Source organism: Onychomys torridus, chromosome 1, assembly GCF_903995425.1.
Source record: "Onychomys torridus chromosome 1, mOncTor1.1, whole genome shotgun sequence".
NCBI classification, from domain to species: Eukaryota; Metazoa; Chordata; class Mammalia; order Rodentia; family Cricetidae; genus Onychomys; species Onychomys torridus.
Genome location: NC_050443.1, coordinates 85,240,474 through 85,312,562, shown reverse-complemented (window position 1 = coordinate 85,312,562; position 72,089 = coordinate 85,240,474). Strand labels below are relative to the sequence as shown.

General features: G+C 38.3%; 5 protein-coding genes across 5 annotated transcripts; 2 read left to right on the top strand and 3 right to left on the bottom strand.

The window, feature by feature from the left end:
* Nucleotides 1–4,785: 4,785 nt before the first annotated feature.
* On the top strand, nucleotides 4,786–5,892 carry LOC118574262 (olfactory receptor 2D2). The gene has a single exon (XM_036175077.1). It carries the CDS (start codon nucleotides 4,860–4,862, stop codon nucleotides 5,805–5,807), a length of 948 nt encoding a protein of 315 aa, XP_036030970.1. The 5' UTR covers nucleotides 4,786–4,859; the 3' UTR covers nucleotides 5,808–5,892.
* A 7,866-nt stretch (nucleotides 5,893–13,758) lies between these two features.
* On the bottom strand, nucleotides 13,759–14,706 carry LOC118571945 (olfactory receptor 10A4). The gene has a single exon (XM_036171317.1). It carries the CDS (start codon nucleotides 14,704–14,706, stop codon nucleotides 13,759–13,761), a length of 948 nt encoding a protein of 315 aa, XP_036027210.1.
* A 10,908-nt stretch (nucleotides 14,707–25,614) lies between these two features.
* Nucleotides 25,615–26,577, bottom strand: LOC118573568 (olfactory receptor 10A2). The gene has a single exon (XM_036173852.1). The coding sequence runs from the start codon at nucleotides 26,572–26,574 to the stop codon at nucleotides 25,615–25,617; it is 960 nt and encodes a 319-aa protein (XP_036029745.1). The 5' UTR covers nucleotides 26,575–26,577.
* Nucleotides 26,578–49,488: 22,911 nt separating this feature from the next.
* LOC118572812 (olfactory receptor 10A5-like) lies at nucleotides 49,489–50,452 on the bottom strand. Its single transcript, XM_036172696.1, has one exon. It carries the CDS (start codon nucleotides 50,446–50,448, stop codon nucleotides 49,489–49,491), a length of 960 nt encoding a protein of 319 aa, XP_036028589.1. The 5' UTR covers nucleotides 50,449–50,452.
* A 17,399-nt stretch (nucleotides 50,453–67,851) lies between these two features.
* Nucleotides 67,852–68,970, top strand: LOC118571309 (olfactory receptor 226). Its single transcript, XM_036170236.1, has one exon. The coding sequence runs from the start codon at nucleotides 67,987–67,989 to the stop codon at nucleotides 68,968–68,970; it is 984 nt and encodes a 327-aa protein (XP_036026129.1). The 5' UTR covers nucleotides 67,852–67,986.
* Nucleotides 68,971–72,089: the final 3,119 nt, after the last annotated feature.

Genomic DNA, 72,089 nt, shown 5'->3' with positions numbered 1-72,089 from the left:
TAAAATAATCAAGTGTATCTTAAATAAATGATTTACTAATACACTCTAGGGTCTTGGAAGAACAATATGAACCAAATAAAGTCAGTAGACAGAAATATTTATGGTCAGTTCTGAAATTAAAAAAAAGAAAATAAAAAACAATACATAACCAAAAAACAAAGCATTTATACTTAGAAGAGATAAAGAAGATTGACAAGCTTTAGCTAAACAAACTTCAGCTAAACTAAACTCTCAAAAGACAGTGCGAGAAAACCCAAATTAAATAGGTTAAATTTGAGAAATCACAACAAATACTAATTCTATTAAGTTGCAATGTGACCTATGAAATTAAATCAAGATACACTAATTTAAATAGTTCTATATTAAGTACTTAGATGAAAGCAGCAATAAAAAACAAATCTTGCTAAAACTTGTCCAGGCCCCTGTGGATTTACTGCTGAATTCTAACCTTAAAGAATGAACACCAACACTTTTCAAACTAACAGAAAGTATAAAAGGGGAGACTGCTACTAAACTCTTTTCACAAAACCAGTCTTACTTAGTACCAGAACTGGAAAATGTCACAGTTCCAGCCCACCAAATATGTATAGCCCAATCTCCTTGATGAACACAGATACAAAACTACCCAATAAAATACTTACAAACTAAATTCAAGAACACAAGAAAAGATCATTCTTTATGGTCAACTTTTCTCCATACCAGGCATGAAGTGATGGTTAAACATATGCAAATCAATAAATACATCAGATAAATGAATTCAAGAACAAAAACCACGTGAACATCTCCATAGCTTCAGAGAAGGCTTTTGACAAAAGCTAATATTATTTCATGATAAAAACCCTGAAGAGGCTAGAAACAGAAGGACTGTGTCTCCGGCCATAGTTTGTTCTTCTTTCCACTCACACCAACCCTGGCACCAAATGTGATGCTTAACTTTTCTTTCTAATTGGTTTGTGTTGGATTTTCAGTCCCTCAATTGGACAACTAAGAATTCTGCAAATGCACACCAAATTTTCAGAATAATGTCAAAGGTGATATCTGCCCAAATTCAGACACAGTCTCTTAGCCCTGATTATAATAGTTAGAGGTATTTATTGTGCTCTTACTCCTGATTTTAACAGTTAGAGGTATTTATTATTCTCTCATCACATGCAGACATGCTAATTATGTTCATATAATCTAGGACATACTCTCTTCATATTCTGCAGATAAACTTTTTCAAAGTAATACAGGGAGTATATGGTGGAGCTAACCTTCAGTCTAATATTCCTTTTCCTCTAGAAACCAAATATTTAATTGGAACTATTCAGTATCACTCCAAAGAAGCCTTAGAGGACCTAGTGATAGGATCTCTAAGCAAGATGACAGTCATAACTATGTATTATTATTTTTCTGTCCTCTTTATAGCCATTTGGGAGACTTTTGTGGAGAAACACAGCTCAGGATTAATTCATACTAATGATTTGGAATTCTCTAGTGTACTCCAAAGGCAGCTTCTAACACCTCCACTTCCTACTTAATTCACCTCATTTAAAAGGAGTTACTGCAATACAGTATCTTCTGAAGACAATGATAAAACTTTACATAGGGCACGAGGGTGTGAGAGACAGTGAGAATCTTCCTTCTTGCTCCATCTTGGTCTTAATTTCCAAGCATTGGCTGAGCTCTCTGCCTTTATGACAAGATGCCTGCTCTCTGCTTAGATAGTGCTTTAGCCAATATCACTCCAGCACTTTCTCCCACAAGACTGAGATGCAGTTCTGATATGCTAATTTAATCTTTTTTTTTTTTTCCTCTAGAAGAGAAATTTTGACAAGATCAGTAGAGTAATACAAGAAGGCCCGAGGTGAACTAAGGGGGGGGATATCGTACTGTTTTTTATGTAGATTAGATTCTAAGGGTTTACTTATCTTCTGGTATAGATACAGCTATGGTTCCCCTTCTTGCTCCAACTTATCAATTCATAATTAAAATGTTAAATTCCCAGTGAAGAAGATTCCTGATTATCATCTTATGGAAATATAAGCAGAACTTCCATGGAGTCAGGTTTGGTCTTGTGTATGTGTGTGTTCACTGGAGGGTTATTTATCTTTAAGGAAATGGACATTTTTTCTCAAAACTCTATAGAAAAAGTTAAATGAAATATTAGAAGTCTTGACAGTAGAAATGATGTTTTTTGAAAAAAAATCTTCCTGACCTTGGGGACAAGTTTGTAGTCACCTGGGTGAACATTTTCTCCTTCATATTTGCATGGGAATTTTTTTTAAAGATAATAAGGGAGGTTGGGACTATCACCTTATAATGCCATCCCAGAGATAGTGAGAGCCCTACCATATTACCAGTCATAGTCACATTAGTCTTGAACTCACAGTCACCTGTCTCCAGATATTTTCACTCAGGTTAAATCAATACAAGAACATTGTAGATTCTTATTATGTACCATAGTTAATCATATTTAATGTGAATAAAGGTGATATTCATGTGGTCACTGTCGTAGGTCTGCTATAGTCACACAGAAAGACAAAAGTTTTCAAATATAATTTAGGGCCTACTATGCAAGTAATTAGATAATGCTGTAGTCATATTTGTATTTCTGATAGTAGGTATTTGTGAGTAGGTATATTTGTGTATATATATATTTTGACTGGGGGTTTTAGAATAGAGAATATGGAAAGATATTGTGACGAAAATTCTAAGAGTAAATTGCTGTGGATAAATGTGATATGATTATAAGTTGGGCTTTTGTCATATAGGTACTTAACAATGGTTACTTTTAGGGTTTTAGAAATCACCATAGAAACACATCTCTATGTGTACATCCGTGTGGGTATTTCCAGAAAAGTTTAACTGAGGAGAGAAGGCCCACCCTGATAGTGTGCAGTGCCTTTTGTGGGTCGAGATCCAGGACAGAATAAATAGGGAGAATAAGCTATGTGCCAACATTTATTTCATCCCCTGCTTCTTAACTATGGATGTAATGTGACCAATAACCTCCCATTTCTGCTTTCACAACTTCCTCACCATGATGGATGGAACACTCACACTGTGAGTCAAAGCAGACCCTTCCTTCTATAAGTTGACCTTGTTAGACATTTTTTCACTGTGACAATAAAAATATCGAAAAGAGTGGTGCATGATTTGTACCATCTTGTTTTGCTAAGAATGTCTGTGTACATGTGAACAAGCAACTAAAGGACCAATTAGTTAAACACAGTGCAGTGGAACGTTCCTCCTCATGGCTGTCCCCACTTTCTTCTTAGAGCCTGTGATGAGTTGAAACATTGTGTCTCTTAGACTCACAACTCCATCCAGATGCTAATAGCCTGTTAGTGGATCATGTGGGATGTGCTTTTGTCTTTTTCATATTTTAAAGGGAAATGCATACAGTAGTCCTCAATCTGGACTGAAATGTATTCTTTAATCTGGATGTGAAATCTGTATCTTTATTTTACTACTCGCTAACAGAATTTGACATCTTCTAAATTCAGGAACCAACTTAAACTCGTATTAAAATATTTGATTTTTCTAGCAGTGGAAGTCAGAAGTATTTTTATATTACATGTACTTGTTGAAGATATCTCTAAATATTTAAAGATATATTTATTTTGAAATAAAGTTGTTCTGGACCCACCATTATAAATAACAATTAATGTGCTGATAAAGACACACCACATTTATTATCATGCTAATAAAGCTCATATGTTGTTTGTGGATCTGTTTTCTAAAACTATCTTGATAACTGTATTTTAATATAACTGCTTTCCTCAGAAATTATTTACACATTTATTTTTGTGCATTTTCAAACACTATTTTGAAACACATATCCAGATAAAGGATGAGATAGGTCAATCCCTTCATTGGACCTTAAACTTTATGCTTTAAATTTCCTTTATTTTTGAAAAAGCACTAGGAAATTGATTATTATTCAATCTTTTTTAAGAATATTTGCACACCTTCCAAAAACTCTGCTTAAGTATAAATAAGGTATCTTTATTTACTTAATGATCACAGACTGAACAATGTACTGCTCGACGTCTTCTAAAAGAGCTGGTAAAAGTGACATCATTTTCTGGTCTTTGGGAGGGTGCATGGCAGGTAATGGGAGGAAGTGAAAGATGGATGGCTCATGCAGGGAGTTAGTTCTGTTTGAACAGACCAGGAAACCAGCTGAGCCGATGGCTTAAATGGAAGTTCTGTTGTGACCATGATGTGTCCACTGTCTGGGAAGTTCATGTAATACTTGTAGAGCTACAGCTGATGCTGTGGACAGGATTGCCAAAGGTTGTCAACTGGATTTACACTTTGAGGTGTTATCTTCCTTCAAGACAGGTTATTTTCTCTATTTAAGAAAGTAGTGAGTTCAAGAAGGTATTTTGGCTCTTTTTGAATCTTTACACCTTTGTGACTGTCCTTTCAGGGGAAAAGACAACATGTCTTAAATATCTTTCAAAAATTCACCACAATCATAAAATGGGTGGAATTTGATAACAGCACAAGCCAGGAGGAGTTTGTTGATAATACACTAAAACCTCATATTATAGCTTTGCAGATGAATGCAATCTGATTCATCATTGTGTCATTAGAAATCTGATTTCCAGGATAAAATAGATGATTCTTCTCACCTATTCCCCACTTACCAGATGATACCAACAACAAATGTTTCATCTCACAAAGCATTGCTGTAAAGGCATTGAACATGTTCAAAGTGCTACAGCATGAAAATCTTCTGAAGAACCAGCAAAGGGAAGTTTTGAAATGTTTCCCAGTGATTGGGGATACTTCTCAACTCTGAAGCAAATAATTTTATATGACATACACTTGTGTTCATAGAGACTTCTTGCTGAAAAAGGAGATGAACTATGAGACAGACAAATCAGACACAGGTGACCGAATTTCTCCTCCTGGGACTCTCTGATGACCCACAAACCCAGAAGCTGTTATTTATCTTATTCCTGGCTGTCTATTTGGTCACTGTGCTTGGAAACCTACTTCTTATGTTCCTTGTTTGGGTTGACTCTCGGCTTCACACACCCATGTATTTTTTTCTGTGTAACTTGTCACTGGCTGACTTCTGTTTTTCCACCAACATTGTTCCTCAGGCCCTCATCCATCTCCTTTCAAGGAAGAAGGTCATTTCATTCAGACGCTGTGCAGCTCAGCTTCTGCTCTTTCTCATTTTTGGGTGTACACAATGTGCCCTTTTGGCTGTGATGTCCTATGATCGATATGTGGCTATCTGCAACCCTCTGCATTACCCCAGCGTCATGACATGGAGAGTGTGTATCCAGCTGGCTACAGCATCATGGACGAGTGGCATTTTAGTGTCTGTGGTGGACAGTACGTTCACACTAAGGCTTCCTTATCAAGGCAGCCACAGTATTGCTCATTTCTTTTGTGAGGCCCCTGCACTGTTGATTCTGGCATCTACAGACACTCACTCTTCAGAGATGGCCATTTTCCTCATGGGGGTTGTGATTCTCCTCATACCTGTTTCCCTAATTCTGGTATCCTATGGCCACATCATAGTGACTGTGGTCAAGATGAAGTCAGCTGCAGGGAGACTCAAGGCATTTTCTACCTGTGGCTCCCACCTCATAGTTGTTATCCTTTTTTATGGGTCAGCAATTATCACTTACATGACACCAAAGTCTTCCAAAGAACAGGAGAAACTGGTGTCTGTTTTCTATGCAATGGTGACACCTATGCTTAATCCCCTCATATACAGCCTGAGGAACAAAGATGTGAAGGGAGCTCTGTGGAAAGTAGCCATGAAAAACTTCTCAGGCAGGCTTAGAGTCACCCACTGACTCAGTTTCTCTTCACTTCCTACATATAACACATGCTAGATAGTCTTCCTTACAAATGTAAGCTATGGGAAGATGCTCACCATTGAGCCTTCGCCTTTTTAATGGATACACACTTTAACCTTTATCCCATACTTTCTTTGTGGAAGGAGAAGGAAATAGTATATGGAGCAATAGGAAGGAAGATATGCTTCCTTCTGATAGATCCTTTAATAAGGAGCTTCTGAGCATCTGTATTTTCTTTTTTCTTTTTTCTTTTTTTTTTTTTTGTGGATATACAATGTGCTCTTTTGGCAGTGATGCCCTCTGATTGGTTTGTGACAATCTTGAACTCTCTGTATTACCCTAATATCATGACCCAGAGGTCTTTTCTAAGAATTAGAAAATCTCCTAAGACAAAAAGATATCTTTAAAACTATGGCATATGTTGTCTATCTCAGATCCTAATGCAGCTTTTCTTTTGTCACTTCTTAATTTCTTTACATTGTAAGATAAAAATTTGAAAATATTGTTTAGCACCTCACCATGATCTATGCATTACTTGTGTGTGTGTTCATATGTAGCTGTGTCAGGGGTGGGTGATGAACAGACCAGAACAATGGAGTAGTAAGAAGCTCTTTTGATAGTCCACATTCTTTTACATTCTTTTTAGAGACAGAAATATCATATACATCAGGAGAAGCCCCCATAAATAGTGAATACAGAGATTTGAAACCAATAAGAAATAATGATAAATGTCAAGTTTGTAATGAACTTTATGCCTGAAGGACTAAGAGGACGAAACTAGGAACCAGGGATGGTAGCGGTATGCAAAGACTACCAGGCAAGAGCTGTGGACTAGGTTATGCGTGTGAGCAATCCTTGAGAGAAATTATTTAAAGGAATTTTCCAGCTACTTTCTGCTCCTGTGGTATTATACTGCAGGTAAAATTTAAACAACAAGGGAACCTATCTATACAGCCCATAAACCCAGCAGATACTCTGAGTCAAACAGCAGGGTTAGGGGAAAGAAGATGCATCTGAAGGGCCAAGGAAAAGCGGGTTTTACTCTTTTTGGCCTCATCATGGGTTTGTTCATTGTCCAGTGATTACTTCATGTTTATAGTACAGAGAACACCAAGTTCCATCAATGACTTTATCAGTGTGACATCAAGTACAGAACACATCTGCTTGATACCTAAAGCGATAACATTGGCCAGAATTATTTTATTTGCTCAAAGGAGTAAGGAGAAAGAGTAAAAACAAAACAAAACAAAACAAAAAAACAAAAAAAAAAAACCCAACCCAATTGATTAGGAAATAAACCTATATTTCTGATCCTAGTCATCTTTCCAAAACTGGTAATTATGATGTTTCTTCCACTACTCTCTGTTTTGCATTCAATATAGTAGCTGCACCTTAAGCCACTGTTGTCCCAGCTGGCAATTGCAACTCCACAGCTACCAGCAGGGGCCACATTGGCTTGCAGCCAGGCAGGAATTCTGTTCCTTTAGACACCACCACCACTTCTATCAAAGCCACCAACAGAAACTTTATTTAAATCTCTACCCTTCTATAGAACTCAGGATTCAAAGGTTGAGATGAAATTCTGCTTACTCGGAGAGGCTAAATAGCAAGTAGCTAAACTTCTTTCCTTGCTCATGTCTCCATAAAAAAGGGCATCCTTCCGCTCAGCTGCCACTTAAGAACCCTCCCTACACTTAGTTCCTCCCTACCACTTCCTTTCAGCTAGTTACTGACTCAGCCTCCTGACCCCAGGTTAATTGTATTTAATCAAAGGTAACATGTTTTTGCATCATTAACAAAAGCAGCTGAAACAAATGCAACATACCTTTGCACAGTTAAAATAATATTTCACCCATTACACAGTTAAGATAACATTCCACAACAACTCTCTCATGAATTTGTTTCTTTGTTAGTCTCTATTTGTGGAAATTTGCTGGCAGTGGTAATCTAAAATTTCTTTCCTGAGCATAATTCCATGGAATCCTCTTTGTTGATTTTTTCTTTTGATTTTCATTTGATTAGCAATGTTCAAAGAAGTGTTAATGCCTGTGAAGTTTCTTGATTTCAAACACAGTCTTCCCTGACTCCAGTGTATTTCAGCAGCCCTATTTGTTCTTGGAAATAGAAACAATCAATAAGACAGCATTGTAATTTTACTTCAGTCTTCTATGGTTTTTTTTTTGATGTAGGCACTCAGTGTTATGAACTTTAGAACCACCTCCACTGTGTCCCTGAAATTTTGGCACGTATATATTCATTTTCATTCAAGTCAAGAAAGTTTTAAATTTTTTCTTAATTTATGTCTTGACCCATTTTTCATTCAGTAGTGGCCTATTTAATAGTGACCAGTTTTTCATTTAGTTTGGTGTCTATGAGTTTGCAAGCTTTCTGTTGTTTCTGATATCCAGCTTTAGTCCACAGTGGTCACAGAGGATGTATCTGTTATGACTTGCTTTGTGTTTGAGTATGTGTTTGAGTGGTCAATTTTGGAGAAAGTTCCATGAGGTAATGAGAAGAAGGTATACTGTTTTGTTTTGTAATGAATGTTCTGCACTATCTGTTAGGTCTATTTGGTTTGTAATGTCAGTCAGCTCCAGCATTTTTCTGTTTAGTTTTTGTCTGGATGACCTGTCTATTGACAAGAGTGGGGTAGGGAGGTTTCTCACTGTTAGTGTGCAAGGGTCAATATGTGGTTTAAGCTATAGTAGTGTTTATTTTACAAACTTGGGTGCCTATGTTTGGTGCATAGAACTGCAAAATCATCTTGCTGGATTTTTCTTTTGATGAGTATGTAGTGTTTTCCCTATCTCTTTTGATTGTTTTGATTTGAAGTCTAGTTTGTCAGATATTAATAATAAAATGGCTACATCAGTTTGATTTTTAGGTCCATTTGCTTTCAATATCTTTTTCATATTTTTTTCTGTGGCAGTATCTATCATTTGATGTTAAGGTGTGTTTCTTAGGTGCAGGAAAAGAATGGATCCTGTTTTGGAATACAGTCTATTAGTCTGTTTTTTTTCCCATTGGGGCATTAAGAAAATTAATATTGAAAGATATCAATGAGCAGTGTTTGTTGATTCTTATTATTTTGCTGTTTTGGTCTGTCTGTCTGTCTGTCTGTCTGTCTCTCTCTCTCTCTCTCTCTCTCTCTCTCTCTCTCTCTCTCTCTGTGTGTGTGTGTGTGTGTGTGTGTGTGCATATTTCCCCTCTTTTGATTTGCTGATCTGGGATTATTTATTCCTTGTGCATTTTGGGGCATGGTTAACCTGGCATTTTCCTTCTGGTGCCTTTGGCAGGGCTGGATAGATATTGCCTAAATTTGGATTTTATCATAGAATGTCTTGTTTTCTCTATCTATTTTGATGGAAATTTTTGCTGGCATCTTTGGTCTCCAAGAGTTTGTAGAACAACTGTCTAGACCCTTCTGACTTTCAAGATATCCATTGAGAAGTCAGATTTTATTCTAGTGGGTCTGCTTTCATGTTGCATGGTCTTTTCCCCTTGAAGCTTTTAATATTCTTTTTTTTTTTTTTGTTTCATATGTTTTGATTATTGTGTCCAAGGGACTTTCTTTTCTGGTCCAATCTATTTGGCATTTTATATGCTTCTTGTACCAAGATAGGCATTTCCTTCTTTAGGGAAATTTTCCTTTATGATTTTGTTGAAAATATTTTCTGTGTTTTGACTGGAGTTTTGTCTCCTTCCCCTACTCTAATTATCCTTAGATTTGGTCTTTTCATAGTGTCCCAGATTTCATGGATTATTTTTCTGCCAGTATTTTTTTTTTTTTTTTTTAGATTAATCATTTTTCTTTGGCTGAGGTACCCATTTCTTCTACTGTTGTGTCTTCAATACCTGAGATTCTCTCTTCCATCTCTTGTATTCTATTGACAAGGCTTGCCTCTGAGGTTCTTGTTTGAGTTACTAAACTTTTTATTTCCTAATTTCCCTCATGTTTTGGTTTTATTCTTCATTGATCCTATTTGCACTTTTAGGTGTTGAATAGTTTTATTCATTTCCTTCTACTATTGTGTTTACATAGATTTCTTTAAGTTATTTATTATTTAATTTTTAAGAGGTCTATCATATTCATAAAAGGTATTTTAAAGTGTTTGTCTTGTATGTCAGCTGTGCTGCAGTTGTCAGGACCTACTATGGTAGGGTTGTTGGGTTCTAGTGGAGACATATTGTCCTGGCTGTCATGATTGTGTTTTTATGCTGTCATGTAGGCATCTGGTTTGGGGAAGATTATGAATCTAGGTGCTGATTCTGGTCTTATCCTTGTTAGGTAGGTGTTTTATTCCCTGGTTTCTGTTGCCCTTTCTAGTCTTAGAAGGGTGTAGTAGTTATTAGAGAATTCTCTGAGTTCCTGCTTGATGTGGCCACTGTCCGTTCCAGGTAAAATGTGTTTCTAGGCATTGCAGGCTGACTAGTAGTAATGAGGTTGGGTCCCACAGAAGGGAGAAAAGCAGGGTGTTCTGTTTTTAGTGGTTTTTACTCTTTTTTGAGGGTGGGCTTACCACCCAGCTGCCAAATAAATTCACACATGGAGACTTATTATTACTTATGAATGCCTGGCCTTAGCTTGGCTTAGTTTCTAGCCAGGTTTTCTTAATTTGAATTATCCCATCTGTGTTTTGCCTCTGGGATTTTCCTATTCCCTTACTTCTGTAAATCTTACTCTTACTCTGTGGCTTGCTGTGTAGCTGGCTGGCTGGGTGGCTGACCCCTCAAGTCCTCCTCCTTTCAGGACTCCTAGTCCTTCCACTTCAGTTTTCTCATATATATATATATATACTCTGCCTGCCAGCTCCTCCTGTCTTTTCTCCTGCCTTGACATTGGCTCTTCTTTTCTTTATTAGATGATCAGGTGTGTTAGACAGGCACAGAAACATAGATAGCTTCACAGAGTTAAACAAACACAACATAAACAATAGTAACACACCTTACAATAATATTCTCCTACAGTGTTCTACCAGGATCTGCTTTAGTCCCCTGGTAATGGGAGCTGAGTCAGGAGAGGCTACAATAGGTAATCTGGGCATGAGACTGTGGGATTGCATATGCAGAAGACCGGGAGAGTGAAGATCTAAAACTTGCCTACCTGCTTTGATGGCCTATTTGCTTTTCTGGCAGTCTTGGGTGGCAGGTTCCCAGGGAATTCTTGCTGGAATTGGAGGCTTGGATAAAGTGATGAGTAAGGGGAAGGAAGTTTAGAGGAGAAGATCTGCGTGATTCACTGAAGATTGGAGGAGGGACTGTGGCAGTAAGTGTTAAGCTACAGAGCTGGAAGTGAGACTTGGGGGTTTGATTTGGAGGAAAAGAGTAGGGGGTGAAGATCTGCACTTAGCCTACTTGCTTCCCTGGCTGGAGTGTCCATCAGGGTTCAAGGGAATGCCTGATGGAACTAGAGGCTGGGATACTGGGATGAGTTGGGGGAAGAAAATTTGGTGATGATATCTGTATGATACACTGGAGCTGGGGTCAGGGGGAAGGGAGGCTGCAGAGGGGGTCTGCTACACAACAGACAATAAGACTGTGGGAATGAATTTAGAAGAGAGGAGGAAAAGGTGAATATCTAGAGTTAGCCAACCCACTTCCCTGTCCATGTTGAATTTTTTAATAGTGGTTATATTGAATGCATTTTCCATATTAGTTACTTTTTATTTTATACTTTCTAAGTATCAGGTAAGGCACATGTTTTTATGTTTGGGTTTCATTCCCCAATGTTCAAGTTTTTCAAAGATTTTGTGTGGGCACCCCTGTGCATATTTTCACAAGCTTACATGTGTGCCTGTGTGAATTTGTATGTATGACGTATGTACAGAAGCCTATGAGACTCAGAAGATGGCATCAGGTCCGATGGAACTGGAGTTACAGGGGTTGTAAGCTACACTGGGTGCTGAGAATGGAATCCAGGTCTTCTGAAAGAACAGTAAGAACTCTTGCATGCTGATCCGTCTCTCAGCCATGTGATTTTCAAATGGTTGAAATTTTTGAAGTTCAAGGCCCAGTGGATAGAACTTTGGGACATGATTCTTTAAGGGAGCATGCAAGGGCTTTTGTGCCAGAGCATTCTCTTCAACCCCTTGACATAGGCAGGAGTTATTTTCTATAGTATTTTATAATGTACTCTATTTCTTAGCTATCTACCAATCCTATTTTTTTTTCACAAAATTATTCTGTTGACAAGACATAGATGAGATTCTAAATGCAGAGATAGAGAGTAAGGTCACGCATGTAAAGGGTTCACAGAAATATTTGCAGAATAAATCTTGTGCAGAAAAATGACTTTGTGGCCAGTCATGGTGGCAGCACCCCTTATTGGGCCACATAGCTGGCACTGATGCCTTTGACACAGCCTTAATTTTTAACCAGCTCAACCTTTTACCCCTTATAACTTCCTTTTAGAATACAATTTTGATTCTCTGCTACAGAGTAATTTACTGCTAATAAACTGTATTATCTTTGGGCTTGACATCAAGCCCAGAATTTAACACCAAGCACCATGTTAAAAAAGGGATTGCCTGAACACTAGTACAGTTTTGTCCTTATTGGACCATTAACACTATACAGAGGTGTTTTATTGTAATCAATATACAAATAAAAATTAGCACTAATATGTGTATATTTTATATGTATCATTGTTTTTGATATGTCTGTTGTTAAATTTTGTACATTATACAAAGCATGTTCTTACATATACATGTTATTGTTGAAAGTTAATATATATTCTGTAGTAAATAATGTGTTTTACTCCTATTATTCCTTATTTGGGGGGTTTATTATCAAATGCTGAAGTACAGTTTGTATACAAAATAAGTGGTTCCAATTCCTCATGACAGAAAGTGGTAGGGCAGTTCACAGAATCAGTGGAGAGAAAATGCATCTGCAGTAAACACTATTTACCCTGTCATGATCAATGAGTTTTCAGGAATGTGTTTGCACACATGTATGGTGCTATTATACTAAGGCTGCTATTTGCTGAAATTCCAGAGTTGTATGTGTTCACCGGGAAGAAAGGCTCCTCTGTTGGTCAAATGTACAGTCTTGAAAGGACAACTGATTTCATCCAATCCCAATAAAGGCACAGAAAAACAAGTCAAAAGTAAAAAAAAAAAAAAAACCCTCTAGGTTATGTATAACAGGTCCCCACAATCCTGTACTTATCCTTAGTTGGAGAGTCTGTGCACCCTTCCTACCAAGAGTTGTTCATTCTGTCAGTGGATTGTTTGTGGTTCTCTGTGCAGAGCATATGATATTTAGGAGCTTTAAATGTGGAATATTCTTTCTGCAAATGAGACCCACTGTACCTTTGGCAGCAGAGGCAGAGCTCTTTAACTGCCAACTATCATAAACCCTGGAGGTTTAAGATACCTTTTCACTGCTCCTCTTCCTCAATAGGATGAAAGTTGGTTTTGTTCAAGACTTTGTGTTCAGGGGCTAGATTTGCTCTGATGTGGAATTCAGAGTCAAATTGTGGGTGCAAGTGAAAAATCAATTGAAAATAATGAATGAAAACCATTTATTTGATTGACTAGTATAATTATTTTAACTGACTGATGAAGGTCCTTTTAAAATATGTAGCTAGTGTGTTGGGGCAAATTGAGGGAAGTAAAACAGATTCTAAAATGAACTGGCTAAAGAATTTTAGGATTAAAGTTTATATATATAAATATATATATGATGAGTTGTAGGAAATTGTTAGCTTTCAGAGGATCCTAATTGAAGTAATCAGGAACACCACAGGGAACTTAGTAGGCCAGTCTCAGAGTCAGCCTGCAGTTTCCTTTAGCTTCTGTGTTCTTTCATTCTCAAATGGATCCTAGTGGAGAGTCCAAAACTTCAGTAGGTACACAGTGTCCCCTAAAAGATTGGACACTTGGGGAACTCAATGTTCTTTGTTTTGTCCTTCCACTGTGCCCTGGCCAGTTCCTGTCCAAGTCAGTCACAGTTTCCGAGGACTCAGAGCTCTGCCAACGACCCGCCTCAGTGCAGACTTCACCTCATTATTCCTTAAGCTGTAGATGATGGGGTTCAACATGGGAGTGACGACTGTATAGGAGAGCGACACCATTTTCTTGTGCTCTGGGGAGGTGTTTGAGCGTGGCCTGAAGTACATGAGGATGGCAGTGCTGTAGAAGAGGGAGACAACCAGGAGATGGGAGGAGCAAGTGGAGAAGGCCTTGTGTTTCCCCTCAGTTGAAGGCATCCTGAAGATGGTGGAGAGGATTCGGACATAGGAACCCAGGATCAATAGGAAAGGAAAGAGGATGAATAGTACAGTAGCTGTTAGAGCCTCCAGTTCAAACAGTGAAGTATCAGCACAAACCAGGGCTATGACAGGCGGGCTGTCACAGAAGAAGTGGTTCACCCTGTTGGGGCCACAAAAAGGGAAACTGAAAATCCACGTGGTTTGCACAGTGGCCACTGGGAACCCTGCAAACCAAGAGGCAGCTGCCAGCTGGGCGCAAGACTTGCGGCTCATAATTACTGGGTAGCGCAAGGGATCACAGATTGCCACATAGCGGTCATATGCCATTGTGGCCAGGAGGCAGCACTCAGCAGCCCCAAAGAAGAAGAAGAAATACATCTGAGTGGCACAGCCAAGGAAGGAGATAGTTTTGTCTTGGAGTATCAAAGTACTCAACATTTTGGGAACAATGACCAAGTTGAATCCTATTTCCAGGAAGGATAAGTTTCTGAGAAAGAAGTACATAGGGCTTTGCAGGGCAGAGTCAGATGTAGTAACCAGGATGATTAGAACATTGCCCATGAGTGTGACTAGGTAAATGATCAAAAACAAGAGAAATAATAGAGCCTGTAGCTCATAGGACAATGCTGAGAAGCTCACAAGAATAAATTCCCGAACAGTTGTCCAGTTTCCCCAGATCATTCTTCTGCACATTGGGAAGTCAAGATTCAGTAAGGTGGGGAAAACTTCCATACATTATGTTATATGCTTATTGTACTCTAAATAAAAATCTTGTTTGTTTCCAGACTCTATATTTGTTGTGACTGTTGAACATCAAGCATCAGTCTTCTCCAAAAATGTGTAAAATAATTTTGACTACCTGAGTTCACAGTTGTTTTAGAAGAATCCTGATTTTTTTCCCATTAAATGAGAGTTACACTATGTATTTATACATGTCCAAGCTTTTCTCTGTTCTGAAGAGAATGCCCAAAAGCACAATTCCACTTACCCCCCTACCCTAGCACTCTGAACAGTCAGGTGTACCAAGAAAGATGGGGGAAATGTTTGTGAAGTCTGGTTGCACAATGGAAGAGGACGAGGTCTGACTGGGTATGTATTGTATAACAAATGGGCAGAAAAGAAACAATATTAAAGAAACAGATAGTACAATTAAATGCAAATGATTCCTGAGTAATAGTCCTAAAGAGGTCCTACTTTCAAGATCTGTAATACTGAGAAAGATTTAATGTTATGCAAGTAGTCCCTCTTCTACATTCATCAGGACTTACAACACAGAAGTGGATGTTTATGCATCTCAGGGAGGAAGAACTCTCAAGGAAGCTGTGCACGAGCAAAGAGAACAGAGTTAAGACATCAGAGTCATGAGAGAATCCTGATGTGTTGAGTGTAAGCCTTTACATCATCTCCTCTTGGTTAAGTTGTGCTGGGCTCTCAAGGCACTTGATTGTCACACATTGCATGTTAACGAAGTCCACCTCAAACATCTAGATGCCACTGATAAGACTTTCCATGAGAAAGAAACAGAAGATTTCATTAACAACCAAGTCTCAAAATTGAGAATCTCAGATTATTTTTAATGATGATAGTCTTAGATGAAGGAATAAAATGAAAATGTGTAGCCTGTTGTCTGATGCACTGTATATCCTCAGTAAAAGCTAGCCATGATGATTGTGACAATATGATGCTAACTCTGCTTTCCAGGGTATAAAGTAAATCTATCCAACTCATTGCCCTGCTGTTATATTTCTAGGACAAAAGAACAAGTATTTGATAAGTACAAATTATGTTCTATGCGGTAGTCATCAAAGGTAGTAATTGATGACTGGAGTGAAAATCTCTGCTCTCAGATGCAGAGATCCACAGCCAAATACCAGGCTAATAAGCTCCAAGAGTCCAGTCGAAGAGAGAGAAGAGGGATTCTATGAGCAAGGGCATCAAGATCATGATGGGGAAACCTACAGAGACAACCAAACCAAACTAGTGGGAACTCATGAAATTTAGATCAACAGCTGTGGAGCCTGCATGGGACTGGACTAGGCCCTAGGCATAGTGAGACAGCTTGATCTGCTTAAGGGGCCCCCTGGCAGTAGGATCAGAATCCATCCCTGGTGCATGAGTTGGCTTTTTGGAGCCCACTACCTATGATGGGGCAGCTTGCACAGCCTTGAGGCAGTGTGAGGGGTATGGACCTATGGAAGTATGACCTACTTCCCCATGGGAGGCCTTACCTTCCTGTAGGAGGGAATGGGGGTGAAAAGCGGGGGAGGCTGGAGGGGGAGGGAGGAATGAGGGAGATCTTTGATTGGTATGAAAAATGAATAAAACATTTTTTCTTAATAAGAGAATACTTAGAAGAAAAGAAAATTTCTGCTCTCATAGAAACTGTCTTCTCCATAATTAGACATATTATCAGCAAATTTTACTAATAGAATGTGTTTTATGTGATGGTGAGTAAGCACAATGCTGAAGATTAAATTTCTGGGTGAGCAAGTTATTTGGGTGGAGAGAGTGTTAGAAATGCCTTACTGAAAAGAAGAAATTCCTGTGCAGGTTCAAGAGTCAGTGAGAGGATGAATGGAAAGGGGAATACAAAGAAGAGAATACTTAGTGCTTTTGCTCATTGATATTTGTTTAAAAATACTCAACCTTGATTTCTCTATGTGGGTCTCTGTATCTATATTCATTTTTTGTGCCTTTTCTTGTCTCTTTTTCTTGTTTATTGTTTTTTCCCTATTTTGATATCTTAGATTTGTTTTATCTTACTATATTTTATTATTATCCCTTAGACGACTGCTTGTCTTCTTACTGTTTTTTCTTTCTTTTTTTGTGGGGGTGGGGAGTGGGAGTTTCGAGACAGGGTTTCTCTGTGTAACAGCTCTGGCTGTCCTGGAACTCAATTTGGAGACCAAGCTGGTCTCAAACTCTTGGAGATTCTCCTGCCTCTGCCTCTGGAGTGCTGGGATTAAAGGCGTATGTCACCACTGCCAGGCTTGACTGTCTTCTGGTGAGAGACAGAAAGTGGGTAGATACAAATGGGAGGGATGGTGTGTGTGTGTGAAACTGGGTGGGAGTAGATGGAGCAAAAACTGTAATCAGGATATATTGGTGAGAAAAGTATCTATTTTCAATAAAAGAGAAACAACAACAAAAGACAACATAAAGAAATCTTTGATATTTGTTAACATAGTAGAACATTTAGGAAGTCCTGACTTTAGTTTATACAGCTTCATTAAAGAGTCATTGAATCTTCTGGTAAAACAATGTTGAATACTTTAAATCTAATCCAGTCAAGTGTAACCATGGCCAGTGACAGTTGGAACCACTGTAAGCACAGTTTTATTTGAAAAATGTCTAAGGACGCGTAGCAGAATGACTCCAGTTAGATACTGGAAAACAAGCGACAAAGGAGCAGGAAGAAAATGGTATCACAAAGGAACACTTAAAAAGGTACAGGGAATTTACACATGACTAGTTGTGGCTCTCTGACTTTCCAGCAAGGGCAGACTACTCTTTAAGTACTGCCAGGGACTGGAAATGCTTAAGTTGAATGAGGATTTAAATGTAATGAAAGGCAAGGTCTTAGAGCTATCTTTACACAGCTTTGCTTTTCTCCTGATCTCTGAAACGCCTCCTGGGGCATCTTCCTAAGGCCTCAGGGTTGCAAGAGGCACACAGACAAAACCTGATTTAGGACTTCTCATCTGCCTCCTTCCTCACAGTTGGAATTATGTACTATCCTTCATTTGTCTCAATCTCTTGCTAATCTCCCCCTTTATAGTTCTTCCTTTTGAGCTATTCTTCCCTCTTTCTTTTTTTCATGACTGTCATTTTTCACTTCTATTTTAGAATCTCTGTTTTCCCCACTATGCAGAGAAAGGACAGCAGAGAAGTCACTGGGTAGATTTTGAAGATGGTCTTCCTGTAGCTGATGTTCTATGTATGAGGATGTTACCAGTGCAGGAGAACGTTGAGTACACAGCTTTTGTTAATTGTCATTTCGACTGTGTGTGTGTGTGTGTGTGTGTGTGTGTGTGTGTGTGTGTGAGAGAGAGAGAGAGAGAGAGAGAGAGAGAGAGAGAGAGAGAGAGAGAGAGAGAGAGAGAGAACTATAATAGGAAGTGAAAGAAATTAGGAACTTAGTTGAGGCTGGTGGCTTAGACAGTGACATCTCTTTGTTCAGTGTCTATTTTCATGACTAACACCTTGGAGATTCTGTGTTTTGTTAAAAACACAAGAACGAGATACATTATGAGTGCTTAGCAAAATTTCCACATAACAAATTATTTCAGTCCACATAGTTTTTTATTGTTAAGGACTCTGTTATAGATGCAGATCAGAGTTCTGAGGTAGGATAACTTTTGAACAGCTGTAAAATTAGACACTGACATAACTTCTGAGTTATGTTTCTCTGATATGTAAGACTATCATTCTACTAAATGCCCCATCTACTTGACAGGGTGATGGTGAAGGGCCAAGTAAGAACCTGTATGCAAACAAACAGCTTGAACATTTTAAAGCACATCACGCATGTCAGTATTGTTTCACTGGACAATAATTTCTCAGGATCTAGTCTTTATCAAGTTCTATAAAATGCCAGGTGTTTTGCATGAGACTCTGATCTGTCTTCCTTCTCTTAGAAATTTGTCAAAGAAGAGATATTTCTGGTGGTGATGCATCCTCTTTACAAATGGTTTCAAGTCTATGCCACAATCCCTTGCCCTTTACTCACCTCCTATGAGTGATATCTGTCAATGTAAATTCTGGAAAAACTTTCCTCTGTGGTAGTCACTATGGATCAGTCTCCGGCTATTTGAGAATGAGTGACTCCAGGAGAGTCCTAAATTATGGCTTTGACTGTGCTGGTCGTTCCAGATAAGCACCAGGTTATTCTGAGGGAGTCATTCCAGAGACACAATGGACTAGGCTTATCTCCATCCCATTTGCTGGTGGGCTCTGGGTTGTGCCATTGTCAAGGTCTCCAAGATGCTTTGTTTCAGGGCTGTGACAATTGCCCCGGGTAAATCTTGTGCAGTGGCTGGGTCAGTACTTGTAAACAGGCTCTGAGCTGTGCAGTGCTCTTCACTCCAGAGATACTCTGCGCTGGGCCTATGTCTGCCACTCTAGAGGATTCCAGCCTGGGTCTCAAGACTATTTCATTCCCTGCTGTTTATCATAGACAAATGATTTTCCTCAGTGCTTATATGAGTTTTGGGCAACTCAATTACAAAACTTCATGGAGAACCCATGATCCTATAATTGAATGTAGGTTTTTATTTCAGCTCCAATTTTTCATATAGTTGTGAAGCAACAAGAGAAAGGAACAAAACTCAGTGGTCTATCTATACTTCAAGGATTATAGGCTAGTGAAATTAGAAGAGAGTGCCAGTATTATTTACATTTCCTCACTTTTGATACTTTTCTGGGTGGTTTTCACTTGGATTGAGGAGAAGTCTTCAGGCTTGGGGACTAGAATCCATTACCCATTACTCACTGTCTAACCCAGGTGTAGAATATTAATGAAAGGTATAAGCAGATAGAGATGTTACTAACCTTCCAGCAAGATGAAGAAGTGAAACTATGACTAAGAATCTCAAATTCTAACCCTTCTGGAGCAATAATTGACATTGAATAAGGAGAAAATCCATTTTCCACCCCTAACTAAGAAGTTATAAGCAATTCATACCTACTGGGAAAGGGAAAATGCAAATTTTCTCAATGAAATCTCACTGTGTATAACTACCACACTCTAGGGCAGGCTCCATGCCCCAGAGTAGTTGGCCAACACAAATTATTCTCCATGTTTTGTGCATTTTTTGTTTTGTTTAGGTATTTTTTGTCGTATTGATTTTCTTTTTCTTAGTTTTTTTGTCTGTTTTGATTTGTTTTTGAGACAGGGAACATGTAATGAATAGACAGATGTAGAGAATCTGGGAGGAGTTTGGTAAGGGGAAGGAATATGATCAGAGTATAGTTCATGATGAAATTTTATAATACTTTTTTAAAAAAAATTAAAGTGAAATTAGTGCTTTGGGAAAAAAGTCCTTGAGTAATAAGAGCTTTGTACAAAATGCTTACATGGATGTTGAACTTTTCTCAACATGCTTTTGAAGGATGTGTTTGATTGTGAGTTTCTCACCGGAAGCATTAATCATATGTGATTTGGTCATTACTGTTTGCTTGGTGCCTGCAATGAACAATGATGTGGAAATAGTTACAGCTACCCAACTTCTCTCTGTCATTGCAGCTTCCACCCTTTTCCTCAACATGAATCTCACTCTAGCATTTGAAAGAGGACCAATCAAACATGGGTCCTCATAACCAAAGAAGACATGTAGAAGGTCCACTTTGAATGTCATTCATCAGTAAATGTTTGTCAGATGCTTATCACATAACAGGCACTAGGTATTTATTGGTAAATGGTCACTACTTAATGGGATAGAACGTTTATTAGGGAAAGCAAACAAAGGAATCTCATAAAATATGAAACTATAACTGTAATGAATGTGTAACTAGGAGAAAATGATACAGCAACAAAAACAGCACTAGCATTGTTCTTTTCTCTAGACATAACCTATGAGTAGGAAGAAATAATGGGAAAGTTTAATAGATCATTGTGAGTCGGCTGAAGATGTACTTGTGCATGGGCAAGAAAGATGGCTTTAACAAATCAGAAGTGTGTGTATTATCTTGGTCACATCCACTGCAAAGGACTCCGTATCTAAGCGGAAGATGAGGAAAGAGCACTGTCACTGCCCTATGTAAGGGTTTGTGTGGTTCTGAATGGAAATAAATGCATCATATAAAGGAAAACACTTAGTTTTTCTTATGTGTTAGGTCGAATTTTTGCTGTTGAGAAATACATATTGTTGGAAGGTGAGTTTGAATATTTATACTTAGTTTAAGGTCATCATGGAAGTTTCCACAGAAAACTCACATTATGGGTAGGTGTTGAACTTGGAGAAGTTACCTCACACAGCTGTTCTGGATTTAGACTCAGTGATCATTATTTATTTTTTAAAGGGCTTTTCTTTTGTGTTCTGATTAAAGGTGTGTGTGTGTGTGTGTGTGTGTGTGTGTGTGTGTGTGTGTGTGTGTGTGTTCTCTTCTCTTTTCTGAACTCATAGATGAGGGAGAATCCTGAAGGGATTATTACAAACAACACAACAGGTACACATGCCTTTCAGTCCTCTTGGACCACTCTTTCTCTATTCTGGTGAATTTCATATGTGCATATAATGAAATATGATCACATCCACCCCAATTTCACTCCCCCAGCTCTCCCCATGTGAGAGTTGTAACTTTTCTAACTTAATTTTTGATAACCCATTAAGTACAATCAGTGCTGTCTATATGTGCATGGGAGTAGGTCATCCACCAGAGCATGAGAAACCTACCAGTGGGAGCATCTTCCCAAGAAAATGATTGTCTCTTCTCCTAGCAGGTATCAGCTGCCATACATCCCCATTAAGGGGCAGATCCTAGAGTGGGACTTCCTGCCCATGCTGGAATGTTGCCTGTCTTGACCTTGTACAGGTCTTGTCCTGGTAATAACATCTGCTATGAGGTTATTAGTGCAATAGCATGTCATGTTCAGAAGACAACATTTTACAGCATTCCACCCCATCTTCTAGCTCGTACATTCTCTATCTGTGCCAATTTGATAGACCCTGAACCCTCCCTTGGCTTCAAGAAGCTTTAATTTTAAAAATTAAAAGGTAATAAACATATTTCTAATATGAAAATAAGCCATACCCCTAAATTTGGTCAAGCTTTACTTTCAGATTGTCTGGTCCTTGGATCCTAAGGAAACTCTCTGAGACTGAAGTGCCTGGAACCTTGCTGTTTCTCTCTTCTTTTCCTCACAGATGGGAAGTGAATATAAAAAACAAAACAAAAGGCTCCCATGACATGATCCAACAAAAACAAAAGGTTTGCTTATGCTTTGTTGTTCCTTGAAGAATGAGGCTGATGTCAGGATTTCACATGAAATTGCAGCTTTGCTTCACTTTGTCTCCTCTCTTCTGTACTGGACCTATGTAGTTATTCCATTAGTAATCAAGTCCTCTTGACTTTATGACTCTAGAACCAATTCTGAGACAACATGGTGTGTGGTGATCATCTCTGCATCTCTCAGCAAGCAGAATTCTTTTTGGTTTGGGGGGCAATGTTTTTAAAAGGCAGAAGATGTAAGAAGGAAAACATGCCCAGCCTTTCAGGGCACCTGGGTTTGGCTGCAGGAATCAGTCTTTCTCCAGAATCATCCCTCATCTTTTGAGTAGCACAATTACCCACATGCTCTCCATCACTTCCCATAAATTCTTCTTCAAAAACTATTTTGAATTAATTCATTCTCATACCACTTCAATTCAGAATCATTCTTAAAAACTGGACTATCTCATTCATTTGTCATTTTCATTTTGACACAAATCAGGGACATGGGAGGTGTCTTACTCACTGCCCAAATCTGAGGATCTGTGTTCAAATCCCTAGCACCCTTGTGAAAGTCCAGATATGGCTGCATGTTCCTGTAACCCTAGCACTGTGGATCAAAGTCAGGAGAATTCCAGGAGCTTGCTAGTCAGCCAGGCTACTCAAAATGGTGCTTCTGGTTCAATGAGAGATCCTGTCTCAAAGGTACAAGGGAGAGAGTGATAGAGGTAGACACTCAATGATCTTTTCTGCCTTCACGTGTATGCACAGATGAATGTTCCCTCCCCCAACATAACACACTTTATAAATTAAAGTTTTTTTCCTTGGGCAAGGTAAACACAAATAAAGAAATGATATAGTCAACCTTGAGTTAATTATCATTTAACTCTTGCAATATGAATCTTCATGGATTTTTTTGTTTTTTGTTTTTTTGCGAGACTGGGTGTCTCTGTGTAGCTTTGAGCCTTTCTTGGAACACACTTGGTAGACCAGGCTGGCCTTGAACTCATAGAGATCCACCTGGCTCTGCCTCAAGAGTGCTGGGATTAAAGGCGTGTGTCACCACTGCCCGGCTGGATATTCTTTTTACAAACCTTTAAATAGTGCCTATACCTAAGTCTCCATTTGTAGCTAGGGACAACCCTTGATTGGTTTTATTTTGGTTTCTGGCATAAGGCATTGTCTTCCATGATCATCTGTAGGATGTTTCTTTAGTTTAGACTACCATATCTATCTGCCTCAGCACCGAATGTTCTAATGAAAGAATCATTGGAATTTTCATTCTAGTTGTTGTTGTGCATGTTAAACACCTATAGTGACAACCTCCAGCCTCACCCCTCTGTCTGTCTGGGCAGTTTGTGTTTTGTATCCAAGTACCAACTCTTACTTGTGGCAATACTCTGGATTTGAAGTTCTATGTCTTTCATCTGACTCTAACTCTATCCATACCCTCCTAGTGTTTTTAGTGTAGTCCTGTAGAACATAAGGCTTTGGATATACCTAATAGAAACACCTGTGAAGTTTTAGTTTTCAAACAGTTCCAAGTACTTCAAGAGAAGACAATTTTGTAAAAAAAAAAAAACAAAAAAAACCCAAAAAACAAAAAAAACAAACCCACAAATATTTATAAAATTGAAATTATTAATAAACTTGAAATATAAGTACACAACAGTAATACACTCTGCATGAGACATCAGAGTGGTTTTTAAACGAGTGGATGAATTTGTCCAAACTAGTGGTGGCAATTTTTCAAGATAAAAATAGGATACCAAGATATTACCTATGTTAATTATCTGAATTGTGTATTCAAAAGTTCAAATGAAATGTGTGCATTTTCTCTCACATACTCATCTATATTCCTCATTTCTCAAGATTTATTTCATTTAAACTAAAAATTCATTGAATTTATTCTACATACAAAATAATCAATGTTCATTTGTTTCATAACAAATATTATTGATGAAGACTCAAGAAAACAAGCATATTCAAAAATTGCTGGTAGATGTTTAAATGGTTTGATTTTCCATATTTTTTTTGTATGTGGAGCTGAGGATCGAACCCAGGGCCTTGTGCTTGCTAGGCAAGTGCTCTACCACTGAGCTAAATCCCCAACCCCGATTTTCCATTTTGTAATGTTATATTTGTATTTATCTTTTGCCTCAGAAATTCAATTTCTAGATTTACATCTGTCAGATATACCATTAGAAATGTCAAGGCATATACAAAAGGCTGATCTGGATAGCATGATTTATAGCAGTAAGTGACTAAATAAAGAAAGACACAAGTATAAAATAAAGTACCATGAGGTCATAAAAGGAATCCCAGAATTAAAGAAGATCTATTGGAATCAGCTAGGACCTCATTAACGCTTTGGTGAAAGTAGCACCTTTATTGACACAATACCACTTCAACAAAGTGTAAGGACCTGTATGTGAGACAAGGTGCATGAATAATCTCAGGACATTCTTCCTGGGAAGAATTCAGTGGGAAAGAAATAGCCACCGAGGTTATTCATGCAAGTTCACAAGGATTATAGAGCTACTGTTCCTTGCTAGCTTAGAACTAACATTGCCTCAAAGGAATGCCTCCCTGTTTCTGCATATGATCCCATGTTATAATTACTAGCCATTTTATAGTGTTCAAAGTGTATGTTACACAGGAATAAAAGAATCTTGAAGTCCTTGGCACTGAATTGTTGAAATGCCAACAGAATCAGTAAATAAAGGAATATAAAGACTTTGCAGATGCTGCTGTCTCCTATAGCCACCTGCTATCAGCTTTGACCAACTCCAGTGCTCTTTGATATTATGGTTGATATTGAACCTCTGGGCTACATCTCCTTTGAGATGTTTGCAGACAAATTTCCAGCAGAAAAATGTCATACTTTGGGCACTGTAGAGGAAGGACCTGGTATTTCAGCTTCACAGAATTGTTCTGAGATTCCTGTGTCAGAGTGGTGACTTCACATGCCATAATGACACTATCAGCAAGTCCATCCACAGAGAGAAATTTGAGGATGAGAACTTCATCCTGAGGCATACAGGTCCTGGTATTTTGTCCATGTCCAATGCAGGACCAAACACAAACAGTTCCAAGTTTCATCTGCCTTGCCAAGATGAAATGATTGGATGGCAAGCATGTGTACATTGAGAAGGTGAGAAGCATGCTCATTTTGGAATCATGGAGCGACTGGAGTACAGGAGTAGCAATACTAGGAAGAAGGTCATCATGGGCAGCCCTAATACTTCTGAATGCATCATAGCCACCAGTAAATTCCTTTTCAACTCAGGAGTGCCCCACCTCATCTATTCACAATAGCCACAGTTCACCTCACTGCAGTTCTCTGGGCTCGTTTTGTAAATATTCAAAGTCTAAGTGGATTTCAGAGTTAAGTTTATGATTAGAAGTAGAAACTAAATAAGAAAAATAAAGATACATTTTTGTGAGGTATAATTGGCAGGTAAAGGAAATTTGTATTGATGGCAATAATAGGTCTAAACCGCATTTGTGTTTTTTTTTCTCTTTTTTCTCATTTTCTATTGAGATTTCTAAAAGCCTATTAGCAACTGGAATTCATCACAATAGAGATCAACAAGAGACAGACATGAATCACAAATATGTACTCTCCATTCAACAAATATTAACCTTACCTTTTAAAGTCTAAAGGATTAAGTTTCTGAGGGCCAGGGCCTTGTGGAAGGTCCGACTGAGAGCATTCTTCACCTCATTATTTCTCAGGCTATAGATGATGGGGTTCAACAGAGGAGTCACAACAGTGTAAGACAATGATAATAATTTCTTACTTTCAGGGGAATTATTTGATTTAGGCCTAAAGTAAGTGAGGCTTAACGACACATAGAAAAGAGAGACAACAAGGAGATGTGAGGAGCAGGTGGAGAAGGCTTTGTGCTTCCCTTTGGCTGATGGAATCTTGAGGATAGAAGCAGCAATTCGAGTGTAGGAACACAGGATCAGCAAGCAGGGTATCATGACAACCAGAATGGTGCCAACAATGGCATAGACCTCAAACCGTGCTGTGTCTGCACAGACCAGCCTCAGCACAGGCGGGCTGTCACAGAAGAAGTGGTTAACCTTGTTGGTGGCACAGAATGGAAAACTGAAGAGCCATGTGGTCTGCACAGTGGCTACAGGGAATCCTGGACACCAGGAGGCAGCAGCCAGTTTGGCACGTGTTCCTTGGTTCATGATGACTGGGTAGTGCAAGGGACTGCAGATGGCTACATAGCGGTCATATGCCATGGTGGCCAGGAGGAAGCATTCAGCCACTCCAAAGAAGAAGAAGAAATACATCTGAATGGCACAGCCAAGGAAGGAGATGCTTGTGTCCTGGGCAATCAAGGTCCCCAACATTTTGGGCACAATGACCAGGTTGAAGCCAATCTCTATGAAGGACAAGTTCCTGAGGAAGAAGTACATTGGGCTTTGCAGCATGGGATCAGCCAAGGTTACCAGAATGATGAGGCTGTTTCCCAGCAGAGTGACCAGGTAGATGGCTAGAAATGCCAGGAAGAGCAAGGTCTGTATTTCAGTAGGCAGGGAAGAGAAGCTCATGAGGACAAACTCAGTTACTCTTGACCAGTTTCCTGCATCCATGGGCATGGACATAAATCTCCAGTGTGCTCCTAGAGATAGATTCTTGATTTCATAAATAAGATTCTAGATTTTTTTCCCTCCAGATTACTGATTAGTTTCAGGCAAAGAGTCAAAATCAGGATATGTTGGAAGAGGACAAATTCCTAATGAGTAAGCTGAGACATGCCTGAGTGAGTCTCTGAAGTGGATTTTTCCCAGTTTGCACATTCACACCTGGGAAGGACAAGCATAGGCAGATCCCTGAGTCTGTAGAAGGGGCATTAAAGGATACATTTTTGGAGATGTGATGGCTCTGCATACACACAGACTTTTGAGAAATATGTCTATTATTCATAATTTTGAAACATCTCACCCCCACACAATATAGGAGTTTAGTAAAACTCCAGAAATAGAATTGTAATAGTAGATAGGCAAACTAATGACTTTTCTACTTTTCATGAATCTTGACTTTGAGAGGTGAGGGGCATAGTAGCTATAAGAACAGTTTATGTGTCCTATCTCCCTGAAATCTCTGTTTCTTGTGTGATAATACTGACATCAGATAATTGGTGGAAAATCAAAAGAAGAACAGTTTTTTTTTTCCCCCTGAGATAGAGCCTCACTGTGTAGCTCAGGTTGACCTTAAACCCATAATCCTCCTGCTTCTGTATCCACCTCCCTAGTGTTGGAAATAAAGGTATGCATTATCTGTAATGCAGCAGATTTTTTAAAATAAAAACAATATCTATTGAATTGCAAACCACATCTGATTTCTACTAAATTATGTTACAGAATTCTATTTTTAATAATTGTGACAAAGATAGAGGAAAAGATAATGAAGAGAACCCATTAACATCAGCATATTCAGAAGGTTCCCTAGACCTAGCTGGATCTTAGCTGTATTATTTGGTTCTAAATTTGTTGGTTACCAACAAGTTCTTCCTTTATTGCAGTCTAGGATATTGAATTCTAAAGAAAAAATGATGAGACAAACTTGGAAAATGAAATTTGCTAAAATGGACATGGTGAGGAAATCACAAAATAAAAACATTATGAATAATGAAAGCCACAAATTTAGATTCTGGGTATATTTGGTCAGACCTGTAATCCTAGCGTTTGGGAGGCTGATGGCAAGTCAATCTGGAACTCCCATGAATCTCAGGTTAGCCTGGGCTAGAAAGTAAGGCTTGTCTCAAAAATAAAATAAAACCAACAAGCCAATTAAAAAGCCCACCAAACTATCACTTGTACAGTAAAAAGCAAAAATAATGTTGTCAGCTGTGTATTTTACACTCCTAGATTTTTCCATGCTAATGAATTTGGACTTTATTTTGTAGATGAAGAAACCATCTGAGTATTGGGGAAGTGAAATTACATTTTCGTATAAGTCATGTAGAAAGGTCACTGACAATTGTGAGACTAGGTGGTATAGTGTGAATGAAGGAGAGGAATGAAAGCTGTGTGCCCACAGTCAAGAAGACTAGGCTGTATGCTTACCTTTCTCATGAGTGTTGATTACCAACTGATTCCGAAGCAAGAGAAAAACTCAACGAAGAAAGCTTAATGTTATTGATGGGTAATGTGAATATCAAGGCCACCTTTATACTTCCAAAGCATCTACAAGAGAACACAGAAAGTTTATCACATAATAATTATTGTCAAACTGATCAAAGATTTTCTTGAAGCATGTAATGTCTTGAATTTCCAGTAAAGCCTTATAAAATAGTAAAAGGATCAATAATGCAGTAGAAACTCTCAAGTAGAAATCTTCTTACTGTCACTGAAAGGCAAAGCCATCTCTTATAAAAATTATGAATTAAAAAAAGTCACATAGTGACTCTTCTATAATAAACTGATCTGTATTTTATTTTACTTAATTTTGGGGGGGATAAGGAAAATTCTGTTATGTGGTTTGATTAGAAAAACAATAAAACAATGTGAAATAAGTAAGAAAACCCTTAAAAATCACAGATTAGGAGTAAACAGAAAGAAAATTGCTTACCATCATCCATTTTTAAAGGAAATTTTACCATCTGGGTGTGGTAAAGTGTACTGTGGTAAAGTGGTGTGTACTGTAGTTTTTAAAGCTATTATATTTGGGAGAAGCGATATACTGGACTTCTCTGTCCCACTTCCTGCAACTGCATGCAAAACTAAACTTACTTCAAGAGGTAAAATAAGAAATATCAAATGGAAGGCTGTATCTTTAAAGTAAAGATTATGTTTTTATCAAATGGAAAGAAGTAGCATTGTAAAGGGATCCTTTGTGATGAGGGGGGCGATTAGATGTTTGGAAATATCTTCATCATATCAGTTTGTTGTTTTAATTTATTATATCTTCCACAAAATTACCATGTTTATTCACATAAAATCATGAGCAGAATTTTATACCAAACTAAAATTCTGTCAGATCCAGAATATCAACAAGTTTTGAACGCATTTCAAAAGAGGTATTGTTTAATGGAACTCATTGCTTTGAATGGTAACTAAAAATTAGTAAAAAGACCATGGTAATAATGAAGGCATGATAAATGGTGATGTCTTGCAATGATTAGTGAGAGAAGTTTTGTTTAAGAAGATTGGAAATTTCTATAAAATCTCTGCATATTTGTCGATCAGAATCATAGACTCAGTGACAATAGTTAAGTAGTATAACCAATAGTAAAGTCATTTCATTTGTCTCCCTTCCTATGAATTTACCAATACTCATTCTCTTAATACTTAAAACTATTAAATGAGATACACTGGCTGGCCCTGCTGAAACATGCTTGAGCAGGCTGAAGAAACTGCCAAAGGATGCTTCTTCTCCTACACTGAACTTACAGGACCAGAAGAAGTTGAAGCAGATGACAAAAAAAACCCCTGGCTTTAACTGTCCTCAGCTGTGTCTCTTTTGTCCTCGATGTTAGACGCAGGGATTAGGACCTTAGTTTCCCCCAGGTGTAACTAGACTTCCTTTTATTCTCCACGGGACCTGATCTTTCTTGGATCTATTACCCTTTGAGGATGTGATGATGTTACAATACCAAAAGGATAAACTCAGAGAAAGAAAGCCAAACTCTAATGAAAAGAGGTATCATCACCATGTAAGAGCCTGCAGCTGAATGTCCTAAATGTAACTCTAGCTCTGGAACTCTTGCTTATGATGCTTAGCAGTTTTGTTAAACTCTCTGCGCTTCAGTTTCCATTTTGCTTAAAAATAATTTTTCATTGGATAGAAGTGATGCTGAGGATATAAAATGGCATATATTCATTAAAATAGGTAATAGTTTATAAATCTAATAAATATTCATAATCACACACTACCACAGATCAGGCACTCTTCTTCCCATTCAATTATACAAGTAATACAATTATGGTTCCTGTGCTTAGATGACTTATATTTTATTCATTTTCTTTGAGATGGGCTCTCAGAATATCCAGGATGGCCTTGAAGTCACTATTTAGCTGAGAATGACTTTGAACTTCTGATCCTTTTGTCATGACTTACCAAATACTGAGATCATGGTTGTAGACCAGGATGCTTAATGTGTACAGTTCTGGAGGTTGAACCAGGGCTTCATCCATGCTATGTAAGCACACCAGTAAATGAGCTATATACCCAAGTCTAAAGCTTAGTCTATATTTGGTGGGATCTCCAGGTAGACTAACAGTAAATAAGACTAAGTGGCTTCTAGAAGTCCAGTAGTCAAGAAATAGAAAACTGTAAGGGGAAAAGGTCCCAAATACATAGATCTTAACCTTAGATTTATCATTTTTAGTTATCTTGCTCTATGCTGCTCATTCAATAGAAAAATTATAAGGAGGAGACATAATCCTTGACCCCTAACTGTTCAGGTGACTTGAGGTTATTAAATTTTGAAGGAGCTAGTCAACACGTCAAGACAGAAATAGAATGGAATTAATTTTTTTAAGCAAACTTAATTCACTTTATTTTTCTTGTATAAAAATCCTGAATTGTAACTATAGTTGGAGTGTAGGTCCTATACTCACAGACCCTGGTGTACGTTTTACAAGATGGTGGGCAAATTCATGACAGGAAACCTTGGCAACCACATTTTCAAAGGTCAGGGGTCAGATAGCTATAGGTCTTGAAGATGGCATGAGAGTCTTTATGAAGTTGTCCAGTGTGGCAATACAGTCCCTGGCTGGAGTAAGGAGTAATCAGCACAGGCCATTAGCAGCATCTGTGTTGCCAGAGCCGTTAGGTCTTGGACAAGGTTTATCTGCACAGAGCCACAGTGGACAGTCACTTTGTATAGGTCATTGTGCTATTTGTTTACATCCTCTACTCACTCTTCCCTCTGCACAGGGACACTGAGAGCTTGGTCAAGGTGATGGTTCTTCACATGGAGGTGATGACCTCCTTGAAACACATAGCATTCAGTGTGACCCTTGTCACCCCCATAATAACAAAGGCATTGAACCTGGTCTTTTGGCCAGCATGAGTCTACTTCTACACTGATGTAATCTTCAAAATCTCACCCTGGAGGGAGACCCACAAGAAAAAGACAATAATTTCAGATGGGCACTGAGGGCAGGAACTTGAGCTTCATGTTGTCTACATGGGCAAGCTTGATGATTGAGATCCATTTCTTATCTTTGGCCTTGCCTCCAACATTCCCTGCCTGGCCAGCAATGGATAGACCATGGCCCAGAAGACCTTTGTAGAAGCCAGTATCCCTCCTGGATTCTTTGAAGCCTATACTACACTTGTGTCATCTGCTATCTGGTGTTTACCTGGTAAGGCAAAATTAAATTCTTTAATTTGAGGCTTTTTTTTTTGAGACAGTGTTTCCCTGTGTAGCTTTGTACCTTTCCTGGAACTCACATGGTAGCCCAGGCTGGCCTCGAACTCACAGAGATCCACCTGCCTCTGTCTCCCAAGTGCTGTGGGATTAAAGGCATGCGCCACCACCACCCGGCTAACTTGAGGCTTTTAAGGTCATTTTACTACAGAAAGCAAAAATCTTAATTGTGTTTTAAATTTCAATATCATAAAAATGCACCATTAAATTTCAAAACAATATAGAACCTATATATCCACCAAGAGGAGCATTAATAAATTATGAATTAATAACTGTAAATATATATTAATATGTTTAAAAAATTAAGACAAAGACCTAGTTCTTAGTCACTATTCTATTGTTGTGAAGAGACACCATGATCAAACCAACTTGCAATTTTTTAAAATTATTATTAATTTATTTTTAATGTGAGTGCTGGAATTGAATTCAGGCTTTCATACTTGCTTGATCTATCTCCTCAGCTCCTGTGATATCTGTTTTTTAAATTATTATTATGTGTTTTAATTTTACACATCAGCCATGGGTTCCTCTGTCCTCCCCCCTCCTGCACCCACTCCCACCTTTCCCCCAGCCCCTCCCCTCCATTCCCATGTCCTCCAGGACCAAGACTCCCCTGGGGATTCATTTAAACCTGGTGGATTCAGTACAGGCAGGTCCAGTCCCCTCCTTCCAGGCTGAGCATGTGTCCCTGTGTAAGCCCAAGGTTCCAAACAGCCAGTTCATGCACTAAGGACAGGTCCTGGTCCCACAGACTGGGTGCCTCCCAAACAGATCAAGCTATTCAATTGTCTCACTTATCCAGAGGGCCTGATCTAGCTGGGGGTTCCACAGCCATTGGTTCATAATTCATGTGCTTCTATTCAATTGGCTATTTGTCTCTGTGCTTTTTGCAATCTTGGGTTCAACAATTCACACTCTTACAGTCCCTCCTCTTTCTCACCAGTTGGGCACCTGGAGCTCCACCTGGGGCCTGGCTGAGGATCTCTGCATCCACTTCCATCAGCTATTGGATGAGAGTTCAAGCATGACTGTTAGGGTCTTTAGTTATCTGATCACCAGACTAGGTCAGATCAGGCTTTCTCTTGACCATTGCCAGCAGCCTACAGAGGATATATCATTGTGGATTTCTGGGGACCTCTCCAGCACTCTGCCTATTCCTGTTCTCATGTGGTCTTCATTTATTATGGTCTGTTATAGGTTTGCAGGCAAATGGATGGATCTAGAAAAAATCATCCTGAGTGAAGTAACCCAGACTCAGAAGGACAAACATGGTATGTACTGACTCATAGGAGGATACTAGATGTAAACAAAGATGACTAGACTCCTACACAACTCCAGGGACGCTACCTAGAAAATGGGACCCAAGGAAAGACCCAGGGATCACCCAATGACAGAGAAATGGATGAGATCTGCATGAACAATCTGGACGACAGTGGGAGTAATGCAGGGCAAGATTTGAGGGAAAGAAAGCTTAGGGGAGCAGGAGATCCCAGCTGGATCAAGAACAGAAAAGGAGAACGAGGAATAACAGACCATGAAAAAAAAAAACATTTAATTTGGACCTTGCCTACTACATCCTGATCCCTAGGCATCAGGTATATATAGAGAAAGCCTAGTGTGGGCATCTGAAACCTCAAAGCCGACCTCTAGTACACACTTTCGACAACAAGACCACACCTACTCTAACAAGGCCACACTTCCTAATTCTTCTAATCCTTTTATCCAGTTCCATTGTCTGGTGACTAAGCCTTCAAATATTTGAGCATATGAGAGTGGGTCATTCTTATTCAAACCACTACAACCTAATATTCAGATTTATCTAATATCTTCCATGAAAGCAATTAATGCTCTTTGAAGTAATAGCTATTTTCATGATTGAGCTTAGAACATCTGATGTTCCAGAAAGCAAATGCTAAGGAAAATATTAAAAAAATACTAAAATGAAATATTACATATTTTATGTTAAAGTAGGGGTGGAAAAGTCTAAGCAGAGATGGAGGTAAGGATATGGAGGAGAAGAGAGGGTAGAAAATAGAATTAACTAAAATTAAGGATAAATGAAATGCCATAAGGAACACCACTACTTTGTGTTCTTGTGAAAAATAAAATTAAAAAAAAGATTGTCAAAGGAGGTACTATATATGGGTGGACAATATTGCTCCCAGAATCCATAGGATATTAAACAAAAATACTAGGGCCAGGAGTGGGGTATCTTCCTATGAATTGTTGGTGAGGGAGGCCCTAGAGGCACCCCAAACAATACGAACTTCTGATAATGTCCTTGGTTGCCCACCATAGTTAGACAGTATTTAGTTAGAGTTTCTGTTGCTGTGAAGAGACATCATGACCATGGCAACTCTTATAAGGAAAACATATAATTGAGATGACTTGCTTACAGTTTCAGAGGTTCAGTCCATTATCATCATGGCAGGACATGGTGGCATGCAGGAAAACATGGTGTTGGCTACATTTTGATCAGATGGCAACTGTTAAGTGGCCTCAGTGTCACACTGAGTGAAACCTGAGCAAAAGAGACCCCAAAGCCTGCCCCCACAGTGACACACTTCCTCCAATAAGACCACACCTACTCTCCAAGGCCACACCTCCTAATAGTGACACTCCCTTTTGGGGCCATTTTCTTTCAAACCACCAGAGACAGTAACATCTTATTGCTGAAGACACCCCACACTTTGATTACAGAACACAGAGAAATCAAATTGGAACTTACCTAGCTAACGTGTTCACAGCATTGTAAAGTGCTGTGCAGGCTACTGGAAGAGGAAATTCAGGCTCCAATACTGACCTTCCGCACAAGACATGCCTACTGATGAAATAGTGGTACAATTGTTATAGGAGTAACTGACCATAGTCTGCTTGGATTTGAGCCCTAATCTACAGGTAGGAATTTATGCATGGTACTATAAACCTGGTTTAAAGAATCATGGCTGGGGAAATACCTCTAGGCTTAATGGGGACACAAATTAGTGCTGTTTTGTGTCAAGTGGGCAAGTGAAACTGCTTTCTAAATGTTTATTTTATCTTAATTTTTTTATGTGTATGAGTGTTTTGCCTGCAAGTAGATATGTATTATGTGCATATCTGTCTTCTTTGTAAGACATGGGGCGGGGGACTGGCACAACCATATCTGATGGGAATGGCAGAAGTCATAAAACCAGCACAGCTGCTTGACAAAGATCCAGTAAAGCTGAGCCCTGTGGTGGCTGCCATGTTACCTTTGGTTTTCATCTCTACCTGTTATATACTTGGGGCACTTTTAATATTTGTAAAATTTGGGGATATTGGATTGATGGAAAAGTTCTATGAATCATTTATGCCTTCTCCCAGGAATGCTGCTTCTATGCTTCCCCAGAATAGTCCTGAACATACTATTCCCCCTGGCTTTAGAGGGTTATCCTTACATTTACTTGAAGGTCTTCTTATGCCTTGGAGGTTGTGACACATAAAGAAGCCAGAGGTCTCTTCATGGGGCTATGAGACATTCTTGAAACATCTGTCCCTCTACTTACACAGGAACAAGATATTCAAAATGAAGTAAACTTAAAAAGGTCAACAAAATTTATTGGGCTGGAGGAGTTGGCCATAGTTCAGATTACAAGCCTCTTCCCACTGTACACTCAATTATGTGATATACAGCCCCTGCCTTACATAGAGACATGCTGATGAGCAAATTATGGAGTGGAAAGAAGATAAAAGTATGAGGTGTCAGGACCTCCCTCTCTTAGAAGTTAGCTTATGCAGAACCACTATGGTGATGGATGACCAAAGAACAACAGAATGCCAGGATTAGACATATAGACAAATTCTATAAAGATACAAACATTGTGTTGTGCCAGAATTTGAATAATAACTGCAGCAGCTTTGGCCTGAGGATTTTTCCTGGGCACTCTGATCTAAGAGTTAATAATACACTGCTTGGTACATGGCAAAATGCCGTGGGTAGCTTAAAGATTTTGTTTTGTTCCAGTGTCTTTGGATCAACCAAAGCTACCAGCCTGAGAACAGGCTGTCATATACCTCTAGATTCGTAAAACTGGGTTATGGGGTTAATGAGTAAGAATGATAATTCTGTTTATTAATGATGACAAAACTTGAGGGGAAAATGATTGAAAATGATAACTCTGTTCTGTCATAGTTTATTAATGATGATTAAAAGATGAGCAAAAGGAAGTGAAACACATGTCCAAAACCAAAAATGATATGATCTATGTTTTGGAACATCATGAATGTATCCCTGCTTACTAAAATCTGTATAAATAAAGAAGCACTCTGGCTGCTAGTCAGTCAGGCTGTAAGACTCTCCTGACTATCATGGCCTGGCTCACTACACCCTCCCCCCCTTTACTCCTTACATCCCCTGCTGGGAAGTGTTGACCATTGGGGATGATTCCCATATGCTTCCTTTCTGTCCATCTCTCTTAAAATAAAACTAAGGAGTATATTGTGTCTGATTCCTCTGTTGCTGCTTTTGCATCCACCCATCTTCAGACCCTGCCCTCATCTGGAGCTGTACTCCAGCAGGCATCAGATACCCTGGAACTAGAATTACAGATAGTTGTGACCTACTGTGTGGGTTCTGGGAACAGAACTTGGGTCTCCTGCAAGAGCAATATATGCTTTTAACTGCTAAAACATCTCTTTAGTTCTTATGCCTATATTTATATCAATAGATTGGTGTGGCCAGATAAGTTTCTTTTTTTTTAGTAGATAGAAATTAATGCAGAGATCCATACCTGGTTGAAGTACTAAGAATAAGTGACTGTTTCATTCTCATCCCTAAATGTGACTCCCCCTTTAAGGCTTAGAGAACATTGTGGAAACTGAAGTAGAAAGAATATAAGAGCTAGAGGATGTGGAGGAGTGCTGTGAAATGCTGTCTTTTCATTATAACATGGCTACAGCATTTATGAACTTAGCATCTGATGTTGTCTGTATAATATTTGTACATGATTGAGGCTCTCAACATTCCAGAGTAGGTGGTGGGGGGCTTATCAGGCCATACCAAGCTTAGGAGCTAGTAGATGTTAATGGAGGAAGGAGGAATTAAATTTTCAGCACTATAAGTAACCTTGTACTTATGTTTGTACAAGCCACTCTAGTTAAAGTAAGTGGGTCATTAAAAAAATAGAAAGAGAAAAAAAGTAGAAAGAGACTTATTGGGAAGAAGAGGGCATCTAGAAGGTGTGAGAGGAAGCCTGTATTTGGAATTTTCTTTAGGCCATCAACCAGCTCTCAAATAAAGACACTGAGATTTATTATTAGTTATGAATGCTCAGCCTTAGCTTAGGCTTGTCCCACTAACTCTTTTAACTTAATTTAATCTGTTTCTATTCATCTATGTTTTGCCTCAGGGCTTTTTACCTTTTCTTCATTCTGTATGTCATACTTTCCTGCTTCTTCCATATCTGGCTGGCTGGCCCCTGGCATCTCCCTGGCATCTCCCTGGCATCTCTTTTGCTTTCTTTTCTCCAGTCTAAATTCCTCCTCCTACTTACTCTCCCTGTCTGTATCCTGCCTATAGCTCCTCCCTCACTATTGGCCATTCCACTTTTTATTAGATGAATCAGGTGCCTTAGACAAGCAAGGTAAAGCAGCAACACATCTTTACATAATTAAACAACTGCAACACATCTTTACCTAGTTAAATATTCTGCAGCATAAAAAATGCAACATATCTTTGCATAAACAAATATTTCATATCAGAAGCTAAGTGGGGAAGATAAAGAATTGCTGAATATGATCAAAATATGTTATATACATGCATAAGATTGTCAAGGAACTAATAATTTTTTAAATATTAGAAATAAAAAGGAAAGAAAAGAGAGGTCACTATTGGGTCATGTCAAAGAGGCACAGATGCCAGATGTCCAAGAGCTTTAAAAAATGGCATTTTTACAGATTTATCTTTATTATTTATAAGTGTGTATGTTTATGTGTGTGTATGCATGAGTACATGGGTACAGATTCTGATGGAGGCCAAAGGAATCAGATATCCTGGAACAGTTGTGAGATGCTCAATGTGGGTGCCAGGGAATGAACTTGGGTTCCCTAGAAGAGCAGCAAGTGCTCTTAACCACTGAGCCACCTCTCGACCACCAAAGAGCTTTCAATAGCCAAAGCTGTAATAATTTTGGGACTAATCAAAGTAGAAATAGAAAATAGTAAAGATTAAATATGCATGAGTATATATCAATGAAAATACATGATTGGGTAAGGAAATAAAATGAAGAGAGAAGAGAACCAACACATTTCTTCTACAGAAAAATTCCCAAGAATTTATATTGACACAAGTGTTAGAATACAATGCCTCACATTTTGGGTTTATCTTTGTGTGTGTGTGTGTGTGTGTGTGTGTGTGTGTGTGTGTGTGTGTGTGTTTATGCATGTGTGTAGTGTGTGCAGATGTATGGTGCCATGATGCACGTGAGGAGATCAGAGGACAAACTCAGGTGTTGGAATCTGCTTTTCACATGGTTTGAGGAAAGGTCTCCTTTTGTTCTCTGCTGTGTCTGACAGGCAAGCTGGCCTTCCAGCCTCTAGAATTCTCCTGTCTCCACCTCACATTTCACAGGAGGAGATTATAGAAGTCCCACTGTACCCACTTACATGGGTTCTGGAGATTGGAGCTGAAGTCTTCAAGCTTGTGTGGCAAGACGTTTACCTCAGCCACCTTTTCAGCCAAATTCCCCACCTTTTGACTGGAGGCTCATAATAGAGGCTTTCCCCATAAATAGTACAGTATGAAAGTGTGTGTGTGTGTGTGTGTGTGTGTGTGACTTTATAACAGATGCCTGATAAACATTGCTTCCACTGGGTGATGAGAAGCCCTAAGATGTGGATAAGATGTCCATGATGGATATGATGACAACAACACTTTAATCTTGTAAGTTGGGGCTGGAGAGATGGCTCAGTGGTTAAGAGCACTGGATGTTCTTCCAGAGGTCCTGAGTTCAATTCCCAGCAACCACATGGTGGCGCATAACCACCTGAAATGAGATCTGGTGCCCTCTTCTGGTCTGCAGGTGTACATTTATAAACAATAAATAAATAAATCTTTAATCTTGTAAATCTTCTTTCGGAAGTCATATACCCAGTCTTGTTGTACGAAAGAATGAAAAGCAGATCCTGAACATGGGCATTTTCCAAAGGATCTGCCGAGAATTCCTCAAGAGAAGTCTGAGAAACTGGCACAGCCAGCAGTAGTAGAGTAGTAGCGTAGTAGTGGAGACATAGTGGCTTCATGTGAAGCAGCATCCTAGGTGTGATCCTGGAACAGGAAAACAATGGCGTGAAAGCTAAGGATGTAGGACTGAATCAGTGACTTTAGTTAATGTAGGTGTGAACAGCAGTGGCATCTGTGTCGACACAATTTGTTGTGCCACTGCACTTTTTCTGGAAGTCTAAAGCTTATAATTTCTTTTATACCTTCATTTTTAAAAAGTCAAGAAAATGGGCTAGTGATTTGGTTCAGGGGGTAAAGGTACTTTCTGGGGGAAGCCTTATGACCAAAGCTCAATCTCTAGAAACTGTGTAAAAGTGGATGGATGGAGAGATTCACCTCCATAAACTTGCCCTTTGACCTTTGTCCCGGTACTCGTGTGCTCCCAACCCACACCACACTCCCAGAACAACAGCAATAATTTAAAATGTAAAGGGCAAAGGAAGAACAACATAGACATAGCTACAGTCCACCTGCATATATTGTATAAAAGGAAAGTCACAGATACATAAACAAAACTTATTTTTACGAAATCTCAGACAGAATCTATAAGAAGTTAATAGTAGTTGTCTTTGGAAGAGGAGCACAAAATGTTGATAAATAAATCTACTTTAAACAAAGATTTTTATTTTTAAACATGTGTTTATGTATATGTGTGTGTGTAGTATTCATAGCAGCTGGAAGAGTGTATCAGATCCTCTGGTGTTGGAATTACACTAGATTTAATGTTAAAAATAAAGACATAATGATAAGCTGCCCTCACTGTAACCTCTGTATCTCTGAAATACAGCACAATGTAATTAATTCTTACTATCCATTCATACAAGTTATTTGAAGAAGGATGTACATAAAGGAGGATTAGATTTGCCGAGTGCAATTGTAGTCATAGAAAGGAAAACTTAGAGCTGAATCTTAAAGATGCTAGAGTTATCTTGGGATAGAGTAGATAGAATAAAAGGAAGAGCCTGTAGATATGAAAGCTGAGAAAAGACACAAAAAATGTGATAATAAAATATAGTTTCTGTTGGAGAACCACTCTGTTCCAGGAAGTGTTACTTATAAAATAAATATATATATTTTAGGTTTCATGACCTCAGAGAAATAGTTCTTTGTGTATATTAATAGTTCATCTCTTTATGTTTAACAGCTTTGGTATATTTTTCTCCTTCTGATACACCTGAAGACTTTTGGTATCTCATGCCAGGCTCTATTATTCCTTTCCTCCTCCCTGTTAGTCTTTGTTTATTAGATTATAATAAGCTATATTGAAAAGAACACAGTATTTGGGGTAGATATTCATGGATTTCAATCTAGGCTCTGGCACTTATTACTTTGTCCTCTTTTGTACTTTCTGTCCATCCCTGTGAGCGGCATCACACAGATGTAGCCCATATTTAGCATCATTTGCAAGTTAATGCCATTAATCAATACTTTTCCCTTAGAAAAGGAAGAGATCTGATAAATCACCTATGCTGCAATTGTGGCATGGCAGTAATTCACTGCTTATTCAACTAATGGCTGGATGAAATAAGAAATGTAATTGGAAAGAAGCCAGAACTGAACTGTAAGTTTTTATGACAGACATTAGTTTAATTCTGAAGTTGAAGAGCGTGATGATAGGTTTGTGCATAATAATGACTGATGCATGCAAATTTAGAAAGCATTCAGGGCAGCTAAAGAGAGTGCATTAAAGGATGTATAATCCTGCAGTATTACTGTAGGCAGCCAGGCCAACTAGTAGGTTCCACCACTGATCCTTGTACAAAGCACAAGCCAATTCCTCAGACTTATCTCCACAGGAATGATTCATTCCAACCTGAGAATGGATGTGGTATCTGAGGAATGTACACAAGGGAGGAAAGAAGGATAGTGGATCCCTAGAATATGGTCTAAAAGGACTTGGGAAACAGAATCTGTACTGGAATATGAAGGGGAAACAGCAAGAGCATCTATAGATAGGGAAGACAAGATATTAAGTAGTTCCAAGAGCAACATCTTATTTCCACAGCATCCCAGGAAGCCTGAAGAGCATCTGACTTCCTCAAGTTTCTCTCTAGACCAAGAGCTGCTGCAAGCCTGGACTCTGTTGTCCCTTCATCCCACAAAGGTCCTGGTCCCTCCAGGTCTGTATTTCAGAATTACAGTCTCTGTGACCTGCAAGAACCCTAGAGGTCCAACAGTAAAAGTCTGGGAGTCTGCCAAGGGAAGTTCTTTCTTTTCACTCTGATGCAGCTATTCTTTGGCTGAACGCTGTCGCCACTGACTTCTGTTCTCAGTTTCCTTGGTCTCTGGGGCTGCAGACTAATCAATTTATTCATAAGCAGCCACTGTCTGTGACCTCATTAAAAAGTTGTTAATGAGCTACTCTGGTGCACAGGGAGTGCAGATGACAGAGGCTCCCCGTGGCCTACAGTGGGGCCTGGGGAGAACCTTAGGTGTATAGACAGGATCAAATCTGGAGAGGGTAATGGTATAGACAGCAGAACCATACCTCCCGATGAGCTTAGCTTGGCAAGAGGCCACATCCAAATCACAAGTCCCTGATAGCTTCAGGTTTATGGAATGGCTGCTATCCAGAGCTGCAGTGGATTTCCTCTGGGTGTTCAACTTTGTTTTGTACCAACTCTCATGACTTGTATTGATGGGAGACTTTAACTTCTAAGATTAAGAAGCGACTCTCCAGTTATTTCTGCTCCATTACAAAAGTCTTTTGATTGATCTCTCTTACAGGTCATTTGCCCTTGTTATTTATGAATTTTGTAACTGCCAAGGTGATATTTCAAAATATACAGATCTAACTATGTCTTTGTCCTAGTACCCTAAAATTGATTTATTATAGTTCACAAATTTGTCTTCAAACAAGTTAGCGTATACTCCCTTTCAATGTCTGTTTTCTTGCTATCTCTGCACCTTCATCAAGTTGTCTCTTCCATGCCCTGATTGCTATTATTTTTACAATTCTACTAATTTGAACACCATGTCATAGAATCACTCTTGTGCCTAGAATCATTCTTTATTGATTTACACACATTGAATAAAGAATTCTCCTAATTGAGCTCTTAAGCAGGGATATATATGACTGTCATTCTTAATGGAAGAAGGGACCAAAGCATGAGAGATGCTAAGCAAACTGCCTAGCATTATGGAGCTGATAAGCGACAATATCAGTATCAAAGCCTAGGCATTTTAGTTTCTGGATTCATGTTCTTAGGGTATTTGAAAACTATACTTCATAAGCTAAATTCAACCCTCCACCAGTTTTTATATTGTCTATAAGAAAGACTTCTCATACATAGATTGGCATAATTACTATAGTTATAATGGCTATGTTACTAAAACCAAATTACAAATTCAATGAAGTCCCCATCAGAATACCAATGTCATTCTTTGAAGAAGTAGAGAAAATAATCCATACAGAACCCACTCCCAAAAGACCTGAAATAGCATAAGCAGTCCTGAGCAGCAACAACAATGTTGGATAGATCAAAAGATTTGATTTCAAAATACATTGCAAAGTCATAGTAAGAAAACCAGCATTGTTTTGGCATAAGAACAGACAAATATACAAGTAGACTAGAGGACCCAGAAATAAGCAATAGCCAAAGGTATCTGATTTTCAATAAAGGTGTAAAAGGTTTAGAAATACCTATGTTGAGAGAAGACATCAACTTATCCTCATGTAGAAAAATTAAACTAGATTTCTCTCTCATCCTATAAAAGTCAACACTCTTAATGTAAAAGTCTGAAAATCTGTAAGAACTAGAGGTAAAATGCAGGGAACACTTCAAAACCCTGGCACAGCTTAGGAAGTAATGTTAAAAAGTGGCAAGTAGTAGTATACGAAGTCCTAAAGCTTCTGAATGGCAAAGGGAACAGCATGAGAGAGTCCAGAAGATGGGGACAATCTCTGGTAACTATTTTCTGGGAGAAGGTTAATATCCAGAGTAAATAAAGAACCAGAAATGTTGACAGCTAAAGAGCCAGTCATTCAATAAGTGGGCAAACAATGAACAGAGGTCACAAAACAAGGACATGAAGGCAGAAAACATGAAAAATATTCACTCGCCATTAAGGAAATGCAAATCAAACCTGCAGAGAGAGCCCATCTTGCTCCTGACAGTTCAACAGAAACAAACTGTATATGGAAATGAGATTTGTTTGTTTCCCCAACATAACATTTCTATTAATTATTTGAGAATTTCATACAATACATCCCAGTCACACTCATTTCCCATTCCTCCCAGGTCCAACCTCCCACCTTTGTGTCCCAAACCCTGCAAAAAAAAAAAAAAAAAAAAAATCACGAAGTAACAGTTTGTGTTGCCCATATACTCATTGGAGCATAGTCAAACTTCCAGCGGCCATTCCCCTACCAGAGGCTGTCAACTGTGAAGAACTGCACTTCAGCATCTATATCACAAATTTAAAGACTCTCCTCAATGGCTTCCTGTCTAGACCATTTATTTTTTCTTTTAGGGAGGACAATTATTGTAGAAACCTTCAATGTCTCTCATGTGAGTATGGAGTCATCGATACCACTGTACCAGACGGTACATGTAGTTGGCGGCAGTATGAATCATAGACTTCCTCGTGGTTTTCTGTGGCTGTGCAGACTGGGAACAACCCCCATGACCTCAGTATGGATCACAGACATCAACATGGTATCCTCGGAGGGCCATGTTGGTATGAGTTGCCTGTGCAGCTGCTGGACACCGCGTTGATCAGGGCTGTCACAGGAGACCATGCTGATGTATGTGACCCATGCTTCAGCCAGAGGCCGTGTTAATGTTCATGGAAATGAGATTATGAAGCCCGTTACTTTGTATGCTAACTAGAAGATGGGTAAAACCAAAACGAAATGAAACAAAACAAACAAAAACTAAAACCAAAACAATAAAAAAACGCAATAAACTTCTCAGCCAAAAGATGGCACTGCAGCTTCAGTTTATATCCTTGAAGCCAAGACACCTAAGCCTTTTCAAAGTCGCTGTCAAGTTTGTGTAATGAAGGTATGTGGGAAGACCTGACAATTATTAATCAAGCCAAATACTTACTAAATTATGAATAAAGTAGAACACTAATCAACAACCTTTTAGAATAAGAAAGTAAAAAAACACCAACAAATGCTGGTAATGATGACTCAAAATTATCGACACACTATTCATAAATAAACAAATTGTGTTCAGTTTAAGTGTCTGTGAGTGGATAAACAGAGAGTATGGTGTGTGTGAAGAATAGAATATTATTTACCCACAGAGGAATAGAATCCTGCTGTTTGCAGCAAAATGGAGTAAAATGAACCAAATCCAGAAAGAAAAATACCAACAGCACTCATATGCCATCTAGTGAAAGGAAAGTGGGAAGGAAAAGGGAGGGTGAGTAGAGGATCTGAGAAAATATGGGGTGTGTATGATAAAAAATATGTTGCATACATGGAGGGATATGGGTCATGAGACCCATTATTTTTATATGTGCTGATAGAAAAAATGATTTTTTTTTCATTTTGATTTATTGTAGTTGGAATCACAGCATATTGAAATTATAGGTCAATACAGGGAATTGTAAAATCATAATTGTAACCAGTACATACAGATTTCACGTTTTCTATATCAAAACAATAAATTTCTCATCAAACAATGTACATGGAGTTTTTAAAGTGTGTGTGTTTACATCTCTAATCTATTCCATTATCTCCTAGCTTTCATCTGTATTTGCTAAGAAACACACTGTTAGCTTTTCTACCTTATCTGTAAGTATGGATAGTGTGTGTCCTTTCTGACTGTTGCTTAACATTTTCTTTTATTTTTGGTGTTCAATAGTTCTGGCCTGATATATGTAGTGGTAGGTTCCTTTTTTATTAGCTGGTTTATGATTTACTATACTTCCTGAATCTGAGTATTTAGGTTTTATATAACATATATATATATATATAATATATATATATATATTACATTAAAGTGTCATAACCCATGGAGTAAGAATGTGGAGAGAGCATAAGACAATTCAGAAAATTTTGCAGTTGTGAAAATGTTAATATTTAAGGCAATTGGACTGTGAAGTCATGTTTCCCATCTGTTCTTCTCTTCTAGCCTTGCCTCTGTATCTATTTTGTTAAACTAGGCATCATACTGGGCTGCACATCCAAAAAGATGAACCCTTGTAATTAGGAAACCAAATTCTCTGATTTCTTTCTCTCTTCATGTCTTATCCTTTCTCAACAAATGGATTCTTCTTCCCTCCTTTTCTGTCTTGATAAAAGGGGCAACCATGCCATTGGCTGCTTATGCCAATTATGGATGGAGTCTCTGCTCCCTTCTCCCTCAGTTGTCATAATCTAGCTCACCTAACTTTGTGAATTTTATATAAAGATATATTTAGAATCTGAACTGATTTCTAGTGCCACTATTGTAAATGAGGCCACTATTACATCAGGCTCCCTATTTCTACTCTTCTTATTTTCAATATATGCTATCCAGCTACCATTATTAGCTGAGTCACACTGTCTTGATCAAATGTTTCAAAGTTTATTTAATGTGTACAGATTAAACTTCAAAATAATTAAAATGATCAATTAAGTTTCCTGTTCGTTCTGACCTCTGGCTATGTATCAACTGTTTTTCTGTTTGTTTGTTTGTTTGTTTGTTTGTTTTGTTTTGTTTTTCTTCCTTAAAAAAAATCTGCTCCAATTCACAAATTTTCATCAAAAATAGGATTTGGGCACTGGAGAGATGGTTCAGTGGTTAAGAGCACTGGCTGCTCTTGCATAGGACATGAATTCAATTCCCAGGACCCACATGGTGGCTGACAACCATCTGTAACTCCAGTCCCAGGGATCCGATGCCCTCCTCTGGATGCCACAGGTACTTCATGCATATGATACACAGACATGCATGCAGGGAAAACCAAACATAAAAATTTCAGGGATTATATGAGAAAGAGATATCAAGACCATGATTGGAAAAAGCACAGGGACAAATAGCTAAACTAACGGAATCACATAAACTGTGGACCAATAGCTGAGGAGCCTCCGTGGAACTGGACCAGGCCCTATGGATAAGTGAGACAGTTGATTAGCTTGGACTGTTTGGGAGGCTCCCAGGCAGTGGGACCAGGACCTGTCCTTGGTGCATGAGCAGGCTTTTTGGAACCTAGGGCCTATGCTGGGACACTTCACTCAGCCTTGGTGCAGTGGGGAGGGGACTGGACCTGCTTCAACTGAGTCTACCAGGCTGGGCTGACTCCCCAGGGGAGACCTAGCCTTGGAGGAGGTGGGAATTGGGGAGTGGGTTAGGGGGAAGGCTGGGGGTTGGGAGGAGGGAGGACAGGGGAATCTGTGCCTGATATGTAAAATTAAATTAATTATAAAATAAAAAATATTTTTAAAAAATTCAAATATAGTTTCTCTTGCATTTCCACAGTGTAAGTTCTTTACCTGTTACTTTTGTGGTTTTGTTCAGTGGAGTGATATTTCCCTATTTCTTAACTCAGTTATAGGATTTACCTTAAACACCATCACACAAAGGCCTGGAAAATATTCCTTTGTTTTTATGTGTTTGACAATTTAAGAAACTTTTTATTTTAGTTGTTTTAGAGATGGGGTTTTATGTAGTCCAGGCCATCCTTGAATTTGGTGTTTAGCTGAGGAGTACCCTGGACTTCTGATCTTTCCCCCTTCTCTTTAAGACTGCTTAAATTACTGGTATCCATCACCATACTCCACACAGCTTCTAATTTGAAAGGTGTGGTGCCATTCATTTAAATGCCAGAGAGTCAGCCATTGCTCAAGAATTGTCTACAATACCACTTTCATAATAACTGTCTTAACTATTTTCCTTATTATTTATAGAGGTTAGAGCAATCTGACTGTAAATTTCAAGTGTTTAACAGCTTTTGGAGATCCCTGTGAGGTTAAAGGTGATAAATTTTTGTTTTATCTTTATAGTAATGAGTAAATATTGTTCAGTTTCTTAGAAATATTTTTAAAAAGCTTGAAGTGTGTTAGTTTGGGCTGCACATGGGTGCAGGTGACTGTGGATATGAGAAGAAGGATCCGGTCAGGGCCTGTAGCTGGAGTTCTGAAAAGTGAGCAGTTTCCTACAGTGTTGGGGACTGACTTCTGGTCCTCTGCAAGAACAGCAGGCACCTTTAACAGCTGAGCCAGCTCTCTGGCTCCTGGTGTCTTCTCTTAATGCTATTTTGGGCAAGTTTATGTTTTCGTGCTCAAGACTTTTTATAAGCTTGCTGTTTTTCTTTCTGCTTACTGATTTAAAAAAATGAATTAAGAAATCATTCCACTATATTGAAGAATTTGCCCATTTTTTATTTCAGTTATCTCTTTTCCTTCATATTTTGAGGCTTTCATATTAAGTGAATATACATTCAATTGATTATGCCTGCTTCATGAAATTAACCACTTTATCAACCAGAAATTGTGCATGTTTGTCCTGGGAAAACAATACAGTACACTGTACTTATAAGTACAGTGCTTGGCTTATAGTAAGTGTATGCATGAGAAAATAATTAAAATATGATCTTTCATTTTTTCGTCCATTAATTCTATATGGGATATTATATTATATTAATAAAAAAGTCAAACTACAAAAATGCTTATCTCATTACTATTTATATTTCATAAATATATCATTTGATGTATTTGATAAATATATGCTAAATAACCCAACTGAATTACAGACAATAAGAAACTAAATTAATTAAATAATGACAGTTATACACATTAATATGCTTTATATTTTATAAATATCAGATGTTTCTTGTTCTTACATATAATTACAGAAGAATGAAAAATACTTTATGCTTTGAGTTTAGACCTTTCTTCATATTAACTATTCAACTCAAATGTTGCAATTCTGGGTGCAAATTACCATAGTTATTTCTATTTTTAGATGAGAAAACTTTCAATGTAACAAATAGCTGCCTGCATATCCACATGAACCAGTCAAGCTCATTTGTGTTATTAGATGCCGGAAGACTTCTACCCTCAGAATTCAGGTGAACACAGCCTGAAAGCCATCACAATGTGCTATAAGTCAATATACTGTGAAGTGAAATAGTTATTTAGAACACACTGAGGAAATGTATGTTCAAGTAAAGAGACCACAAAACACCATACTAGACATGAGGGTTTTAGAGGATAAGGCTGCAGACTGTAAAACTAGGCAATAAGGACCAGATGGAGAAGGACTTGGAAATGGTCTAGAGTTAGTTATTTCCCTTCATCCTTTAAATACAAGTTCACTTCCTAAACCATTCTGTCTTCTTCACCTTGTTGGTAGCAATCAACTGTTTTCTGAGGTTATTAAGATCTGTGAACTTATAATAAATATTTTGTTTCAACAATCTTAAATAAATGTTCAAGAATATTCTGCTAATATCTTCTCTTTTGAAAACATGACAAGATTTTGTTCCCTACATTTTACTTTGTGTTTATAACTTGTGGAAATAGTAAATGTCTTCATGACAAAATAAAAAGAGAGGGATTATTACTATCTCTAAAAATGTAACTGAATAACAAAAAATGAACATTTCATGGTATTATTTTCCAAGGTCAAATTATAATTAATGGATATAATTAATAGAAGACTATTTATTATTATTATTATTATTATTATTATTATTATTATTATTATTTTACAAGCATTGCCCCTCTCTCCACTGAATGCTTACAGTCTTAAGGTGTGTAAGGAGTGTGATTATCTTTGTATAAATTTTCTAATTTACCCATGTGTGTATTAAGTGAAAGATGCTGCAAAAGAAGTCTGATCAACATGGTTTGTTTTTGAATTCTTATAAATACAGCTGTATTTTTCCTAATGTAGTTGAAGTGTGTATTAAATGTATGCTCTTTCAGTCTTTTTCAAATGTACTTTTGCCCACCCACTTCTCTTCCAATCTACCCCTATAAAATATTGTTTTGTAGTGACTCTGAACTAAATATTTTCTATATATTATATGGCACTGAAAATAACAAAACTAATATTCAAACACTTGGGTTTTTAGAATTGTGTCCTGGTTATATTTGTTTAAATGTCTTCTGGTTTTACTTTCTTTGGCCATAAAATTAATTTGCTCTTCTCAGTGACTTTGTTTGAACTACTCAATATTGATAAACTTACTCATTTGTGATGGCCTTTTGTCTTTTCATGCTGACAATGCACCTAACTTTGAATGCAAAGTCACTAAGGTTAACACCATAGTGTTCTTAGAAGGACTTGTACTGGAGTCTGCAAAGGTCTGGGAATGTCTTGCAAAGGATAGTATCATAATAGATAGGATGGGAAAATTTGCAGCTGTTTTTTTAACAAAGGTTTAGAGCCTGAAAATGGATTTGGGAGAACTGTAAACTAGGCTTATTCCACCTGACCAAAAGAGCCTTAGGAAAGAGTCAAGGGGTTATGTAAATATGTATGTGGATTGGTAGTTGACCTTCCTCCATTTGAGGTCCCAAACTGCCTACATAAGGGGGAAGTGAAATAAAAGGAAAGAACAAAAGAATCACACAGTTAGAAGAACAGGAATGTTTATTTGCACCTGGAACCAAACTAGTCTAAAGCCAAATAAAGGGCCAGGTGACTTTTGATGGTTTTTACTGTATTTTCTGGTATATGATCCCAACTGTACATTAGAAGGAGCTCCACATGGTTCACAGTGTATGTCACTTTCATGCTTATTCACAAAATAAATACCTTGAAGAAATTGGAAACAGAGTACCAAAAATACAGATTACACTGATGAGAAAACAAAGTTCACACAATGGGAAGGCAGAGTAGTACAGATGGATCTCAATGACCACCCTGCTTTTTCGTCTCTACTGAGCTTCCTAACAGCCATTTAACAAGTGGGTGTCACTCCAGTGGACATTTAAAGAGGAGAGGGTGTTTATGTGATATGGTTTCTGAGGGCCAGGGCCTTGTGGAAGGTCCGACTGAGAGCATTCTTCACCTCATTATTTCTCAGGCTATAGATGATGGGGTTCAACATGGGAGTCACAACAGTGTAGGACAATGATAATAATTTCTTACTTTCAGGGGAATTATTTGATTTAGGCCTAAAGTAAGTGAGGCTTGAAGACACATAGAAAAGAGAGACAACAAGGAGATGTGAGGAGCAGGTGGAGAAGGCTTTGTGCTTCCCTTTGGCTGATGGAATCTTGAGGATGGAAGCAGCAATGCAAGTGTAGGAACATAAGATCAGCAAGCAGGGTGTCATGACAACCAGAATGGTGCCAACAATGGCATAGACCTCAAACCGTGCTGTGTCTGCACAGACCAGCCTCAGCACAGGTGGGCTGTCACAGAAGAAGTGGTTAACCTTGTTGGTGGCACAGAATGGAAAACTGAAGAGCCATGTGGTCTGCACAGTGGCTACAGGGAATCCTGGACACCAGGAGGCAGCAGCCAGCTTGGCACGTGTTCCTTGGTTCATGATGACTGGGTAGTGCAAGGGACTGCAGATGGCTACATAGCGGTCATATGCCATGGTGGCCAGGAGGAAGCATTCAGCCACTCCAAAGAAGAAGAAGAAATACATCTGAATGGCACAGCCAAGGAAGGAGATGCTTGTGTCCTGGGCAATCAAGGTCCCCAACATTTTGGGCACAATGACCAGGTTGAAGCCAATCTCTAAGATGGACAAGTTCCTGAGGAAGAAGTACATTGGGCTTTGCAGCATGGGATCAGCCAAGGTTACCAGAATAATGAGGCTGTTTCCCAGCAGAGTGACCAGGTAGATGGCTAGAAATGCCAGGAAGAGCAAGGTCTGTATTTCAGTAGGCAGGGAAGAGAAGCTCATGAGGACAAACTCAGTTACTCTTGACCAGTTTCCTGCATCCATGGGCATGGACATAAATGTCCAGTGTGCTCCTAGATGTAGATTCTTGATTATACAAATCAGATTCTGTATTTGTTTTCCAGACTCCTGATAACTGTCAGGTAAAGTGGTACAACTGGACCCATTGAAAGAAAAAGGACTTTGTGCTGCCTAAAAACAAAGACAAAGATATAGACCAAACACCAAAACTCTGATACTGGTAATCATTTTCTTTATTTTATTCTTTAAAAAACCCTATTCACTTTATAAAACAAACTGAGCATTTTTCTGCAGTCCCATGCTCCCTTTACACTTGAAATACTTTAGTAACTAGGCTCAATGAAAAGTATCCTGAGACAAAGAGGTAGAATCAAGTGAAAAATCAGTTTAAAAATTCCATTTATACATTATATATACTTCCCTTAATCAATGTGTCACTGTTTCAATCTTCATCTATTGACAAAATTAATAGGTATTTTTATGAGTGTCTCAGGGTCTATGCTTCCAGAACACTTTGACAAAGTATATAGCATACAATTATATCTGATATGGAAAATGATATAAATACTGAAATTGAGCTGTAGATAATTGTGAAGAAAACACATTCGGATTTCATTTTAGAATGCTGATATCTAAGCAGGATACTACAGTAACATTCACAAAGAGAAAGATTACTCAGCCCTGCTTAAAAGTACAAATTTAATGAAAATTAAAAATCAGAAAGATATCTAGACTATGTGGTAAATTTCTAAAGAGCAGAAAAACATGCAAAAGGACATAAAAACAAACATGAAGAGCAGGGAATATATTAGAAAACTCAGAAATCAATTCATGCTCACATAGTGAACTGATCCTTGATGATGTGTCATGGGTGGACAATGGATAGTCTTCAATAATGGAAACTATTGCATTCAATTACATTAAAAGTTAAGGGAAAAGCATTATAGGTCAAATGCCAAATATGTTTTAAATTATATACTAAAGACATTTTGAACTAGGTATATTCTATAATTTTAGATTAAATTTGGAGAACTTTTCTAGAATTTGCTCCTTCATATCTGTTATAATATTGTGACATCAACTAATGAATGAAAATAACAGATAGCAACATTTGACATAAACTGCTTTACTATAGGCTTCTGTACAGCCATTTAGAACTGTGCTGTAAATGAAGATTTAACAGCATTAGAAGATATTCCATATGTTTAGTTCAGTGGAAGCTACAAATATTATTCTTACTTAAGGCAAATATGTTATTTTTAAAATACAACATTATATCTATGAATGTTGAAATTGCCAAAGTATTTATTTCACTATTTCTATTAATAAAGTGGTTGTATTTTATTGTTCATTCTATAATTTCTACAGTATTCACCTTGATGTATTTAGATTAACACATAAATAAGAATAAATATACATACAATATTTAAAAATAAGTGACAAAGTTGAAACCACATTTGTGGCAATTCAACAAATAATACAGCGTATTTGTATAACCAGTTTACCAAGAGTTCACATAAATCAGTGGTTGGCTTCTATTGCTCTTATTTTATCATTACAGATTGAATAATATGCACATATAATTGTATTACTATATTACATTTACAAATTAAATAATGATAGGATAGAAACTTAGAGTCATAAATTTACATTACTGGTAAGGAAAGATCACACACAAGATGTGAACGAAGACATTATAGACTTTATACTCTTAAGGGAATATAGGGGCAGTATTTAGAGAAACTAAAAATGCATTTTGTAAAGGAAAAAATTCAGTATGAGTGTAATTGAGAAGATAAATAAAGATAAGAACTTTGAGCAATAAGATAGTTTGGAGACTTACCTTGCATGCTGAGAAAATGTTTTATTCTAAAGATGAAGGGAAGCATAAAGATTTTTTTTTTCGAGACAGGGTTTCTGTGTAGCTTTGTGCCTTTCCTGGAACTCGCTTTGGAGATGAGGCTGGCCTAGAACTCACAGAGATCCGCCTGGCTCTGCCTCCCAAGTGCTGGGATTAAAGGCGTGCGCCACCACAGCCCAGCGCATAAAGATTTTGAGCATAATAATGACAGATTACCTCAAATGAATTTACAGTGAACAATGGATACATCTAGAAGGGTTGAATAAAATGAGATGTGTGTGTGTGTGTGTGTGTGTGTCTTCACCATTAGTGCATGCAGAGAAAGAGAAGCCAATAAGGGGGGTCTATGACTGATCCATGCCCAAGTTTCATTTCCATAGGGGTGGTTTGTTAAATGCCTGAGAACAGTTTAGGATGTCTAAGAGACAGAGAGGAGGGAAGAGAAGGCCAATATCTTCCTGGACGAGTAGAGTTTAATGGACTTAGGAAACAAAGACACTGCGCTTGAGCATTTGATTGCCCCAAGAGTCTCTGCCCACTGAGAGCTGTGTGTGGTAAGCCTGGGATTACTCATCTCTGTTGTCCCATCCTCCCACCAAGTCCCTGGTCCCTCCAGACCTGTACTCAGAACCACAGTATCTGAGGCCTGCAAGGGACTCTGAATACCCAACAGTAAAAGCCTGGTGGCTTCTACAAAGAGAGGTCCATTCTGTTTACTCCAGTGTGCTGTTCTTGGACTGAACTCTGGCTCTTCAGTTTAAATGATGTACTAATGGAGAGTTACTGTCCGTGTTCTCATTAAAGAGTTGTTAATGAGCCACTCTGATGACAGAGAGCACAGATAATCAATGATCCCAGTGGCCTACACTGGGAACCTGGAGGGAAACTTAGGTGAATATACAAAATCAGATCTGGGAGAGGGCAATGACCCAGGCAACCAAGCCATAGCTCCTTATAATCTCACCTTGGCAAGGGGTCTCTTCAAGAACACGTCCTCCTTGGCCTACAGATGTTTATGGGAATGACTGCTATGAAGAAAAGCAGTGAATTGCCTCTAGGCTGTCGGCTCTGCTTAATGCCTACTCTTCAAACCTATTGTGATGAAGCACTTAATATTCTGAAATGAAAAGGTGCCTTTGTGCTGCTTTGAATATTTAGCACATGGAGAATGGTCTCAACCATCTGACTAATCTCTATCCTACTGTATGAACCCCTTTGTTAAAAAATCATCACATTTCTACAACATTGAATCTTGTAGTGTAGGACTGATTGTTACCCCCATGCTTAATATTTTAAATACACATATCATATACCATATTGTTTAATGTGTGTAGCATATACTACTCTTCTTCCTTATCTTTTTCTTCTGGATTTCTCTTCTACCTTCTTATTTTAGTAATGATCACCATACTGTCACCACCATCCTAATAAGGAAATATGAATGGTTAATAAATATTTGAAATAGTGTTTAACATGTTCAACTATCTAAGAAAAGCAATTTAAAACTTTTTTGAGATTTCATCTCACCCAAATCAGAATGATTATGTTCAAGAGAACAACTGACAGCAAATTCTGGTGAGGATGTGGAGCAAGAGGATCCCTGTACACTGCTGCATGTGTATACTGGTGGGGCCACCATGGAAATCAGTATTGAGGTTTGGCAAATCCTAAACGTACAATTGCCATATGACACAGCCATACCACTCCTGTGTATAAACATGTGGAGAGCAAGTCAACAAACCACAGGGATACTCACTGCTGTCTCATTCACAACACTTTGAAAATGGACCAGCTTAGATGGTTACACCTACTGGAATTTCATACAGTAGTGAAGAAACATGAAATCATGACAGTAACAGGAAAATCAGTGGAGCTAGAAATCATTGTTAAGTCAGACTCTGAAGAATGAATATCTCATATTTTACCTAATATGTGGAATTTAGATTTGAAAGTGTGTGTGTGTATGCAGAAACTAGAATGGGAACCATATGAAGGGAGGAAGAGAGCTTAATGGAAAAAAGAAAATGCAGTATATGTGACGTGAAATGGGTGGGTGGTGCTATTTATTGGAAGCAAGGGATTCAGCAAGAGGAGAACAGGAGTCAGGGAGTACATTGGAGGAGGGAGCTGAATTAAAACAAAGTATAATGAGACATATTCGTGAAAATCCCATAATGGGGCTAGAGAAATGATTTAGTGGTTAAGGGCAGTTACTGTTTTTGCTAAGGATCCAGATTCAGTTCCATATGGTAGCTTACAATCACTCATAATTCCAGTTCTAAGAGATCTGGAGTTTTTATTTTGTACACACAATATATATATATATATATTCTTTGAGACAAGGTTTCTCTGTGTAACATTCCTGGCTGGCTCTCCTGGAACTTGCTTTGAGACCAGGCTGGCCTTGAACTCACAGAGATCCATTTGCCTCTGTTTCCCAAGTGCTGGGATTAAAGGCATGCGCCCCTACCACCTGGCTTCTGTCAGACTTCTTTTTTAAAAAAATTATTTATGTTAGCCAGGCAATGGTGGCGTATGCCTGTAATCCCAGCACTCAGGAGGCAGAGGCAGGTGGATCTCTGTGAGTTTGAAGCTAGCCTGGTCTACAGAGCTAGTTCAGGACAGGCTACAAAAGCTACAGAGAAACCCTGTCTCAAAAAACCAAAAAAAAAAAAAAAATTATTTATGTTAAAGAAAAGATAACTTTAATTTTACGTATCAATCCCAGTCCCCCCTACCTTTCCTTCTCCCCTTCGCACCTCCCCCAATTCCACCTCCCCATCCATTCCTCAGAGAGGGTAAAATGCCTACTTTGGGGAGTCAACAAAGTCTGGCCTACTAAGTTGAAGCAGGAACAAGACCTGCCCTTGTGTCAAGGCTGAGCAAAGGTATCCCATCCTAGGGAATGTGTTCCAAAAAGCCATTTCATGCACCCAGGGTAAGTCCTAATCCCACTGCCAGGGGCTCCCCAAACATATCTAACCATACAACTGGCATCCACATTCCGAGTGCATAGTTCAGTCACATGCGTGTTCCCCAGCTGACAGGCCAGAATCCATGAGCTCCCACCAGCTGGCATCAGCTGTCTCTGTGTTTTTTCCCATCATCATCTTGACTTCACTTGCTCCTGTGATCTCTCTTCCCTCTCTTCAACTGAAGTAGAAATCCACAAAGAGATACCAACTAAGATTCCTGGCAGTAATGGAGAGGGTGCCTGAACTTACCTTTCCCTATAATCAGATTAGTGACTACCCTAATTGTAATCATAGAACCTACATCCAGTAACTGATGGAAGCAGATGTAGTGATCTACAATGAAGCACTGGGCTGAGCTCCTGAACTTCTGCCCAACTAATTAAGTGTCCTTTAGAGCACTTAAAGCTCACAACAATGCAGTGTAATAGATGCTGTAATTTTTTTTTCCTGCAGATAACACTAAAGCTAATCGCTGTGTAATTTGTCCAGAGTCATACAAGATACTCAGAGGGGTGCACACAGAAGTATGGCCCAGATATCTGACTACAGAGTTCATACTCTTATGATAGTGTACGGCATAATGTTTCAGGCTTGTGTAACATTGCTTTGAAAGAATCACACCATTCCCATTGTCTCTTTTTTCCCCCTACTTGGGGATAGAGATGTGAGCTCTTAGCTGTTCATGCTCTATCACCATGGACTCCAACCCTCTGGACCCATTTTGTTACAGCAAAAGAACAGTAACTAAGAGACAAATATTCAGAAGATAGATATTAAATCAATATATGAAGAAGTTACTTTTTTTAGGTGAGGAAGTGGAAACCATTTTCTTTTAAGTTTTTTGAATTTCTCTATTAAGTGAAATGTAAATAAATCTGATGGAGCTAGTAGTGGATAAGAAAGTGAACTCAAAATTTATTTCTCCCACTGACTTTGTGATCTCTTACTTTGATTATCATTTATGACAATGGATTTTTATTTGCTTTGCAGTATTGGTTTTTACATGCTGTAATTATGAGTATTCAATTAGATAATACAACCATGAATGCCTTATATGTATACTCTGCATATTGCCACTGTTTTGTGAACTTATTCTCACATTGACTGCACAAAAGTTTGAAAAGTGTTCTAGTTTCATTACTGTTGCTGTGATAAAATACCCTGACAAAAAGCAAATTAGAGGAGAAAGGGAATATTTTAGTTTACAATTCCAAATTATAGTCCATCAGAAAGTCAAAGCAGGAAAGCAGCTGGACACATCATATCTACAGTCAGGATCAGAAGTAAACACATGCGTGTTTACTGTTTGCCTTTCTTTCTCCTTCTTATACAGTCCAGGACCCCAAACCAGGGAATGGTACTACCATAGTGGGCTGGGTCTTCTCACTTCAATTAGCCAATTTAGAAGAAAACTCTCTGGAAGCATGCCCACAGGCAACCGATCTAGGAAACCTATCATTGAGACTTTTACTCCAGGTTATTGTCAGTTATTACAGGTTGACAGTTAAAACTACTTTAATTAGTTAACTTGTTATTAAATTACTCATAAACACGTCTGCCTCATTGTCTATTCCATTTAATTGTCCACTGTTCTTATTAACTATTTTCTCTTCATTTCTCACATAGCTCTAATTCCCCATTCTTTCCTATTCTATGAGGCTGGCTTTTGTCATTTTTCACCTAGGTTATTGCTGTAGCCCCTGTATTACTTCTAGGTTTTCCTCTCTGACTTGTTTTTCAGGTTTCTCAACACATAAGGAATAAAAAAAAAAAAAACAAAAGCAACAAACCTCTTATTACAAAATCATCCCCTTTGAAACATTGTTTCAGTTTACTTTTATGGCCCCATTTCCGATTTTTCCATATTTACAGTTCTGGAGTATAGCCACACTGAGTTATCTAAATCTTTATTCAATCAGACTTTGCTCCTGTGTTACAAGATAGAGATATGCTGCCTGGTAAGAAAACTTAAATGCTTACTAGAGGAGGCACTATAGAATCAACAATGTGATTAGTGCTCTGGTGTAGACTTTAGTAGGTACGCATTCAATCTAGGCTCTAAACTTAGCTTATTGTTTCTTAGTATCAATTAGAAAATATTACCTAACTTTCATTTTTGAACACAAAGGATATACATACATACCTATAGTAAATAACAAATTCAAAAAAGTTAAGTAAAAAAAATTTGAACTCATTACAATAATAGAAGTTCATAGTCGCTAGGATATAATAGTCATAAAACAGTAAGATGCCTTATTTCTTGGAGATGAAGTTGTTTATGTCACTTTCAGTATTTGTTTTGGCATCCTGTTTTTGTTGGGATAAATTTGGTAGCCTGTGAACTATGCATTAAATAATTTGATTACTTATTTGCATTCTTTCTATAGAGAATATAATATGCATCCTTGATATGTTACAATCTACTTTGAAGTAGTGCTATAATTTTCATATGTAAATAGTATCCTTACAAAAATAAACATTGATTTTTATGCTAACTCAAAAATTCTACTAATGAATATCCTGTAAACATCATTGTGCATTATTATTTTTGCCTCAAACTTATTGTGCACTTTTACTAAATCCATCCATAACTAGAAACATTGAATATTATACAAAAAACAAATGTAGGACTCTGAAATGAGGGACCTTGTGAACCAATGAATAAAACATTACATTCCCTGGACTTTCTGTGGATTTATGTATCTCAAATCTGCTGCTGAAACAGTCAGAAATTTGGAAATGATAACATGTACAGTCAGAAAGCCTTAACAAAGTACACTTTTTCTAGTCAATAATCAACAAAGGGGCAGTGTAGTACAACACAAGTTGGATAATAATCATTCTACACCAGCCAAGAACAACAGAGAGATGACAGCCTTATCCCCACTCTTACCAGCAAAGGCTTGGTGGGAAGTCCAGACTTCTCTCTTAACTGTATTTAGTCAGAACTGTCAACATCACTGGAAAGTAATGAGCTTCCCTGAACAATTCCACTTGGTGTCTCTGGAGATATGGAAAGCTCTGACTTTCACCCCCATCCAACATTAAGGAGGTACCCTCTCTTTTCCTTCATTATAAGTTATGTGAGAAGAGGCATCTTAGAAACTCAGAAGTTTCAACATCTTCTAGTAATGACAAGGCTACCCACTAGTGGAGATCACATGGGGAAACATAACTGAGCAGTACACTATCAGTGAATAATTAAGGATCTGAAACTCATGGCCATTTCTAGGTAGAATTAGAATCTCTCACATTTCAATGTCAGTGGTAGGAAAATGATGAACCTGGCTTTCTATCTCCATCTAGCTATATACTTCTTTCCATTTTGGAACAATTTTAAAGGTTTGAGTAAGATACAAGGTTCATAAAGGAATATTAAGTATATCCTGGATTACTAGAAAATTTAAGTTAAATGTTTCACTTTGGAGCCAAAATAACTTTTAAGTGATCAGCTAATGAAGTAGTCTCAGAGAAGATTAAAAATAATTGTGGGATTTCTGGATTAATATGATAGAATACATGCTGGCTCCAAGTAACCCATTTGAGAAGAGTCAATAAGAGATTCTACTCCAAATAGAGGTAGATGAAGAGCTTTGGAAACTGAAAAAAGAAAGGTAATGATGGAACAGCAGGAACATATTTTTTAAAAAGATGGGTAATCTGTCCCTGATGCTTTAGCTGGCTTTTGAGAACCTATTCCTCATGCTGGGTTGCCTTCCACACTGCAATACAAAGGATGGAGCCTAATTCTACCTCAACTTGATATGCCATGATTTGTTGATACCTATGGGGGACCTGCTCCTTTCTGAGCTTAGGTGGAGGAGGAGTAGATTGGTTAGGGGGGGCAGAATGGAGGTGAGGGGAGAGAATAGGAGTAGAGGAGTGAGGGGAAACTACAGTCAGGATGTAAAATAAATGAATAAATTAAAAAATAATAGTGAACTATGATGAACATTGCCACAAAAACAACAAAGAATTCAGCCCTCTTTTCATTGAACTGCTTATTTTCTTGGTGTTGAGATTTTGTCACACTCTGCATATACTGTCAGATGTTTAGGATTTGTATTGCTATAACCAGAGATTGGTGCATCTCTCTACCATCATGAGAGAAGTTTCTTTTTACACTAGATAGCAATTAATGCAGAAATCCATAACTGGCAAACATGAAGAGAATAAGAGACTGCAGAGGGATTAGCTCTCAAGTTGACAGCTCTGTCACATCTCTTCCACAAAGACACAAAGATCTTTATAGAAGAGAGAGGGAAAAGACTTTTAAGAGCCAGAAGTGGTGGGTGACTTCAAGGAAGCAATGTTGCACATATGAACTCCCAGTGATTGTGACAGCATGCATAACACCTGTGCAAACTCAAAATGGATGAAATCCCATCATGAATGGAAGGAGGTGAGAAGAAAGTCTTATCTTTAGCTGAGGATCTATTGGTATTTGCAAGCTGCTGGACAAGGGAGAGTCTAGTTCCTTTAATGACATGACCCTTGGTGGGCTGATCATATTTCAGGGCAAGCTCCACACTAAAGAGTAGTTGGGCAGTCCAACTAGACTTGATGGGTTTAAAAATATAGATAGAGGACATGAGGTTGGGTAGATAGAAATGTGAAGGTGAATCTGGGAAGTACTGAATAAGGATCGTGAATAAGATCAAAATACACTATGACATTTTCAAAGAATTAATAAAATATTTAAAATTTAATTTGTTTAATATGAAGTTAAATAGAAGCCTCACCAATAAAATGAACCATGTGAAGGACAACATATCAGGCCTTGAAGATAAAGTAGAAGAATTGGAACATCCACTCAAGAAAAATGAGAAATTCAATAGAACACATGATGAAAAGATAATACAGGATATTTGGGAAAGTTTAAAAATACAGAATTATGTGTATAGAAAAAGAAGAATTCAGCCTGGAGGTGGTGGTGCACACCTTTAATTCCAGCACTCGGGAGGCAGAGGCAGGTGGATCTCTGAGTTCAAGGCCAGCCTGGACTACAGAGTGAGTTCCAGGAAAGGCACAAAGCTACACAGAGAAACCCTGTCTCAGAAAAACAAAACAAAACAAAACAAAACAAAACAAAACAAAAAACAAAAAAAGAAGAAGAATTCCAGGGTAATAAAAATGGGAGAAACTATAGGGAGGCTGTATTTGGTCAAAGTATATTATATATATGAATGAAAATATCTTTATGAAATCCATCACAACGTTTAGTGAATATACATTAAAAAGGAAAATTGACATCCATCTGAAATTTAAAGTTTTGCAAACATTCTTCATTTAAATAGTGCATCTGTCACAAGCAAATAATTCTAATACAACCAGTTGTTTGTGTTGATAGTTTTAAACTGAGAGTATAGTATTTAATTATAGTACCAATAACATGTTTTTACTCAATGATGTGTTTTTATTGTAGGTACTTTTTCAGATAGTCCTTTATATTTCTACTTCTCCTTGATGACATACCATTTATCTCTGATTTTTGCCAATTCTGTTGTTTTTAAAAAATTTATATATATAATTTTGGCCATTTTCATTCCTTTCGCTCTCTTTCATCCCCTCCCCTCTCCACCTGAAGACCTTTTACTTCCTAACAAATCTCCCTCTAACTTTGGTATCTCTTTTGTGACACACTGTGTTTAAATAGGGTGCTTGTAAGAGCATGAGTAGGGGCTTATGTACTCAAGCACAAACAACTTATCAGTGGCTACACCATTAAGTGATACCCACCCCTCCAGCAACCACTAATTGCCTATGGTTCACAGTGATGAGTGTGGCCTTATGAGCTCCATTCCTATCCATAGTACAGTGTTGATGGGCCCAATTTTACGCAGGTCTTATTCAGATAGCCACAACTGCAGTGAGTTTCATGACTGTAATGGCCTTGTAATGTGCAGAAGGCACTGTCTTCCATTACTGTTCCCTATCCTTTGGCTCTTTTATTCTTTTTACCTACCCCAACATTCCCAGAGCCTTGGAACAGTTTGCATAGATATTTTATTTAGGGCTGAGCACCCAACACTTACTTGTTCTCAAAACTTTGACTAGTGATGAATCTCTGCTTTAACCACAGCACACTGCATAAAGCATCTCCTCTAAGCAATGTTAAGAGCAGCAATGATCTATAGGTATAAAAACAAGTATTTAGAAGGTAGTTTGACATGTTCACTTAACAAAATAACAGTAATAGGTTTCCTCCTATGGTCTATGATCTTCCTGCTAGGCTCTTGACTGGGTTTTCAGTGATAGGCATGAGATTTCTCATCTGGAGCAGGTCTTAAACTGAACCTGAAAGCAGTTGGTTACCTACATATTAGTCATGCTACTATTACAGAATGAACATGCTTTCCCAGGCAGGTCTTATTGTAGCTCATAGGGTCACATCTGTGTAACTGTTGTTGACTCTTCTCTTCCAGCAGCCTTTTCATCTTCCAAATTTTTGTGAAAGCTAGCCACCAGGGAGGCTAGCTTGATTTCTCTCTTATATGTGGTACTAGTATTTTTATTTAATGCTGATTTTTTTTATAACTGCTGTGATCCTAAGAAACTTCTATCTATGTGCTAATTCATTTAATTTATACAACTGTATCAGAAAAGTATTTGAAGCATCAATACTGCATATGAAACCACAGAGTCATAGAGTTTGTATAATTTTTCCAAGGTCATATATTTTAGCACTAGCAGTGTGACTATGGACCTCACATTATAAACTTTTACATTATATGAGTTAATAGTACCAATGATAAGCCTTTTCATAATCTCATTTAGTTCTCAGCATTTGAAATTCATTATTATAATTTCATAGAAAATAAGTGTGTATAACAAAATCCCCAGATTAATAACCATGAACTTTAAAAAAGTGACTAAAATACAGAAATCTCAATCTCAATCCAGAGCACCTTCTTAAGGAGTCTTAATTAAAGGGGTCATGCAAATGTGGTCAGCAGACAGTCCAATAGTGTTGAATCTCTGTCTTGTTCTAGGTACCCCCTCAATTATCATATTTTTCGTTTAAAAATATTATTAGTGTCATTTCACTGTATGAAACAATGTACATACATACATGAAACTTTACCCACATCTATTCTTCCATTTCCTACTTCTCCTTGATGACATACCATTTATCTCTGATTTTTGCCAATTTTGTTGTTTTTAAAAAATTTATATATATATAATTTTGGCCATTTTCATTCCTTTCGCTCTCTTTCATCCCCTCCCCTCTCCACCTGAAGACCTGTTACTTCCTAACAAATCTCCCTCTAACTTTGGTATCTCTTTTGTGACACACTGTGTTTCACTGTATGAAGCAATGTACATACATACATGAAACTTTACCCACATCTACTCCTTTACCACTTTCACAAATGTGCGTGTGTGTGTGTGCGTGTGCGTGTGCGTGTGTGTGTGTGTGTGTGTGTGCGTGTGTGTGTGTGCGTGCGTGTGTGTGTGTGCGTGTGTGTGTGTGTGTGTGTGTGTGTGTGTGTGTGTGCGTGTGTGCGTGTGTGTGTGTGTTTAAATCTACATTCTACACATAAAAGAAAATATACCATTTCTCTTATCATTATAATTTCTAGCCCATTTATTTTCATTCAAATGAAATATTTTATTATTCTTTATGGCTGAATAAAACTCCATTGCAATATATACCACATTTTCTTTATATATTCATCTGTGATAGACATCTATGATGGTTACAGATTTTGACTATTATGAATAATGTTTCAATAAACATGGATGTGAAAGTGACTCTGGTATGCCAGTTTTGAATATTTTGACTATATCCCTGAGTATATCTGAGTCAAATCATGTTTCTGTGATTTCCCAAGCTATCTGGATTGACCAGATCCAAAGTTCATGACATCCCTTTAAGCATCTATTTGTGCAGAAATATATCAAGCAAGAAAGAAATGAAGACTGCCTATCAGTGAGAGGCCCAGAAAAGAAGCTACAAGCCTATGGAAAAAAAAATTAGAACACCATTTCTTTCATATAAATTTCCTGATAAAGTATTTCTCAAATTTGGCAAGCATTTTCTTTGTATGTCATTTATCTTAGTCTTTTTGTTTGCTTTTCATCTTGTAACACTTCTGGTCTCTTGGGCTCCTGCTCAGTACCATCCCAAAGCATCAGAAGGAGGAGGGAGGAATCAGGACTAGAGGAGGGAGGTGGTGTATAGAGGAATCTTTCCTAGTTTGTCCAAGTTCCCTGATCATGAAAGGAAGAGAAGGTGGAGTTTCCATAGCTGCTTTATTTGTCCTGTTACCTCAAGTCTTCTTCTCATTTATTCCCTAAGTACTCTTCTAGTTAACATGGCCATCTTAGAAGGACTCTAGTAAGTTAAGGACATATGAAAAAGTAAGTAGATTCTACTGTGTGATAATTCCTTGACAAGTGGTTAATTTTTCCATAATTTCTTTATTTCCACAAAGAATAGTCATCTAACTATTCCTTTCTATACCTAATAAAACTCCAAAATCTAATTTATATTATCTACCTCTGCCACTTGCGTTGATGATAATTTCTTCTTTTTCATTAAATGTTTGTTACCATTTATTCATGTTATTCTTACATCCCTACAGCCCTTGTGATCTGTCACTTCTGCTTCATATTTTCCATATTCTAGAAATCATCACATAATTTTCTGTCATTGACACTGCTTCTACAAAGTAAGTTCACTCTACTTATATGTCACACTTTTATTCTAGAGAAGGTCTACTTTCCCTGACCTTAATCTAACTTGTGGTTTTTTAATTGTACTTTTATATCCTTGAGAATTTCATATAGGTATACAATAAAATACAATCATATCAACTTCCATTTCCTCCTTCAGTTCCCCTATATACCCTATGTATCCCCCTTCCAAAACTTCATGTTAGTTTTTCTTTTTGATATCCACTAAATCCAATTGGTGTTATATGTGTATGCATGTGAGGCTACCCACTGGTGCATGGGAAATCCACTAGTGGGAATGTTTTCTTTGGGTCTGTCAGACCTACAATCAATGTAGATTCCCAAATGTGTCAAATTCTCTATAGATGATCATTTCCATACAAATTCTTCATATATTGTTCCTTCAATCTTCAGTTTATCTGTTATGTTCATGTTAGATCTTCCTTCATTTTCCTTCCAGCAGTCATATTATTTTTGCTAATCATTAACTAAATAGATATTACCAAAAAGTGAAATGGACACATCAAAGCATAATTTCTTTATATTGAATATGGACAGCTTTGGAGGGATAATAATTGTGGAAATGAAATGTTAATGATAAAGATTTCTTGGGAGAGCTTGAGTATTTTTTTTATAATGAAAGGTATATGTGCCAAGTAACAAAGTGGAAAAATACCATGACAGGCTTAGAAAGAGGAATCAGTGATAGATTACTAGAAAAAATGAAAAGAAGACACATTTTGAAGCTGCATTGGAAGGTTTTGAATGTGTTTTCCTAAGATGGATGGTCTTGTGGTTAGCATTTTCTGCATAAGTATTACTCTAGAAACAATCTGATGTTAAAAAGCCTCATGTTTAGGTGGGAAGAACAGAGAACAAGTAAGAGGCTATAAAAATCAAGAAGTAAAATGGACCTTGTATTAGGAACTAGGAAGAAGGTAGTAGAACCAGGACAGGAAAGAGGGTGCAGCCACGAGAGATAACTAAGGAGGCAACTTAGACCGTTCTTGGGTTAGCTATGATGGGATATAGGGCAGTAGAAAGATGAGTATAAAAATAATCTAGCAAATGCCCAGATCTCTGGCTTAGGTAACATATCATTCATTGTCATAAAAGAGGTTTGGAAAATCATAATTATTTTCTACATGTATATTTAATACATTCAATAACACACAGAGGACTTTTGTCCATTCTTTTTTTGTTTCAATGAAGACATATGAGCCACTCCAAATTCATTGCTCCTTTTTAACATCCACCTGAGCAACAGTAGTGATTTTATGTACAGATTTTAATGGAAGCAATAATGAGAGGCACACTACCAGCCCTATGAGGAGGATAGGAAAGAAAGAATAGATAGTGATCATATGAAGACATGCTTCCACGAACACAGACTGAGTCAGCTGTGTTGATGGAGACTGCACCAGGATCAGGGTTGCACACTGACACACAGAATAGTGCTTCAAAAATACACTGACAAAAATACCATGACAAGATGCAACCGTTCTGGTGAAAGCAGTGGAAGATGACGAAATAGCTGTGTGCTTTATCAGAGTTTTAACAGCCAACAAGGCGCTATGGATGGGTTTTAAACAAAGGAGTAAAATCTGATGATTTGAACTTTAGGGCACAGATCATAAGCATAGACAACTGGTAGTTTATATATAAAAAGATTTCTTTTCCAAATTTTAAAATATGACAGTAGAAAATATTAAAAGTTGAAGATGAAGGTCTGAGACCAAGAGGGTCAAAAGCATAATGAGTGGCATATGAGGAAGTTACGGAGGCAGATGGTCTTGGTTAAGGTCATGAAGGACAATTGCAGCTGTCAACTTTCCATTTATGAAACTAACATATGGTAATGCTATTACTGAGAGAAATATCAAATGCCCAAGGGTTGATTTCCTAGCCTAAAAAGATAAATGCAGCTCCAATATTAGCAGGTTATTAGAGTTTTCTTTGTGAGTACATTCTTCACCTGCCATTTTTAGGCCCAGACAATAGAAGAAATGAAGAAGAAACTTCTGGGAGGACAAACATTCAGATATACAACAGCCTGCACTCCATTCTCCATTGTGATAGCTGTCTCCCCTCCTGATGCCCTGACCATAGAAGACACTGACTGAAAATAAACTTTTATTCATATGAACTGTCGTGTGGGAATGCCATCTTCTCTTGCACATCAGACTAAAGAAGGCTTGAGGGTTTGGAAGGGAAAATTCTGACTTTGTTATCAAGGAAAAAAAAAAAGCGACTGCTCCACTGAGTGTTTGCTTCCTTGACGATGCTAACAGAATGGCATTACTTTGAAAGAGAGTTAGTCAAACTTTCAGAACCAATAGACTTCTCAGTCCTCAGGTCATCCAGCACCTACTTCATGACCTGATGTCTAGGTGAGTTCTAGGCTTTCTTTGTAAGTTTTAAGTTATGTGGGACTTGAGCCCTATAATTGCTCTAACCCTTGGTGCTTCTGCCTTAGTTTCCCTTCTTTGCAGGAAAAGCTTGAATTCCTAGTTGAACTCACAGATCCCTGCTCTTAAATATAAATCTGGAGTGAATGTCACCTGAATATTTCATAGATTCTCAAGTCTCAAATTTCTAATTCCACTTCTTAAAATCTGTGTAATTTTTCTTTTTTTTTAAATTTCTCATTAAATAGTTTTATTTGTATGAGTGTTTTGGTTGCATCTGTGTCTGTGTATCATGTGTATGTATGCATGGTACCCATGGAGTTGAGAAGAGGGCACTGGATTCTGTGGAGCTAGAGTTACAGATGGTTGTACACTGCCATGTGGGTGCTGGGAATTGAACCCAGTTCTCTGGAAGGGCAGCTACTGCTCCCAACCACTGAGACATCTTTTCAGCCTCACACTTAACATTTTTATATCTCAGTTTCCTTGGGTATAAGTGGGATTTTTAGTGATAGCAACTCAGAGTTGTTCTGAAGAGCCACCAGTACTACCAATGTTTTAAAACAATGCCTCTAATATTAATACATGGTAGATACTCAATTGTGTTATATGCAGTTGCCATGTCTTCTTTGTGTAATTTACTTCCTCAAAAAGGAGATATCATAGAGCTTATGATAAATTCTCACTTTAGGGAAGCCTAAAAATCCTACCTTTTTAAATTTTAGGTGTTTTTAAAATTACTTCTATGAAAATACATCACTTCTATGTTTAACCATCAACTTTTATTGCTTTGATTTCTTTTTCTTGCCTCTGTATAGCACTAAAAGAGTGACATTAGGACTATCATTTTTCTTTCTTCTTTTTTATGTGGTATCTCTCAGTGCAAGCTTCTCCAAGGGCCAGATCCACATTTACTGTGCCTGTAATACACAGTAATTTATTTTTTTATCATTTTTTATTAAGAAATTTTTTATTCACTTTACATACCAATCACAGACCCCCCTCTTTTCCCTCCTCCCCCTACCCAGGCTTCCCTCCCCAAGCCCCCCCCCCCCATTCCCTCTTCCAACAAGGTAAGACCTCTCATGGGGAGGTGCAGAGCCTGGTACATTCAGTAAAGGCAGGTCCAAAGGCCCTCCCCCTGCACCAAGGCTCTGCAAGGTATCCCACCATAGGTAGTGGGCCCCAAAAAGCCAGCTCATGCACCAGGGATGGATCCTGATCCTACTACCAGGGAACCCCTTAAGCAGGTCCAGCTATACAACTGTCTTGCTTATGCAGAGGGCCTAGTCCAGTCCTGTGGAGGCTCCACAGCTGTTGGTCTAAATTACTTTGGTTTGGTTGTCTCTGAAGGTTTCTCCATCATGATCTTGATACCCCTTGCTCATAGAATCCCTCTTCTCTCTCTTTGATTGGACTCCTAGAGCTTGGCCTGATGCTTGGCTGTGGATCATTGCATCTGATTGTAATTTATTTTTGTCTGTTTTCTTGGGTCATCACTCAGCTCAGTGAACAGCTGCTATTAACTGTATGTACCACATGTATTGCAGGCTATCAGAGTAAACTCACCAGGCTAGATTCTTGCTGCTGTTTTCTCAGACACTTTGGTCTCCTTTCTTGAAGAGCAGTAAACAAGACTGAAAGCATGGAACAAAGGAACCACAGTGGGCGAGTGAGTGAATTTGTGTTGCTGGGTTTCCCAGCTCCTGCACCACTGCGGGCACTACTGTTTTTCTTTTCTCTGCTGGCCTATGTGTTGGTGCTGACTGAAAATGCACTCATCATTACAGCAATTAGGAACCACCCCACCCTCCACAAACCCATGTATTTTTTCTTGGCTAATATGTCATTCCTGGAGATTTGGTATGTCACTGTTACAATTCCCAAGATGCTTGCTGGCTTCATTGGTTCCAATCAGAATCAGGGACAGCTGATTTCCTTCGAGGGCTGCATGACACAGCTCTACTTTTTCCTGGGCTTGGGCTGCACCGAGTGTGTCCTTCTTGCTGTTATGGCCTATGACCGCTATGTGGCTATTTGTCACCCCCTCCACTACCCTGTCATTGTCAGTAGCCGGCTGTGTGTGCAGATGGCAGCTGGATCCTGGGCTGGAGGTTTCGGCATCTCAATGGTTAAAGTTTTCCTCATTTCTCGTCTGTCTTATTGTGGCCCCAACACCATCAACCACTTTTTCTGTGATGTTTCTCCATTGCTCAACCTCTCATGCACTGACATGTCCACAGCAGAACTTACAGATTTTATCCTGGCCATTTTTATTCTGCTGGGGCCACTCTCTGTCACTGGAGCCTCCTACATGGCCATCACTGGTGCTGTGATGCGCATCCCCTCAGCTGCTGGCCGCCATAAAGCCTTTTCGACCTGTGCTTCCCACCTTACTGTTGTGATCATCTTCTATGCAGCCAGTATCTTCATCTATGCCAGGCCTAAGGCACTCTCAGCTTTTGACACCAACAAGTTGGTCTCTGTACTCTATGCAGTCATTGTACCATTGCTCAATCCCATCATTTACTGCTTGCGCAACCAAGAGGTTAAAAGAGCCCTACGTCGCACCCTGCACCTGCACCAGGGCCAGGATGCTAATGACAAGAAATCTGGCAGAGGTGGTTAGGTAGGGAGGAGTTGATAAGTCTGGTAAAACTTGGATTCGATTCCGATTTCCTCGTTCCTTCCTTCATTCTTTCCTTTGTTCCTTTTTATGCTCCTTCCTTCACTTCTTCGCTTCTTTGTTCCTTCCTCCCTTCCTCCCTCTCTCCCTCTCTCCTTCTCTCTCTCTCTCTCTCTCTCTCTCTCTCTCTCTCTCTAACTCTAAGTCTAAATCAGGGGGATTAAGTTAGGAGTCAGAGTTTCTAGTTCCTTCAACTAGTCCAGAAAAGGAAAAAGCATTTCAAGGTAGAGGTTGGATTTCTGCAGGATAGGGCTCTAGTTTATGGGTAAGATCTAGCCCAGTATTATATAGATATTTGTAGCTCATACAAATCAAGTGGATTAAAGAAAACATGGGCTATAAGAAGGAAAACACACAAGCCAATAACTAGTCTGTGAAATAACTGAAGCCCAGAAGGTGAATATTCTGTTGTGAGCTTCAAAGGAAGGAGATAAGAAACTAAGACTTTTAAGCAGATTTTCATGTATTCTGGGTTGCCATTGAGCTTTCCATGTAAAGAAAGGAGCCTGGAACTCCTGAGCCTCTTGCCTCTTCCTCTGAAGTTCTTGGATTGTAGCTATGTGTCTTTGTGAATGTGGACTAAGGCTTTGTGTTTGCTATGCAAGCACTCTACCAACTGATCTACATCACCAGCCCAAACTGTGAATTTTGGTGCTGGTAGTTTATTATTTCTTGGATCACAGTGGTTTCTGGCTCCATTTACATTTCCTGAGGTCATTGAATGAGTGATTTTTCATTTCCATGGCTGCATTTTAAGAAGACCAGCAGGGCTAGGGTTGTAGCTTAGTTAGTGGTACTTCCTACCACCTGTGAGACTGTGGCCAGTCCCAAGATTATGGAGAAACAAGAGTGAAGCACATAGAACTTGATACATGTACTTGTACATGTCCAGTGAATATGACTAGAGGAAGAGGATGAGGAGGAAGGTGTGGAAGAAGAGGAGACAATAAGTTCAGGAAGTTTCTCCAGGAGATTTCTTCACCAAATTCCATTAGAATGATCCAGATCCTCAGGGACTGACAAAGCTTCCCTAGGATACCTCACTTCTCCAGATGTCCATCTTAGTATATATTATTTTACATAGAACCCCAAATGTTTCCAAAGAACATGCACATAGCTTGACTTTGAAGAACTGAACTTAGTCTTTTAATAAATGAGTAGTGTAATGTATGTTTTCTTTCTAACTGTAACTTGGCTCTCATCAGCCAGTTCTCCAACAGTAACCCTTCCTCCATATTCGCCCTGGTCTCTGGTAACCACCATAGTTTTTCTCAATTTCTACGAGATCAATTTTTTTAAATTTTTCTAAATATATTTATTTTATTTTCTTCATATGGATATTTGTGTTTTCATTTTACATATCAGCCATGGGTTCCCCTGTCTGCCCCCACCCCTGCCTTCCCCCCAGCATCTCCCCCCAGCCCCATTTTTCCCAGGGCAAAGACTCCCCTGGAGATTCAGCTCAACCTGGTAGATTCAGTACAGGCAGGTCCAGTCCCCTCCTCCCAGGCTGAGCAAAGTGTCCCTGCCTAAGTCCCAGGTTCCAAACAGCCAGCTCATGCACTAAGGACAGGTCCGGGTCTTACTGACTGGGTGCCTCCCAAACAGTTCAAGCTATTCAACTGTCTCACTTATCCAGAGGGCCTGATCCAGTTGGGGGCTCCTCAGCTTTTGGTTCATAATTCATGTGTTTCCATTAGTTTGGCTATTCGTCCCTGTGATTTTTCCAATCTTGGTCTCAACAATTCACACTCTTACAATTCCTCCTTTTTCTCGACAATTGGACTCCTGGAGCTCCACCTGGGGCCTGGCAGAGGATCTCTGCATCCACTTCCATCAGTTATTGGATGAGAGGTCTAGCATGACAGTTAGGGTGTTTGGCCATCTGATCACCAGAGTAGGTCAGTTTGGGCTTTCTCTTGACCATTGCCAGTAGTCTACAGTGGAGGTATCATTGTGGATTTCTGGGGACCTCTCTAGCTGTTTGCTTCTTCCTGTTCTCATGTGGTCTTCAAGGGCATTTGCTCAGCTATAGTCATATCAGCATTGTTTGTAATAGCCAGAACCTGGAAGCAACCTAGATGCCTGTCAACTGAAGAATGGATAAAGAAAATATGGTACATATACACAATGGAGTACTACACAGCAGAGAAAAACAATGACATCATGAGGTTTGCAGGCAAATGGATGGATCTAGAAAAAATCATCCTGAGTGAGGTAACCCAGACTCAGAAAGACAAACATGGTATGTACTCACTCATAGGAGGATACTAGATGTAAAACAAAGATGACTAGACTGCTACACAACTCCAGGGAGGCTACCTAGAAAACGGGACCCTAAGAAAGACACAAGGATCGCCCAATGACAGAGAAGTGGATGAGATCTACATGAACAACCTGGACGACAGTGGGAGTAATGAAGGGCAAGGTTTGAGGGAAAGCGAGCTTAGGGGAGCAGGAGATCCCAGCTGGATCAAGAACAGAAAGGGAGAACAAGGAATAACAGACCATGATAAATGAAGACCACATGAGATCAACTTTTTCAGAGTTCACATGTGAATAACATCATAGTATGAATATTTGAATAACACTGGGAAAAAGACATATCCATAAGGTACACACAGACACACACACACACACACACACACATACACACACACATACACATACACACACATTGTCATATTACAGAATGTATACACACACATCACTATACCACTATGTGGCATATATATATATATATATATATATATATATATATATATATATATATAATTATGTGTCAATTAAAATAAAGAAATAATAGAAAAGCAAAACACTGGTATATTATCTTAAGACACACATAAACAAATTACACACATAAACAAATTAATGGACTGTTTCATGAATCTAGTTAAATTTATTTTAGAGAATTTTGTAACTTGGCATCACATCAACTTGCATATAGGAATAAGACAAAAAATGCCATGACTACAGGTAGAGGTTTAATTCAGGCATAATCAGGAATCTACTAATGGGTAGAGATTTAATTTTTCTGTCCAGGTCCCCTGGACACATGATCT

Excerpts from the sequence above, each read along its gene's own strand:
- LOC118574262 (XM_036175077.1), top strand. The coding sequence starts at position 4,860 with ATGAGACAGACAAATCAGACACAGGTGACCGAATTTCTCCTCCTGGGA.
- LOC118571945 (XM_036171317.1), bottom strand. The coding sequence starts at position 14,706 with ATGATCTGGGGAAACTGGACAACTGTTCGGGAATTTATTCTTGTGAGC.
- LOC118573568 (XM_036173852.1), bottom strand. The coding sequence starts at position 26,574 with ATGCCCATGGATGCAGGAAACTGGTCAAGAGTAACTGAGTTTGTCCTC.
- LOC118572812 (XM_036172696.1), bottom strand. The coding sequence starts at position 50,448 with ATGCCCATGGATGCAGGAAACTGGTCAAGAGTAACTGAGTTTGTCCTC.
- LOC118571309 (XM_036170236.1), top strand. The coding sequence starts at position 67,987 with ATGGAACAAAGGAACCACAGTGGGCGAGTGAGTGAATTTGTGTTGCTG.